The sequence below is a fragment of the Sus scrofa genome, chromosome 14 (genome assembly GCF_054392235.1).
Source record: "Sus scrofa isolate SSC_HxYL_T2T_F1_AM1 chromosome 14, Sscrofa_HxYL_maternal_Yorkshire_Landrace_v2.0, whole genome shotgun sequence".
In the NCBI taxonomy this organism is placed as follows: Eukaryota; Metazoa; Chordata; class Mammalia; order Artiodactyla; family Suidae; genus Sus; species Sus scrofa.
The window spans coordinates 146,747,966-146,812,977 of record NC_139396.1 but is presented as its reverse complement, the minus strand read 5'-3'; the positions used below and the strand labels follow the sequence as shown (position 1 = coordinate 146,812,977).

Genomic DNA, 65,012 nt, shown 5'->3' with positions numbered 1-65,012 from the left:
ACAGGATAACCCTGTTATCCTCCTTCCTAGGGTTCCTACAGACTACTTAATGAGCCATTTCTTAGGGAGTTTCACCCTTATCTAGGAGCAGTGAGGAGTCTCTGAAGTGTGTTGAGCAGAGATGGTGTGATAAGATTGGTGTTAGCCAGCTTTCTCTCCCTGAATTGTAGAAATGGTTTGGAAAGGCAAGCCTGGAATCAGAGAAATGATGTAGGAAGCAGTTGAAGTAATCAAGGCAAGAAATGGGGGATCCCTATAGTGGGGAGACAGTGGCTGGGTGAGAGGGAAGGGGGGGCTGTCTCAAGAACAAGAGGACAGTGTTAACAGGATCAGTGAGAAAGAGCATCCACGACTATAAATTCCATGAGGTCAAGGACCATTTTTACTCTCCATCCCGGGGCCAACTTAGGACAGTTTCTGGTGCATGTTGACACCCAGTGAATATTTATGATCTAAAGAAGAGGAAAGAAACAAAGACAAGACTCAAGAGCCTGACTGCTATTTGCTGAGCCGTAACACTAGGGGCAGCACGGATAGAAGGAGACCAGAGAGTAGCTTGGATGTGGTGGGTTGTAGATTCCTGGTGCTCATGGATGCAAAGGCAGGCAGGAGCATCTGGATCTCCAGGGCGAGATGATCCTGGCTAGAAATAGGTTGAAGGGTCACCAAAATAAAGATGGTACCTTGAGTCAGAGAGGAAAGCATCCTTGCACGAGGATATATACATATGATGAGGGGAGAAGATAAGACAGACCCTCTGAGCAACTCCCCACCTCAAAGGATGGGGGGCAGGGGGCATGGAGGAGAAGGAAAAGACGCAACCAGAAAGGCAGGATGGAAATCTAGTGTCACAAAAGAAGGAATAGTCAGCAGAGAGGAGTGCTGCCAAGAGAGCTCTAAGATCAGTTCTGAAAAATGCCTTTTGCATTTTAAACAAAGAGGTTGTGGGTGAGGATCACAAGAGGCATTTTAACATATACAAGGAAACAGGCACCAGGAGCCTTTTTATTGTGTTAAGGAGCCTGATGCTCTGATCTATCACCCTTTCCTCCTTTTTAGGTTTTTCCCCACTTAATTGCAATGCTTTTCTGAACTTGTACCCACTGCTAAGTTGTCACCTTCTTATCAACGTTCCAATGACTAATTTGGCAGCGGGAAGGTTTTTCCACTTGGTCACATTTGCAGTCAGTGCACTATCAGTGAGCTGACAGCGCCTTGTTTGTGCTGGTTCAGAATGTGGCCCCACAAAACCAGTCCTCCAAACACTTGGCTTTTCCTGCTTTGTGATTCCATCCACAGTTCCTGTGTGTCTTCTTCACCTTTCCGAGAAGAACCCCCCCCACACACACACACACGATTCAGAAAAGGATAATAGATTTTATAACTTTAAAAATTATGCCACTATCATATTCTTGATTATTGATTGATATTTGAATTGCGTAGCTTTCCAAATTTTCTTGAGTAAGGATATTCTCAGCACATGGATATTTTCTGCGTACAGCTTTTTCCCCCTCTTCTTTCTTCCCTCAAGCTGTTATTTCTCTTTCAGCAGAGCTCCATAATATTATTCCTTTCCCTTTATAATTAAGCAGCTAGTTGCTTGTTTCTACTTAAACAATGTGAAATCATTCATTCCCATCTTATATTTCATGACTTTTTATCATAACTCTTGGGAGCAATAAGGGTTTTGGTAAATTACAAAGGAACATAAAGAGCACAATTGTTTTATGGCAGCTTGTAGGGGTGTTTAAGCAAAACATTTCTAATTGTGTAACACCTGTTTTGTCATCAAAACATTTACTCAAACACCACTGAGCACCTTTCTGGTGGCAGGGACCATGTATGGGCTATAAATTTCAATAACACGAGTTCCCTCTGTGGTACGACAGGATTGGTGGCATTTCTGACGCCCAGAGATGCAGGTTCCATCCCAGGCCTGGCACAGTGAGTTAAGGATCTCAGGTTGCCCCAGCTGTGGCTGGGATCTGATTCCTGGCCTGGGAACTCCATATGCCATGGGGCAGCCAAAAAATGAAAAAAAATTTTCAATGACAAATGCAGGCCTTCACAGTTATTCAGTAAGTCTGTGAATCAATGAGAAACCTCAGACAGACACTGACACTGTTGGGAGTTTGGGGGGAGAGTATAAGACCCCACACTTGGAAAACACTGGAGATATTTCCAGGAAAGCATGATGGTCCCTGCCATAGAAGCCCGGACATGAGCGGATAAAGTGATGGATGTCTTGAGTCCCTTTCAGAGATGAATATGAGTGGGTAAAGCACCCTCCCTCCTCAGCACAGCTATTTGACGACGAAAACCTTTTGGTAGAAATGGCCACCAATCAAAGAAAGAGGGGAAAATTTCCAGCTCCAATTAAACATGGTGAAACTAATCAAGTGGGCTGGGAATACGAACATCATAACATGAGGATCAAAGGAGTAAAGGGTTAGTGTTGCAAACAGGCCTTGGGTATCATCATCATACAACCAGCAATTAATTTAGGATTCTTTGAGAAGAGATACTGCTGATGTAACAGGTGCAGTCAAGAAAATTGGGGGCTTCGTGTCCAGAAACTACAATTTGGGCCTGGTTCTGCCACTAATTTTGTGACCTCGTGCAAATAAATTCACTTCCCTGAACTACTAAAACAAGGTTTGCTTCCTCTGCTAGATGAGAGAGCTGATGGATCTCTAGGTCATGCCTCTGTACTTTTGTGAGTCTGCTAGCTCACTTGCTGTTTTTTCGGAGTGCTTCATGCTTTCCCAGGACTTGAACAAGATAGTTTTGGTCAAGCTACTTCTCAAAATAAATTTGGTCTATGGTATTAAAACATGTCAGAGGAGAAAATGTCTTAAACCAATTTATTTCTTTAGGCCATGCCTGTAGTGTGCAGAAGTTCCCAGGCCAGGGATCCAACCTGCACCACCATAGTGACAATGCCAGATCCTTAAGCTGCTGAGCCACCAGGGAACTCCTTTTTATCATTTAATGTAAATGCATTTAAATTAAATATAAATACATTAAATTAAATATATATGTGGATGTAAGTGTGTGTATATATATATGTGCACACACACACAAACAAATAGTATAATTTCCTCCAGCTTAAATTTGGGGCCTCGGAGATGGAGCAATGGAAGAATTGGTCCCTTAGAGTGGTACGAACTAAAGGGGTTGCATTGACTCTAAAATGGGGCCAGAAGCCAATAGCAACAGACCAGCCCATCAGTCAGTGAATGAAAGGTGGGTGAGCAGAGCTCATTCTTTCTTCAGGATTCTCAGGGCATAGTGAACACATAGGAGCAGAACACATCCACAGATGCAGATTATTCATTTTGATAAGCAAGGTGTCAATGCAGGCAACTGCTAAGACCCGTGTATTATAGCAGCTGCCAACAACGACTTACAGTTTAAAACCGCGGTGTCCACATTCAGCCTAGAGACGCAGTACAGTAGCAGGTTGGCAGATCTATGGAAACTCCTCTGTAATTCTGTTGGTTAATAACACATGGCAGTGCCCGCTCCTCCCCTACTCTTGGAATAAATGGATGATCCAAAGGCATCAACGAGAAGGATATGGCTGAAGGTTTGGGGTGGCTTTGGGGAGAATTAGAAGTTGAGTGACCCTGAGGAAGTACTCACTTATTTCCTACTTGTGGGAGAAAATTTTGCATCCTGTTCCCTTCCATATACACAGGATTCCCTCTGTAGGCTTAAGGCAGCCAGGTTCCCAGACAGAACCTGGGCTTAATTCCTTAGAAGGCAAAGCAAGACCAGTGTCGATGCAGAGGTCTGACCCCCAGTGGGAGCACAAGAGGACAGAGCTATTCTGCTTTGGGGAAAAAAAAAAGAGTGATTTTTTAAAGTTCCATTCTTTTCTCACTCTATGTGTCTCCCTTTCTCTCTCAATCACTCTCTGGAGATGGCTTTTCAACTGCAAGTTAGATGGATCCAAACACACCAGCATGCAACCCCCCCTGATAATTGTTCAACTATGCTGGCAACTCCTATCTTTCCCAACAGCTAAATGTTCAAAGGATAATAAGCATTACCCTCTGTTTATCCCTAAAGAAGTCCATGGAGACAATTTTTCATCATTTCCTGGCTTGGTGAGAGAGGATGTTGCTAACCAACTGCCATTTTACTGGTCAGCGTTCAGTGTCAAGACTACAGGGCAGCTGGTTTTCTTCACCGATAAAAGAATGAAAGACCTTGCTTGTAAATAGCTTTGTCTGTGTTAGCAACCTCTTAAGTTTGTCTTGCTACCCTTCCATACCCCAACCGCTACTTCAAAAGCTCTGCTGTTCTTAGGCTGTGAGTTACCCTGGTGACTAATCTTGCTAATCCGTTCCTGGAGGCTGTCTTTGTGGCAGAGTCTTAGCGCCTGCTTGTGTTGGCTTTGAGTCTGGTGGGACACCGGTGACCCTGTGGACATTGCATGTTTGCCTGTTCCTGGTAATGGGTGTGTTTGCGTGGACTGGATGGGGAGGAAGGGCTTCCTTGGTCAGAGCTGAGCAGGGGTGTGCTACTGAATTTCTCCACCACTTTGCACACTCCTGGCGTATTCATCCTAAAAATAAGAAAGGTAATGTATTCCCAGATAATGCCAAGCCTGCAGACAGCAGTCTCTCAGCTTTTTGGAGGTTCTGAGTCTCACCTGTTAAGTTCCGCTAGCAGTTGATTCTTTCTACCTATTCCATCTTCTTAAAAATAGTCACCTGGCAGACTTTGCAACAGCTTGTGGAAAAGGAGGTTGAAGAGCGGAAGAAGAAAAGAACAGGGTGCCTAAGGGAGCCAGAAAGGAGGGAAGAAGAGGAGGAGGGAGAGAAGAGACGGGGGAACGGGAAATGGAGGAGGAGGAGGGAGAGGGAGGAGGTGGACGAAGAAGAGGAGGAGAGAGAAGAGGAAAAGGAAGAAGAAGAACAGGAGTGGGGAGGAGGAAGGGGGGGAGGGAGAACAGGAAGGAGAAGGCAACAGATGATGAAATTAGACCTTTTTTTTTTTTTTTTTTTTTTTTTTCTTTTGAAACAAAGCATTTGCCTTTATCTCTTCTGAGGCATCCAGAAACTTCCCACAGTGGAATGTTCACTTCAGTCACAGAGGGACTTTTTAACTCCTCACGGGTTTCTTTCTGAGCTTAGACAGAGATCGCCGAGATAGCAGCTTAATAAATGGGTGAGAATAGTGAAAACAGCTCTTCTTCATTCCAGAATTCCTCAGAGCATGATCTGTGCGCATGTCTCAGAATCACCTGGGGCCCTAGTTGTTTTTTTTTTTTTTTTTTTTTTAAAGAGACAATTTCTTGGATTCAAATCAGTATCTTCAAGGGAGATGGGGTCTGGGAATTTACAATTTGCAGGAATTCTTGCTTTTGTATTGAAAGAGGAAAGACAGAGATGATTCTTGCTGCCACCAAAAATTCGTGAATCACTGCTTTAATCCATAGGACTCTGTTTTTTTCCCTGTAAAGGATAAAATTTAAGTTTTTTAGCACTTGCATCATCAGCCAAGAAATGTGGGTGTTGCTTAGCTTGAAGCGTCCTGAAACATTAAAGAAATATGTGTGTACAAATATTGAAGGAGAAAACAGTTGCTGCATTGCTATGACACATAGTCAGATATCACAGAAGATACCAGCATGATAAGTTACGAAAAGAAAATGAATTAGGGAGCTCATCTGCTGCTGGCTTAAGAATCTAAGGACTGTGTAGAGAGAAAAAGATGACCCACCTGAAAGCAAAGTTGAATGAGGAAGTGGCTTCATAAGGGATCTCATTGCAGACTGTACTGCAGTGAATTTTTAGCATAAGCTTCCTTCTCTCCAGGTCAGAAGCACTCTGCCTCACAGTAGTGGGTACAACAGCTCATTACCCACAGTTTTGCATGTTGTAGGACCAGGAAATGCAGCTAACTTTGAATAGTACTATAATCTCAGGTGGAAAGGCATTGATATCTAGTGCCTGGCCCAGTGGCTGGCTTATCCCTGAAAGGCCAGCCCCTGTTTCTGGTTTTTCTCTGCTGTAGACTCAAGGGGCAGGGGCTTCCAGAAGGTGATCATAAAAGATCCTCAGAGGGGAGGGAAGACAACCCAGCTCTCAGTGTTAGATAAAACATCGGGCGCCCTTGAAAACCTGCTATCTGGGAATGACCCAAGACACAAACAGGCAAACAACAACCCCAAAGCTCTATGCTTTCATTTTGTATGCTCTAACAACCCATCTCTTCAACTTTTTTTTATGGATAGGAGTAAATAGAAGAAAGAAATTCCTATATATATATGTTTAAAATTAACTTATCAAAAATAGGATTATTTTAAATAAAGAGTAGAATTGAAGAACTGACCATTTCAAGAAGAAACAGTCAATAATTAAAGTTTTTGGTGGTCAGGAATCCACACTGAGTGGATTAAATAAACATTTTGCATAATGATGAATCGGATACAAAACAATTTTCTAGTGTTTGTATTTATAAAGGTTTTAGGGAGTTTTCATTTTTATAGTGTCCTTGTAAGTTTTGACAAATACAGCTTACGTATTGACAATTGCTAACCAAAAACAAAAAAACAGCTAGTTGTTTTATCAGCAAAACAAGTTTATTCCGGAACAGGAAAGAACTGCAATCCAGGACGTGAAATTATGGTGAAACATGCAAGTCTAGTAAAACAAAAGAGAGGAAACTCTTTTATAGAAGAGAAGGGGAGGTCGGGAGAGGCTGTTAACAAGCTAAAAGTCCACTGGAGGAGAGTTCTACATATAGTGGCTCTTTATCGGCTGACTTCGATAGTATTTCCATTGAGCTCTCATCATGAATCAAGTAACAGAGCTGAAATCGACATTTGACTTAGTCAACTACAAGGGCTGGAATGCCTGAAATCATTACATTACATGGGGATTACTCACAATGTTGTCCTTTTTTCTGTTTTGTCAGCCTTTGAAATACTTACTATAGGTGGATTTGAATCCAATAAAAGGTATAAGCTTCCTTTATGTTTAAGAATGAGAAAATAGTGAGAGAATATCCCTTGTGGCACATTGGGGGCTCTCCCTTGATAAAGGGAGCAACTGTGGCCATTCTGCATTTTAAAAGCCAAGATAGAATTTTGTACCATTCTTCTTGGTACTATTTTCTTCTGATTCCAAATTCTTTCTTTCTTTCACCCTCCCTCCCTTCCTTCCCTCTTTTTTATTGACGTATAGTTTATTAACAATGTTGTGTTTGTTTCAGCAGTGCAACAAAGTGATTCAGTTATACATACCTACGTATCTTTTTTTTTTTTTTCAGATTCTTTTCCCTTATAGGTTATTTAAAAATATGGAGTATAGTTCTCTGTGCTATACAGTAGGTCCTTGTTTATTATCTATATTTTCTGACTCTAAATTCCGACAGTACAAATGAGAGCCTTGCCCTTCTCGGCTTAAAATAAACGATGGAGAATAATCTCCTTTTTCTTGTCTGGAGCTTTATTATTTACAAATCCCTGTCCCACTCCTCTCACTTACCCAAATATCCTGAAAACCCTTACTCAGAGCTTTGGTAATCAGTGTGTTCTCTTTCAAGAACCAGGTCTGGATAAGCTGCAAAACTTCCCGGAGGTAGGTTAGAATGGAAGACCTCTCCAACTCTTTTTTTTTTTTTTTTTTTTCCTATATCTTTATATCCCTCCAAATGCCACTACTTCTGCTTTCATGTATTCTGCTCAGACTTACAACTTAATGTCATTCCATCATTGGGGATCTGTAGGGAGCTGGGGGAAATAGCATGGCTCCATCCCTTTTATTCCTTTTTTATTTCTGGCAGCCTTTCAAACCATCAGATCTCCTATGAGTTGTTGAATGCTTCTTATTAATTCATCCAATGAATCTGGGAATTAGGAGTGCTAGGTCAAGTTCTCATTTTGCTCCTGAGTTACGACGGGCATGTCTTTGGGCTTTCTGGGGTCTTTCAACCTTACTCCGAAGATGAGAATATTCGATCGAAGGGCCTCCCATACTCATCCAATTCCAGCATTTTCTGTATTGTGGAGAATCTTTGAGTGTCTGCTATGAATGAGACACGTAGAAGCCTGTGAGGAGGGACATGAAACAAAAGACCTGGTGCCCGCCCTTCAGTCACTGCAGTGCAGTTAAGGGGTTAAGGTATACAAATGAGTCCAGTTAGCGATCCAAGGCTACATGCAAAGAAATGCCCCACCAGCTGACTGCTAAGGCTCACAATTCTGATTGCAAAGCTTGAAAATAAAACTGAATATAGTTTGTAAACAAATATGTAAGCTCTTGGGAGGCCAAATATCATCAACAGTCTTTTGCAACTTTTTGGAGCAGGAACAGGAATCCGCAAATTGTAGATATTTACATAGAAGAAACGCAATACTCTAAGGGGATTAGACTGCATCTCAGTAAAAATGAGATGTCCAGTCACCATATTATAAATTTAATTCCAACCAGAATCTTTATTAAGCCTTTTGGGGCAGAAGGACATGAGGATATAAACATTTTAAAACTCGGCTACTCTCCAGAAGCCAGCACTCTTTCCAGTTGCTGAGAAGAGAATGTCCTATTTTAGTCACATTTAAGTAACTTTAATTGAACTATTAACTCCTTACTAGCTAGTTGTTGAGACACCAAGAAAAAGTCAAGGCATAGACAGGTATTTAGAACAATGGCTATTTTTGTAATGAGTATTCTTAGCCATACTTGGTAACAAGTCAGGTTCGTCGTTAGGTCTAAGCTCCTAGGACAGAGCTCTGTACACGGGAGACCCTCCAAAAATCATTGCTGAGAGTTTGACCTTGAAGTTCCAATATATTCGAGAGCCAGCTTTAAAGAAAATAATTAGCACTTGTACAATTTAAAATTTTACACGTGGTCTTGTATTTCCATTATTTTCCCATTTAAACCATATTTTTCCAAATGAGGAAGCTGAAAGTAATAGAGATTAATTTACTCAAGATCGCATTGTCCTGGCATCAAGATTCTTCTGCCTTTAATTTTAAATTTCCACAGTTCTGTTCAAAGTCCTGAACATTTAGAACATAGATAAATACAGACCTAGATATGATAGCTCTAGATGTTTCTCTCAATGATGTTTCATTTTTTTTGGAGGCCAAAAAGTCCTTAAGAAAGAAATTTCTTTATTCTGATTTTTTTTCTCCTCATTCCCTCTCCCATTTTCCAGGCTTTCATACATCTTGCCTTGTTAAATGTGTTGAACTTTCCAAATATAGTTTCAGAAAAAGCCAAAAAACACAACTTGGAGAATAATTTTTAAGACGTCCATCAGTCTGTAAAATTTCTCTTGGTGCCCAATGTATGTTGGCCAGCTGGCACCTGGCCTGGTTTTTTAATTTCCCTCTACTGCTACCTGCTGGTGGTGGAGTTGCAAAGGCGTCTTTCAGACCATAGACCACGTGATCATTCATGTTTTTTAGGGTCAGCCTCTCTATGAATCAGTGACTCTCAAGTTCGACTGCATATTAGAATCACATGGGATGTTTTCAAGAGTATTGATGCCCAAGCCTCACCCCTAGAGATTCTGATTCAATTTGGTGTCGGGAGGGGCCCATGCATTAGTATTTCTGGAAAAGTTCAGCAGAGAATTCTAAATTATAGCCAGGATTGAGAAACAATGACCTAAATCAATCAAATCTCATGAGTACAGGTTAATAGAACTGTGAAAAATATGCATTCAATTTTGCCTTATTTAGACCAGTACTCTAATTTATTTCATACTGTTGCTACAACTCATTTCAACTCTATGTGATCGTAAGAGTTTTTTTAAAAATTGAAATCAATCATTTTCTCTGTAAACTTTTCAGGATTTTCCCCATGACTAAACAGGAATCCATCCTAAAATAAATCAGCTTTATTATTTTACCACATTTCATATTACAGGCTGTGATATAAATGAATACTAAAGATAAAATGAGTTCTGAAAAATGTATAGTTAGGAAAGAGGTAGCTTGCCTTTCATATTACTGTTCCTGTAAGCTTAGCATTCCTGTACCACATGAGACCACGTTAGACTAAGAAGTCAGAAGCTTTCTGGTATTCCCTTTGCGGCCCAGAGGAAACTAATCCAACTAATATATATGAGGATGCAGGTTCAGTCCCCGGCCTGGTTCAGTGGGTCAGGGATCCGGTGTTGCCATGAGCTCAGATCCTGCCTTGCTGTGGCTGTGGCATAAGGCCAGCAGCTATAGCTCCCATTCAACCTCTAGCTTGGAAATTTCCATATGCCACAAGTAAGGCCCTAAAAAGCAAAAAAGAAAAAAAGTCAGAGGTTTCTTATGAGCAGGCAATTTATTTGAGATTGAATTTCTGTTTGGTCATGAGGAAAACTGAAAATTTCAGGTGAAAATGACATAAGCTTTACACACACACACACACACCCCATACATCATGGTAGATCTTATATATATTTTCACAAATTACAAGTGCATGGATAAAACGTTTGATTCTCTTGGAAGTGAATTTAATAGGTTATCCAAAGAACACCTGTGAGAATGAATCAATGTTTATCCTGTGTTCCCAGAAGCTACTCCACAGGCCTGCAGGTCAGGAAGCGTTCCCATACCCTAGCCAATCCCCATCTCACCCAGCCCAAAGGAAAACTCAACATGTTTATTGTATGAATCCTCATTACTGTTGGGAGTTTTCATGTCCTGTTGAGACAGAATGTCAGAATCTTCTCTCTTCACGTGCACCTGTGAGGCCTTGATTCCTTGACCTGCTGGACTTCCTGGTATTTGGGAAACTACAGCTGTGGCATTTTATCTGTCTGAGCTTTCGGGAGGTGGGGTAGGGTGGGGACCCAAACCCAAAAGCAAACCAACAAAAAGCTCACCTCGTATCTTTCGGCCTTTCAGTCTTAGCTTTAAAAATCTTAAAAACACACAAAAACTTCACAGTCTTGTTAAGGGGTGTTTTCCCAGGGTCACTGTGAGCCTCAAGGGCAATTTTTAATGGAAAAAGATTATATCATAGACTATAACCCACTCCTTAACAAGATAAATCTGAAGTGTTCACTGACCTTGAAAGAGTTTCAGTAAATAGAGCCTTACGAAAAATAAGGATCTGTGAAAGAAAAGCAGAGTAAATTCATTTGTTTTTAGTCTTATTGCCTGATTTTGGCCTGATTTAAATTCTGAAAATATTGTGCAATTATTTATTTACATGGTTGAAGAAATGAGTTACAAAACTAGGGAGCTGTGATCTTGAAATCATTCGAAAACAACCCACTAGCCCAGTCTCTCACCCTTGTTTCATCTAGAGGATTAAATTTCAGTCCTGTGAATTTCCTCGCATTATCACTTTGGATTTAGTCAAGATTCCAATTCTGATCATTCAGAATAGACCTGGGGAAGCGATGGGTGGAATTTTAAAATTTCTGCTAAAATCAGTTTGTACGTGAAAGGAACTTGTTTGTGTCCTTTGGTGCTGACAAGGAGACAGGCAGTTCTAAATTCTGAGATTAGTGTCAACATCAGTCAAAAAGTTATCACGAAGATGGATTGTTCCACCTGGTTCTATTTAAGACTAATGGGATTACTCAGAGAGAGCCCATCTACTTCATCAAATTGTTTGGGAGAAAAACTCTTCATTTGGAGGCCAGCCGTGGGTTTAAACTGAAGAGAGATGGGGAAGCAGAGAACTTGTCACTTGTCTGAAGTTGCACAGTGAGTCAGTGGTGACGGTCAGACCAAATCCAGATGGTCTGCGGTCCACCCCAATGCCTTGGGAACCCCATTGTGGAATTCATTGCAATGTTATCCTCTTGTCAGTTCTTTTGATAAATGCAGACTTCTTCAAGTTCTTAATCGATTTCTTGCCTTTTCCAAATGGTGCGCTTCATCATTGGAATGTTAAATTCCAGACTTTTTCTATCCAAAAGATGTTGCTAGGAAATGTCTGATCCATTCCAACTACCTTGCAAATGCAGCAAAATTATGAAGTGGGAAGTATTTGAGGCCTATGCAAGGGTACACATGTGGGATTGCTACTGCCCAGGACAAAACCAAATTATTCATGAGAATACCTTTGCCCGGGAAGGGAAAGCCAAGAGTCAGCTGGCAGCAGAAGCCACAATCCAGCAAGATTCAAGATCTTTGAAATAACAGCAATTTCATGATATTGTCAACATGTTAAGTGCATTTAAAATTTTTAAATGATTAATTAAAATACAAGTATTTAATAGATAGCATGGTTATATTTAATTCTAGGTTAAGTATACTTTTTTCTTTTTCTTTTTTTTGGCTGCAACTGCTGCATTGGGAAGCTCCCAGGCTAGGGATTAAATCCCAGCCACAGCTGTGGAACATCAGATCCTTTAACCCATTGAGCCAGGCCAGGGTTTGAACCCACATCTCCACAGTGACCCAAGCCACTGCAGTCAGAGTCCTAACTCACTGTGCCATGGCAGGAACTCCAGTGCATTATTTTAAAAATAAAGGTATAAATACATAGTAACTGGTATGCATATTGTGAAATAAAATTCATATTTTATGGCAAGACAAGAAAAATTTAGACATAACTTTTTTCTCTGCCCTCTGGCCTCCTCTCTCCCTGCACTGTGCTTTGTGTGAGTACATTAGGCTTTGACCAAACATTCCCATCGGCACAAATACCCTGCTCACACATCAAGAACAACATTCTTCTAGAATCATCAAGATGACTCCTTGAATGATAACATTCCTTCTTGATCTTATAAGGGGCCACAATGACACTTACAGCTGGATTGTGGAAACTGTCAATAATAAGTCCTTGAATGTAAAGCTCTCCCTTTCAGAAAATATATAAACTTACCTTGACTTTTAACAGGTGGATTAGTACTTGGAGCTAAGATGCTCTTCCTGAAATATGATCCTCAAATTTGGCTCAGACAAATATTCCCATTTCTTTCTTAGATTGAATAATTTTTCACTAACAACATTATTTGGAAGTGTTTAATTTTTTTAACAAGAGAAAAACAAACAGAAGTTCATTAACATGTATACTTCAAGTATCAACTGGACACACTGAAGGAAAATCAGAAGAGTTTATTTTCAATTCAGATGTCAGTCAATAAAAATTCTTCTGAAAAAATGTTGGCCGAGGAGTTCCCGCTGTGGCACGGTAGGTTAGGAACCTGACTACAGCAGCTTGGGTTCCTGTAGAGGCACGGGTTTGCTCCCCCACCTGGCGCAGTGGGTTAAAGGACCTGGCATAGGTCACAGCTGTGGCTTGGATTCAATCTCTGACCTCCTGGAACTTTCATATGCTGCAGGTGTGGCCATAAAAATAGATATATATATGTCGGCAAAAAATGCACACTGTCAACTTTGTATGGAAAACACATCTATTACAATTCTATGCTGGAGGTGATGATGTTACTGAAATGTAAACTCTATGAAAGCAGCAGTTTTTGCTTCTCGCTACGGCACTGATGCCTTAAATAATAACTAGAATGAAAGAGATGCTGAAAATATTTGTTGAATCAATGGTTTTTCTGAAACAGATACACATTGGCCAGCAAGTAGCCAGGACTGGAAATGTGGAGGATTTACCCAGGCCAAAGAGCATTTAATTCTTAGATCTTATTCCCACTTTCAGGTCGAGGTCAGTCATCGAGGTGGGGAAAAGGGAGGGATTGCAGCTTTGACAGTGAGTTGTATTTTTTAAATCTTCGGCCCATGTATTTGCAGCCAAGGTGTTCACCTTGATAATCCGTAATGCCAGAGGGGGAGTAGAAAGAAGGGTTATATTTCATCCACCTTTGTATCTTCAGGATGTCTTACACACGTTAGGTATTCAATACACGTATATAGATTTGCCTTGAACTATGCAACTAAAGTTTTAAGCATAACTTTCTATTTTTCTTGGCAAATGTTAATCTGGGAAAGAACTGACATAAGGACCCAACAGATAGGCATACTGATATTCAGTCCTGCCACATGATTAAGTTGGGTTTTATTTCCAACCTGAAATGAAAAGCAGTTAGCATATGGGAAACTCCTGCACAATTCGTTTCCACCTGCCAGTCATTTTGAAAGAAAGTGCTATCTGCATCATCTTCCATGTGGTTTTTCACTGGGTTTATGTTGTATTAAGATAATCTGGTTCAGTATTTCAATACGAGGCCCCCTCCAGGGCCAGGTAGGTTGATAGAAAATGGCTAAGCTTGCTCTGTGCTGCCTCCACACCATCAAGACCGTAGTTAGGGGGATGGCATGGCTGGGTTTTCAAGCGAGGGCAGCAGGGGGTGTGGGGGACTCCAGGAGAGAGTGCAGGGGGCCAACTACCCCACTCCCTCTCTATACCTTCCTGTGTCCATTCACATATCTCAGAGCAAGTACGGTGATTATAATTAAATGCTGACTTTCAACACACTTCCTTTCCAAGGGGTAATCTTCACTTCTAGAGCCATGGGATCCAGAATTTTCCCATCTGGAAGGACCTATGCTTTCCTGGGTACTCATTTTGGTTTTTCATAACTGGCCTCTTGAGAAAGCCAGTGCAGTGTGTACCAGCATTTTCACCTGATGGTCACCGAATCTTCAAGCAATTGCCTCCTGCCACACACTCTGCCACACAAACTCCCAACCTGGAGGGCACAACACTTATGCCCTGAAGTTGGGCCATAGGTTGACTGAGACTTTAACCCGCTGAGTGAGGCCAGGGATCAAATCCACATCCTCACAGACAGTATGTTGGGTTCTTAACCTACTGGGCCACAATGGGAACTCCCAAAGTGACTTCTTATATCATGTCACTTCTTTTTGTGTGTTTGTTTTGTTTGTTTGTTTGTTTTTGCCATTTCTTGGGCCATTCCCGCGGCATATGGAGGTTCCCAGGCTAGGGTTCTGATTGGAGCACAGGATCCAAGCCTCATCTGCAACCTACACCACAGCTCATGGCAACGCCAGATCTTTAACCCACTGAGCAAGGCCAGGGATCGAACCTGCACCCTCATGGTTCCTAGTCAGATTCGTTAACCACTGAGCCATGACGGGAACTCCTCATGTCACTTCCATATTAGAGGTTTCAGTTTAAATTCTTAAATTGCTTGGAGCACAAAGACTAATATATGATAGAACCAAAGCCTCTAGCCTACAAATTCTCTGAGATAATAACATGTAGAAAGAGTTGTATTAGTTAAAGGTTCAAAGAGAAGATCTGAGAGTTAAAAGCCTGGGAGAAAGAGATGGAAGGAAAAAAAAATCGATAAGCCCATGAGGGAAGTATGTAGAAATTATAACATTAAGAATAAAACTTGGGACTCTCTGTTAAATAAAATTAACATAAATTTAGGTTACAAAACAAAGATCTCAAAGAACTATCTTAATCTAAAGAATCCTCAGGACATATGTCTTTGTAAAGTGCTTCATCTGGCTGCCATTTACCAGGGGTGGAATGAAGGAAATAAATCTGCTTATTCATTGCCCACCTCTCAAAGTTGTTCTTTCCACATGGAATATTAAACAAATTATTAACTCCAAAAGTTATTAGATATTAACTTTGAAAAGGGGAAGAAAGGATCGTTTTCAGAAGGGAGGAAAATTAGATACCGGAAATCACCTTGATTTTATGATGACGTCAGGGTATAACAAACAAAAATGAAATCTGTTGACATTGGCAACAATACAGCGATGCAGTGAATACCCAGAAAAGGTCAAATCAAAAATGTTGGCTTTGTAATTCTATCATAGAGTAGAACAGGTTAGAGGAATTTGGGGGAAATCGCTTTAAGATACTGCATTTCTTAACATTTGTGGGGAAAATTAATTCACCTAGACTGATAATCTCAGTGACGACAGAGGCCATCTGGCTTTCCCTATTCGTCTCTATAACCTCTCTTCAACATGCGTGGTCCTTGCTGGTTAGTCAAGAGCGTAGAGTTAGAAGAACTGTGTCATCCTGGACAAATCCCTCTTCCTCTCTGCCCCTTAGTTTGCCCACCAGTAAAATGGGGATAATCAGTCAACCTCCAAAGATTAGGGCGAGGATTAAATGAACTAATGCTTACAAAGTACTTGGCACACTTCGGGCTGTATAGTAAACACACGATAATGGAGGTTTTCTTTATCATTGTAGACAATGCTGTTTTCACAATCGTGCTCAATTAAAACTCATTTTTCCTTCTTTGTTCAGTCTGATCTCCCCCTTGTCTTTCCAAATCTCACTCATCCTTTCAGTCCCAATTTATCCCTCTCGTGTTCCGAGGAGACTTCTCTGAGAACATTAGCTTGTATTCGTGTTATTGTCCTCTGAATTTCTGTATCACTTCTTAATTTATGTGGTAGATTTTAGCACTTACAAACACTCTTAGGTTATACAATATTTGTTTCATGATAATTAGTTGTATCTCCTGAAGTGGATTTAGAATGATAAGCCTGATAGGCTTCCTTAAAAGATTACACTATCATTTGTCCCCAAAAGGTAGTATCATGCCCATTTGATGGATGTAGTAATTGAGTCCCAGGAGGTGAAGTGAATGTTCCAGGCCCAAGATCAAAGAGCAACTAGATGACAGATCACTGAGGCTCCAAAGACTGTGCCTCATAAGATAGTACATGGGTTTTAGAGCCAGGAAAACTAGGTTTGAAGCTGTGACCCTGGGACAATTACTTAACCTCTCTGAGCTTCACTTTTCTCATCTGTAAAATGAGATTGACAGTACTTGAAGTGTTGCTGAGAAGATTAAATGGAATAATATACATAAAGCAGTGCCTAGTGTCTGAATAGATGCTCAAAAAACCAGACCCCTTACTTTCTACATCTTAAAGAAGTTATTTTTGGAGTTCCCTGGTGGCCTAGTGGTTAAGGATCCAGCATTGTCACTGCCGTGGACCAGATTTGACCCCTGGACAGGGAAATTCTGCAGGCTGTGGGACTGCAACCCCCCCCCCCCAAATGTATTTTCTAAAACTTAAAAAAAAAATTTAAAGTATAGTTGGCATTCCTGTCATGGCACAGCAGAAACAGATCCAACTAGGAACCATGAGATTGCGGGTTCGATCCCTGGCCTCGCTCAGTGGGTTAAGGATCCAGCATTGCTGTGAGCTGCCGTGTAGGTCGCAGACTCGGCTGGATCTGGCATTGCTGTGGCTCTGGTGTAGGCCAGCAGCTGTAGCTCCGATAGGATCCCTAGCCTGGGAACATCCACATGCCACGTGTGTGGCCCTAAAAAGCAAAAAAAAAAAAAAAAAAAAAAAAAAAAGTGTAGTTGATTTACAATGTTTTTTCAACTTCTGTTATACAGCAAAGTGACCCAATTACACAGAGTTCCTTGTGCTGTACAGTAGGGCCCCACTGCCCATCCATTCCAAATACAACAGTTTGCATCCAAAATCCCCAAACTGCCGGTCCACCTATTTCTTCCCTCCACCCCCCCTCCCCGCCCCGAGAACCACAAGTCTGCTCTCTTTGGCCATGATTTGTTTCTGTTTTGTAGATAGGATCATCTGTGCCATATTTTAGATTCCACAAATAAGTGATATCATATGGTATTTGTCTTTTTCTTTCTGGCTTACTTCACTTAGTATGAGAATCTCTAGTGTTCCACCCATGTTGCTGCAAATGGCATTAGTTTATCTTTGTGTGTGTGTGTGGTCTTTTGTCTTTTTTAGGGCTGCACCCCGAGACATATGGAGGTTCCCAGGCTAGGGGTCTAATCAGAGCTGTAGCCACTGGCCTATGCCGGAGCCACAGCAACACCAGATCGGAGCCGCGTCTGTGAACTACACCACAGCTCACAGTAATGCCAGGTCCTGAACCAGCTGATCGAGGCCAGGGATCAAACCTGCAACCTCATGGTTCCTAGTCGGATTCATTTTCAGTGCACCACAACTGGAAACTCCAGTTTATCTTTTTTTTTTTTTTTTGTCTTTTTGTCTTTTTGCTATTTCTTGGGCCACTCCCACGGTACATGGAGGTTCCCAGGCTAGGGGTTGAATCAGAGCTGCAGCCACCGGCCTACGCCAGAGCCATAGCAACACCAGATCCAAGCCACGTCTACAACCTATACCACAGCTCACGGCAACACCGGATCGTTAACCCACTGAGCAAGTGCAGGGACCGAACCCGCAACCTCATGGTTCCTAGTCGGATTCCTTAACCACTGCGCCACAACGGGAACTCCTGTACCACATCTTCTTAATCCATTCATTTGTTGATGGACATTTAGGTTGTTTCTCTGTCTTGGCTATGGTTGAATAGTGCTGTGATGAACATATGCGTGCATGTATCTTTTTCAATGAAAGGCCAGGAGTGGGGTTGCTGGATCATATGGTAGTTCTCTGATTAGTTTTCTGAGACATCTCCATACTGTTTTCCATAGTGGTTGTACCAATTTGCATTCCCACTCACCATGAAGGAGGGTTCCCTTTTCCCCACACCCTCTCCAGCATTTGTTATTTGTTGACTTGTTAATGATGGCCCTTCTGGTGGGAGGCTGTACCTCGTAGTTTTGATTTGCATTTCTCTAATAATTAGTGATGCTGAGCATTTTTTCATGTGCCTGTTGGCCATCTGTATGTCTTCTGTGGAGAAATGTCTATTTAGGTCTTCTGCCCATTTTTCAGTTGGGTTATTGGTTTTTTTGTCGTTGAGTTGTATGAGTTGTTTGTATATTTTGGAGATTAGGCCCTTGTCTGTTGCATCATTTGCAATGATTTGCTCCCACTCTTTGGGTATTTTCTACTGCTTATAAGCTCCAATCCTATTTAAGTCAGCACTGAATAAATACTTTATTGACTTAAGAGAAAATGGAGGATTTTTGCTGATGATTAATGTTAGAACTCCGTCTGAACTATTCAGCCCTAAAAACTCATCTTCATTAACCAAAACCAAGTAGAAACTCAGTGGACTGTGGGTAGCTGCACAATGGGGATGGTTCTGCATTGTGAGATTATAACCTCATATTTCACTTTAATTCAACATGCACTAATTGTTATTCTGAGCGCTCTTAAAGATTCTAACAGTATGCGTGACCAAGATATGGCTTTGCTTACAAAGAATCCACAGACCAGTATGAAATAACATATATTGACATAAAACAACCATAATAGATTTACATGCTATGAGGAAATGGATACAAATTGATGTAGAAACAAGAGTCAACCAATTCTACTTGAGAAAGGGAGGCAAAGAGATAAAGAAAGATGACACTTGAGCTGGACTTTGGGGGTTGAATGCCAAGTAATACTATGTTTAAAAAATACTCACAGCGCTGTGGTTTGCTTTCTTATTTTTTCCATCAATGTCTGCATCATAGAGCATCACCAGGCAACTCTGATGTGTTTACATGATCTGGATTGGGAAGTTCCCTTATGGTGCAGCAGGTTAAGGATCAGATGTTGTCAGTGCAGCAGCTTGGGTTGCTGCTGTATCAAGGGTTTGTTCCCTGGCCTGGGAACTTCTACACACCTTGGGCATGGCCAAAAAAAAAAAAAAAAAAAAAAAAACCCAAAATAAACCAACCAACAAATAAACAACAACAACAAAAAACCCAAAACACAAAAATGAGTAAAAAACAAAAACAAATAAATGATCTGGATTGTCATCTATACTTTCACATTTAGCAAACTGGGAGAGAAGGATTGCAAGGGGAAGAAGTGGTGGCTAGGAAAATGCTTTGAAGATAATGAATAATGTGCAAATTCTTACAGCCAACATATGAAGAGGAGCATCTTTCCTAAGCTGATGGTGACACTAGTATCACGTCTATTTATACAGCTCGGGAAATAAATACTGCATTAAAAATATTCACAGCCCTGCCTAATAAATCCACAACCCAGCTCAAGTTTGGCTTATGTAAGCTGAGAGGAATTCTGGCAGAGTCTTTTCGATTTCACTCACTTTGTTTAGAAGTGTGAGATATTAATTAAAGAAAAGCTGGATTACAGCATCCAGGCTAATTTGAGCTGGAAGCATCTTGCTAGCCATCTGTAATTGGTTAAGACCAATTTCTTCCTATATCTCCCTCTTTATGAATTCAAGTCCTTCTCCTGTTCCACATAGCTCATTGCTAGAGTTAAATTTTGTGTGATTTTTTTTTTGGAGGGGGGGGCATGCCTATGGCATGTGGAAGTTCCAGGGCCAGGGTCAAACCTGTGGTACAGCAGTGACAACGTCTGATCCTTAACCCACTTCACCACAGGGGAACTCCATTTCCTGTGATTTTTTTGGGGGGATAGCAAGATAATGGGGTTGCAAAACAGTTTATGAGATAGCAGGACTGGATTAGCATGAGACAAAAAAACGTTTGATAAAGGAGATACCTTTCCTTGGAGTGCAAGAAAATCCCTCCAATCCTACATAGGATTCTGAGTAAAAATTGCAGTTATTTTTTTCAGCAGTTCATAGAAGTCTTTGGAGGAGGGAATATAATTTCTGGATATTTTAGCCAAATAAATTGAGAATTACATTATTTGTTTTGGATGATTTATTGGTATCTTTCTTCATTTTCTGTAGTCTAGCTCTGCATATCCTGCCCTTCTAGGCACTGAATGCATTCTTGCCTCTCTTGCCATCCTTCTGCTCTAAGACTCATACAGTCATTTACACCTTAGTATAAATGAGCCTTTAAATGGGATCCCTGGTCCTTGAGGTACTTTTGTCTTAATATTTGTTGGTAATAAGAACTATCACCTATAAAGAAGTTAAAGATTTTTGTTAATCAGATGATCAACTGTTTCTTACAATAGGACCATCATCATCATCACACGAAGCAACGTGTTAGAAAAGACTGCTCAATCAGTCATGGGGACGAATGCTCCTGCCTTTATTCTTCATTCAATATAAATGCGGGGAGTGCCTTGATATCCAGTTTTCCTATGAGAGAATTTTTTTATATCTAAAAAATTGAGACATAATTCACACATCACAAAATTCACGTTTTTCTTCTTCTTTTTTTTTTTTTTTGTCGTTTGTCTTTTGTTGTTGTTGTTGTTGTTGTTATTGCTATTTCTTGGGCCGCTCCCGCGGCATATGGAGGTTCCCAGGCTAGGGGTCCAATTGGAGCTGTAGCCACCGGCCTACGCCAGAGCCACAGCAACGCGGGATCCGAGCCGTGTCTGCAACCTACACCACAGCTCACGGCAACGCCGGATTCTTAACCCACTGAGCAAGGGCAGGGATCGAACCTGCAACCTCATGGTTCCCAGTCGGATTCGTTAACCACTGCGCCACGACGGGAACTCCACATTTTTCTTCTTTTAGGGCCACATCTGGGGCATATGGAAGTTCCCTGGCTAGGGGTCAAATTGGGAGCTGCAGCTGCCAGCCAAAGCCACAGCCATGGCAACACCGGATCCTTAACCCACTAGGTGAGGCCAGGGATCAAACCTGAATCCTCACGGATACTCATTGGGTTCTTAACCCATTGAGCCACAATAGGAGCTCCCAAATTAAATATTTTTAAAGCATACAATTCCATGTTTTTTAGTATATCCACAGAGTTGTACAAAAATCACTACTGTCTAATTTCACATTTTCACCACCTCAAAAAGAAACCTCGTGCCAATTAGCAGTCACTCCTTGTTCTCCTTTTCTCCATCTCTTGGCAACCCTTAATCTACTTTCTGCCTTTATCGATTTATATATTGTGGACATTTCATATAAACAGAATCCTATAGATGGCCTTTTATACCTGCCTTTCTTTACTTAGCACGTTTTCCAGGACCATCTTGGAGTCTCCTGGTGGTCAAGTGGTTAGGATTGAGCACTTTCACCACTGCAGCCTGGGTTCAATCCCTGTCTGAGAACATCAAGCTACTGCAACACAGTGGCAAAAAAAGTGTGTGTGGGGGGGGAGATCTTTTATGTCATGGCATGTATCAGTACTTCATTCCTTTTTATGGCTAAATAATATTCCATTATTTGGATGTGTCACATTTTATCTACTCATACATGACATTTCTGTTTTGTTGACTATTATGAATAGTGCTGCTATGAACATTCATGGACAAGTTTTTGTGTGGACATATATTTCAATTCTAGTTGGGAAAATTCTACCCCTAAGCAATTGTCACACTCACATCCTTAATTAGGCCATCACCTCCTTGGGGGAACATTAAACAAAAATTGTTGGAGTAGAGTTGACTTAACAATGTTGTATTAGTTTCAGGTGTACAGCAAAGTCCATCAGTTATATATATATAAATATATCCATCCCTTTTTTCCCATGTAGATTATTACAAACTGTTGAGTAGATTTTCCTATGCTATGCAGTAGGCTCTTGTGAATCATCTATTTTATACAGTGGTGTGTATATGAAATCCCCATCCTCTCAATTCCTCCCTCCCCCCCATTGATTTCACCTATAGGAGAATATATCTTATTCCTGTGAATATTACCAGTGCTTGGCACAATTCTCTGAAACCAGCAGGGGCTCATAAAGTGCTGATGGTGACAATTCGAAAGGGCTTGAATTAGGGGTTCTACAGGGCCTTGAGAACTTCTTTGATCCTTACATTCTGTGCACTGGTGGTTTGGCCTGTTCTAGAAAAACCAGGTGAATTTTATCCATCCTTCCATATGCACAATTTTACCTCACAGCCCACAACAAAATAAATAAGTGCCTTCCTAAATAAATAATCACCTTTTCTATGAGGCTTTCCCCAAACCAACTAAGTAGGATTAATCTTTAAGTTTTTTATCCATTTAACACTGAATTTGTACTTTGACAAAGGACTTAGGGCTATCATGTTTGTCTCGTAGTTATCTACATACATACATGTTTGTTGATGAGAACATTTGCAAAGTCAAAAATGCTTTATTACTCATCTCCTGTCCAGAGGGCCAGCCTATTATTGCCTTTGCCATTTGAGCTGTGCATTGTGTGTTAGCGTGCATGTTCTGTTGAACCAGATACCTGTCCAAGAGGAGTGTAAAACATGCTAACTAGTCATAATTAGCTTGCATGTTCTGTTGAACCGGACGCCTGTCCAAGAGGAGTGTAAAACATGCTAACTAGTCATAACAGCGGGCTCCCTCCATAGAATTCCCCTGGTTCCTGGAACAGAAGGTGTCGACTTTTATGGTTCTCCTGGGCAAGGGGCCCAGTAGATGAGTGGATATCACTGAAATCCAAGATGTACCAAAAAAAAATCTGAGTCATTCCACACATTCCTTGTTTGCACTTGGAAAGTATGCTCCATGCTCGCTCCTGTCTGTGTCACCGAACCCTGCAATTGTCCTCTTCGAGAGCTCAATCAAGCCCCTTCTCCTCCAGGTGGCTTTCCGTTGGTATAGCGTTAGTCCAGTGCCCCAGACGCCCGCGGGTCTGGTTTAAATTCTGGCTCTGTCATAATCAGCCATAGGCTGAGCAAGCTATTCAGCTTCGCTGTGCTTTGGGTTCTCATTGGAACAGTGACAGCCCTGCCTGTGGTAGGACTCACTAGTGTATGTAGGCTCACTAAGCACTGGTCATTATTGGCAGTCCATCCCATCACCATCTCTTTCTTCTATCACCATGCAGTTTAGTTGTTAATTGCCCTCTGATGTTTCTTACAGTGATTTGACTTGGTCCCCCAATCATTTTTCTGGTGGTCTCACCTCCAGAACAGACTTGAGAACTACAAGGCAGGCCAATAACAATAGTTCTACTACCACCATCACGATAACTGAACACCCCAAATTCATGTCATGAACCCCTGTACTAAAAGCGAAAGGGTTCTACTCAAAAAACACCCTCCTATACCCGCATTCATAGCCTATTATCTCTTAGTGTACACATAGTGAGAATGAGATGCACCACAGCATCCCAGCTCACAGCATAAGCAAAAGCAGCTGAGGATCATTTGGTATAAGAAAAAAAAAGTCTCGAGTTCCCCTCGTGGTGCAGTGGTTAACGAATCCGACTAGGAACCATGAGGTTGCGGGTTCGATCCCTCGATCCCTCGCCTTGCTCAGTGGGGTAAGGATCCGGCATTGCCATGAGCTGTGGTGTAGGTTGCAGACGCAGCTCGGATCCCACGTTGCTGTGGCTCTGGCGTAGGCTGGTGGCTGTAGCTCCGATTAGACCCCTAGGCTAGGAACCTCCATACGCCACGGGAGCGGCCCCAGAAAAGGCAAAAAGACAAAAAAAAAGAAAAAAAGAAAAAGAAAAAAACCAAAGAAAAAGAAAGTATTCCATGGCCTGGTACAACTTAGAAAATACTTAGAGTGTGCTAAAATAGTGCCCATCACCCTGACTCTGAGTAAGAAGAGTTTAAGAAGGCAAGAGAATGTTAACACATTTCCAAAAGATTATGATTAATAGAATTTAAAAATTAAACCACAAAAGAGTGACTTCTCAAATGCCATCAGGTAAACAAGAGATCACCATTTGGTCACTTCCCCCTTTTTTTTAACCATCATGTCATAAGCTCTTGTTAAAGAGTTTTAGATCTTATACACCTTTTGTGTCCCCATAAAAGTTCCCAAGTCACTATCAACTACTCCATAGAAAGCTGTGAGTTGTAGAGAAAACAGCTCACATTAAAAAGCCCCAGAGCTTGGTTTTTAAATTAATTGGATCTGTCCTTACACCAAAAATAAAGTTAGGAAAATCATTGAGATGAATATTTTATTTGAAAATATTATCAGAATAGAATGATGCTATGAATCGGTATTTAACCTTATATTTAGTGGTTCCTTCTTGACCACGTATTTCTTGAGCACTTGTCATGAACAGTGCACTGTATTTACATGTTAGGAACATGGCAATGGAACAAGGCAGATGTGCATTTTTTTCCTCCTGAGGAATTTAACTCTGGAGCCATGCTGTCTATTAAAACATTCTGCAAGGATGGAAATATTCTCTATCTGTGCTGCCCAATAGTGTAGCCACTGGCTACAGAGGGCTACAGAACAATTCCAGTGTGGCTGGTACAACTGAAAAACCAAATTCTAAATTTTATTTGACTTGAATTCGTTTAAAAATTTAAAGTCACACGTGGCTAGTGGCTACTGAATTGGACAGCCAAGCTCCGAAGTCCAATACTGTTGAGTACGAAGTTCACTTAAACCCTTAGATTGCCCCAACCATGTAGCCAGAGTTGATATTGAGAACCGCTCCCGAGAGCCTTCCAGATCCTCGATCATTAGACAAAGGCTTCATTAACTCAGATGTTTTAAAGGGCTTCTTCAATAAAACACATTTCTTGCATTTCTGTAAATTCAGCTTCACTAAAGAACTTGAGTTAATCCAGCATCTGGATATGAAAGCCCTCTCCCTTTGGGTCTGTTTATGATGCTTTAAATTCTCCTTATCATCCCAAGGGAAAGTACTTGGCCTAAGCCCTGAAGAGGACAGCGGGGGTGGGGAAGGGGGGGGTAGGAGGGGGGATATTGTGGTGCCTCAGCTTATTAAAGAATGATTGTTGTTCCCCACTTGTCTTCTCCCCTCCCCAATAAACACACACACACACACACACACACACACACACACACACACACACACACACACACACCTATATAAAGGCACAGCTGTTCACTCTCTACGTAATCATGAACGCCTTTCTGGAATCCATGCTAACCTGTCAGCAGCTTCATGTCGAGGTAGATGTAACTGGTCTTGCATGTTCCCTGCATATCTTACCAGTTGCTATTTGGATTTCACTCCGAAAAGTTTGTGTCCTCAGCAGAGAAAACAAAGTGGAAAGATACAGACACCCTCTGAGGCCTGTTCTAGAGGGAGGAGGCCACCATTAGGAAGAAGAAGTGGCAGAGAGGTGGCGGAGAGGTGGCAGCTCCACATGCCCTGCTAGAAAGCCATGCGAGGACAGAAAAGATGACTGCCCAGGAGCTGGAGGTGCCACCCAGAGCTGGGGACCCCAGGTAAGTCTCTTCACCTTGCCAGGATCTGGTTTCTTCTCCAGCAAGACTGAGGAGGGGCCCAGATTCAGGACCAAGACTAGCTTATAATCTATTACTGTGACCTCCTTTCCTCCAGAAAGATGCCCAGAACAGGGCCATCCCTTGGAGGGACAGCTGGGTCCATCATTCTGTGGCCTAGGGCTCCACCTTCACTCAGGTTCATACACCTGGCATTGGGTTGGAATGAACATCAAGAGCAATTCTGGAAGGGGAAGGTCACAGATGGCTCTGTGCACAACTGGGGATTTGGCGGGGGGAGGGGGGGTGCACAGTACGAGGAGGGTATAGCCCACCCTCTCTGCTCTGCTGCAAGTACCTTTCGGCCTTGGCCTGGACACCTGCTCCATCTCTCAACAGGTGTTGCAGAGTTCTCTTGGCCAAGTAACAGAAGACGTCTCCAAAAGCTGGGGTCTGGGACAAAGGCCTTGATTAGCAGACTTCTGAGCCAGCTCAGTCAGGAAAGTGGTGACCAGTTTTCCTTGGGGTCACCATTATTGTTAGGAGGAAGAAGAGCCATCGCTAGGCTGGGACCTAGATTGGATCCCCGGAAAGGGCGGCTGGCTTCCCGCTCTGGGAAGGGGCAGATGCAGAAGTGAAACTGGACGACGGGAGTGGCCTGCAGAGATGACTTCGCCGGAAGCCCAGGCTCCTCTCCATCCTAATTCTTTCCACACCTCATCTACCCGATGGCACATGGGGCACAGAGTCAGGACAGGTTGCTTCTTCCAGGCCCTGGTGATGACACTTCTCAGGGTTGGAGGGCAAAGAAAAACCAGGCTTCTCTGCTCAGGAGCAGGGTTCTTTTCTGGAGGGGGAGGCTGTCATCAACCTCTTCCAGGACTGCTGCAAACAAAGAGCCTCGTTTCTTAGAACTGCCCAGAGCCATATTCCATGTTCTGCAGCTTCTCAGAAGATGCAGGTACCTCTCCTGTGACCCTGGGGGGGTGATGCTCCCCCAACATGCTTCCTGGTCCACCTGCAGTGCAGTCATGGGAGTGGTTGTTAGAATGCAGATTCCAGGGCCCCACACCTAAACTATGGAACCAGAACCTTTGGGTCTGGGGAGACCTGGAAACCTGCCTGAGACTTTCTTTGGGGGGAAAAAACCACTCCTGTAAGAGAAGCCCCTAGAGCAGGACCTTCATCACAAGTACCTCAGGTGGTTCAGCTGCAAGTAGAATGTTCTGGAATGAAGAGAGGGTGGCCAAGAGCAGGCTCTGCACCCTCACTGGGGAGAGCATGGGTGGGAGCCAGGAGTCCTGTGTTCTCCTGTCTGTGAGCCACATAAATGCTTCAAGGCCTTAGTCTTCAGACTCTTCATTGACTCGGTGACAGGGCTGAAGGGCCTGGAAGCTCAGGCTTGTCCATCCATCTCAGCTTAGCTTAGATGACTGAGCAGAACAGAGGAAGACCTTCTGGGCTGCAAAGCAGTGCAGCCACCCCCCTTGTTGACTGCAGATAGGTTTACCTGGATGGTTTTTTATTTCCTTCACTAAGGTAGCTTACTTTCTTACTTATGAAGCTTTAATATGTAAGTATATTACATATGCACATATGTAATTATCTGCTTTCCACATCTGTACTTACTTTTCATTATAAAAGTGACATATGCTCTTTGCAAAAAAAAAAAAAGAGAGAGAGAAATTCAAACATTACAGAAATGCCTCCCCCCAATGGCCAACCATGATCATACTTCCTAGAGGCGACTCACTAGCAAGTTGATGTATGTTCTTCTAGATGAAAAAAGACAGTATTGTCTGACAGCAGCAGCACAACTAACCTTTATCGAGGGCTTACTCCATGTCAGGCCACGTGTCAGGTGCTGTGTGTACATCATCCATTTCAACTTCGCAATAATCCTGTGAGACTGGGATTTCTCTCCCTGATCTGGGGTTGGGAAAATTTGATATGCACCAACACTAATCATTTATTTTTATAAAAGCAGGATGATGTTATACCTACTGTACTGCAACTTTCTTCTTTTATTCTTTGTGGGGTTTTTTTTTTTTTTTTTTTTTTTTTTGGCTGCACCCACTTGGGACATGTGGAACAGCCCAGGCCCGGGATGGAACACATGCCACAGCCTCGACCTAAGCTGCAGCTGTGACAACACTGGATCCTCAACCCGCTGAGTCACCAGGGAACTCTTCTTTCCTTCTTTTATGTTTTTTGTCTTTTTGCCTTTTCTATGGCCGTACCTGAGGCATATGGAGGTTCCCAGGCTAGAGGTCTAATTGGAGCTGTAGCCGCCGGCCTATACCACAGCCATAGCAATGCGGGGATCCGAGCCGCTTCTGCGACCTACACCACAGCTCATGGCAACACCGGATCCTTAACCCACTAAGCGAGGCCAGGGATCGAACCCAAAACCTCATGGTTCCTAGTCGGATGTGTTAACCACTGAGCCACGACGGGAACTCCTCTTCTTTCCTTCTTAATATGTTGTGATCATCTTTCTTAATCACACATGTAAAACTCTGAACATCTGCACAATGTTCAAGTATAGGTAGCCATCATAATTAAGCAACCCCCCAAAATTTTTTTTTTACAGACATCTAGGTGTTTCTCTGTGTGTATTTCTGTAAGATAGATTTCTGGAAGTAGAAACAGTAGGTCAATATTCACATGTCAAATCATTATATAGTATACCTTAAACTAGTACACTGTTGTATGTCAATTATATCTCAGTAAAAGTGGAAAAAAATGTGGTCTTAACTCCAATCCAGCAAAAAAAAAAAAAAAAAGGAAGAGGGGTTCCATCGCAGAGCAGTGGAAATGAATCTGACTAGGAACCATGAGGACACAGGTTCAATCCCTGGCCTCGCTCAGTGGGTTAAGAATCTGGCGTTGCCGTGAGCTGTGGCGTAGATCGCAGATGGTGCTCGGATCTGGTGTTGCTGTGGCTCTGGTGTAGGCTGGCAGCAACAGCTCTGATTAGACCCCTAGCCTGGGAACTTCCATATGCTGAGGGTGCAGCCCTAAAAAGACACAAAAGAAAGAAAGAAAAGAAACAGTAGGTCCAATGCAAATGATGTTTTTAATACTTTCTATACAATTTAGATAACAAAACGTGAACTGTCTCTGAGTGTCTCATCTATGTGCTGAAGGTCTTTTCAAATCTAAATCCAAATACAAAGTGAAGATCAGGTGGGGGAAAAAATGTAATTGTAATGTACACATGTAAGGATAACCTGACCCCCTTGCTGTACAGTGGGAAAATAAAAAAAAATTATTAAAAAAAAAAAAAGATCAGGACATTTGTTTCTTAGAGCTGGTTTTAGATTCTTGATTCTGCCACTAACAAGCTATGAAACCCGAGCCACAAAGAAAGTATATCATTAAATGTGTGAGGCCTTGGTTTTCTCCCCTGTGAAATGGCAACACATTAAGACCTATTTTGTGAAACCCTCTTTTGCTCTGTCATTCCCTGATTTGATTCATCCTTCATTTCTCTGTGGTTTTTTTTAATTATGAAAAAAGACTTGACTCTTTTAGCCTTCAAGGATCGATTATTTAATGCATCAATTAGTTAAGACCTTTCAAACTTAGACATGCTAGGCGACTCTCTTACTGTGCAGCAAACAGATCGTTGCTGGATATAACCTTAAAGCTGCTTCGACTTCTAAATTGGTTACTGGATCCTTAAAGATAATTAAGGTAATTATTGATTCCAAGAGCTTGGCCCTCTGGGCTATGGACATAGTAAGTGGCAGGAGGTGGCTGGGAAGTCAGATATGGGATCACATCTCTCTCGGGAATCTCGCTTTCCTGGAATGAGTACTTCCAGTGGTCCATTCTTCAACAAAGAAGAGATAACGGAGACCATGACCTCACAGAAATGCAAAGCACATTGTAGATGAGAAACTTACCCAATCTCTGTCTGTGGTGTTTGGGACAAAATCTGAGCTAAGAAGCCTTATATTTTCACTGTGTTCCATCATCACTACCCCACTTGGTCCTCTCAACAGCCCTGTTGCAATAGCCAGAGAAGGGATGGTTTTTCCCTTTGTTAAGATGCAGATGGAGAAGTTCAGAGAGATGCACCGACTTGCCTCCTATCACACAGCAGGGAGTGGCAGAGCTCAGCAGAGTCCGAGTCTGTCCTGGATCGGTGGCAATGGACCCCAGCATGTTACTCGGCAGCCCCTTTCTGCTGACCCTTTTTAATGGCTGGGCTCCTCTTCAGTATCTTCTCCAGTGCAGATGTATCCAGCTGAAAAGGTATAACACCTTGATCTTTCAAGGAGCACGTACAGGCTTCAGCGTGGAATTTCTCTGAATTTGGGATCCGACCAATGGTGAGTTTTACTTTCTAAAACACAAGAAAGAAGAACGTGAAATGACTAAAGATTATCTCAGGGTGGCTTGTTCTCAGTCGCAGTCTGTCCTTCACGCCCTTGGAAGCTCAGTTTTGAAGCAAATCTGGGCTGGAGGAAGCCAGAATGACGTACACATGCAGGTGGAAGATGCATTTTTATTCTCTGGCAGCCACAGGCCTGAGTCTTCAGGGAAAAATTCCAGAGAACATCCATGGTGCCCAAATGGGCCCATTTGTACCAAGAATTAAAACACCTCTTGAAACTGGATAATCCAAGTAAGTCCACCACTCAGGACTAGCCCCTGACAAAACTGGGAGGAAATTAACTTCTGTGTGTTTCTCCTGCGATCCAGACTCCCTCCCCTTTCACTTGCACAACTTCTCTCCCACCTTTTAAAATCTCACGTTCTCTCTCCTCCCCGTCCCTACCTCACACTCACCCCCGATTCCCATTTCTCTCAACTTCATTCTCAAGGAAGGAAAGTACATCTGCTGGGTTCAGCTGCTCTAAAATACGAGGGACCCTTGGCTGTCACATCATCCTCTTTCCAACATTCTTTTTCCATCTAGGGGTCAGGGATTTGAATTTTGTGAAATTCAAATGAACCAGAGATTCATTTTTAACATAAAGAAATAAATTGTGATGGAACATGATGGAGGATAATGTGAGAAAAAGAATATATACTTTTCTCTGGGTCGCTTTACTGTACAGCAGAAAGTGACAGAACACTGTAAATCAACTATAATAAAAAAAATCTTAAAAAAATAAATATGCAAAAAAGGAGCAATAAGTCAGTTGTGGCAGGGGTGGGCAAGTGGGGGAATTTTTTGATGTTCCAATAAGCATGTTGGTGAACACCTCATATTTCTCAATAGCATCTAGTTATCCAGGAGCGAGGGTGCTGGCAGGATGAACACAGGAGAAACGCGGTTGCTCCTGACCCACACGTGATTCCACAGTCTAGAAGGCTGGTTTGATAAACTGCAGTTAGTGACACCCAGGTGGAGTTCCTGGATCCGATCCCAGGCAAAAACGCTTTCCTTGGCTTCGGAGCTGATGCCTGGATCTTCGGATCAGAGTGTTGTTTGGGAACTTTCAAAAGTTTATATTGAACGCTTGGCCCCAGTGTGGGTCTTTGGCAGAGGAAATGCGTTATAGTTACTAGATTGTTGGGCTGGACCCCCGAAGGCCCCATCATGTTCACCACACAAGCTCCTCCCTGAGTCTTCAGAACCCAAGCCAAGCATCCCCTTCCCAGAGACACCTTTCTGGCCTCCCTCAAATAAACTTCATGCTTCCTCTAGATCCCAGGGCCCTCTGCTCGTCTCTCAAGGCTCACAGTGTACTTGTCACTAGCACATGACATAGCTATTCTAGCCACTAACCTGTAGGCTCCTTAAGCTCAGGCTGAGGCCATTTGCATAGTTCTAGGTCCTAGCACAGGATCCAGCACACAAGAGATGTTCAGTAGATGGCGAGTGAATGAATGAGTCCTTGCTCTGCTATTTATCTTGGACAACTCACTCCTTCTCAGTACATTTCCTTATTTATTTATTTATTTATTTTTATTACTCAAATGAATTTATCACATCTGTAGTTGTATAATGATCATCACAATCCAGTTTCACAGGATTTCCATCCCACAGCCCAAGCATATTCCCCCACCCCCCAAACTGTCTCCTCCAGAGACCATAAGTTTTTCAGTGTCTGTGAGTCAGCATCTGTTCTGCAAAGAAGTTCAGTCTGTCCTTTTTTGAGATTCCATCTGTCAGTGAAAGCATTTGATGTTGGTGTCTCATTGTATGGCTGACTTCACTTAGCATGATAATTTCTAGGTCCATCCATGCTGCTAACATTTCCTTATTTATTTGTTTGTTTGTTTATTTATGTCTCTTTAGCGCCACACCTGTGGCATATGGAAGTTTCCAGGCTAGGGGTCAAATCAGAACTGCAGCTGCCGGCCCACACCACAGCCACAGCAACTCGGGATCTGAGCCATATCTGTGACATAACCACAGATCATAGGGAAATGCTGTATCCTTAACCCACTGATCGAGACCAGGGATCAAACCTGCATCCTCATGGATACTAATGGGATTCGTTCCCAGCTGAGCCATGACAGAAACTCCCGTTTCCCCATTTAGACAGTAGGGGTAGTACCATTCGTCTAACCAATGAGGTTTCTGCGTGATGCAGAAGAGATAAGATAATCATAATTTATAATCATCTTCTATAATTATAAACTCTCGAAACTGGAAGACATTTGATAGATTATCCAGGACCCTGGTTTTCAGGAATTTTAAGCCAAGTCACTATTTCTGCAAGGTGAAGTAACATGACATTTCAGTGTTTAAAAAAAAATAAAGATAAACATTCACTGTTCTCTCTAGTTGAAGTCCTGAATGCCAACCTGTTCCCTCGCCTCTTCTCCGGCCCCATCTTAGGGGTCCAAGAAGTACAGTTTGAAAACCAACCCTCTCACTGTAGAGAGAGAAAAAAAAATGAAAATTACTTGTCATAGAAGGAAGTGATTTTCCCAAGGTCATATGGCTCCTCAAAAATAAAAACAGATCAAGAAAGGTATTAAAAATATGGAGAATAAACTAATCGCCAGAAACACGGGGAGCCTTTTTTCAACATGCACACTTGGTATATAGTCACATGTGAGGTAAAATTCCTATGACAACCCTGTAAGGAGGGCGTGTCAGTGTCTGAGATGAGGAAATGGAGGTTTGAAAAGCTAAACCTGAGAGTTCCCGTCATGGTGCTGTAGAAAGAAATGCGACTGGGAACCTTGAGGCTGCAGGTTCGATCCCTGGCCTCGCTCAGTGGGTTAAGGATCTGGCAGCTCGGATCTAGCATTGCTGTGCTGTAGGCAAGCAGCTGTATCTCCAGTTAGACCCCTAGCCTGGGAACTGCCATATGCCACAGGTGTGGCCCTAAAAAGTAAAAAAAAAAAAAAAAGCTAAACCTGTAAACCAACCATAATGATGGAAAAAAATCATTAAAAAATTTTTTAAAAAAGCTAAACCTGTTCAGCATTCCTCAGCCAATAGTAGCAGAAACAAAAGAACTAGTAACTATATTGAGCGCCTAATGTGCTCGTCACTGTTCACTGTTGTAAGCATGTGACATACATTATTTTATTTAATTCTCCAATAACCAGTGTTATCCTTCTCCCTAATTTTACAGAAGAGAAAAGTGAGACACAGTTTGGTTGAGGCAGGTGGGATGTAAACGCTGCGCCTTCCTGATTGAAGCGTGAGGTCTTTTTGGCCACGTCATGCTGCGTCTGAGGTCCTGAATCCATCTGGTCAGTCTCCTAGCCTAGTGGTCCTCCAAATACGATTCTTTAAAAGGGTCCTAAAGTAACATTTTTGTTATTTGCACTTCTTGAATGAAGTATTATTCTCTTAGTTACACACACTGGCCAAGCATGGAAGAGTCTCATTTGTCTTTAGAGTACAGTTCAGACACCACCCGGGACCTTGATCTTGTTCCTCTTTGGCCCCTGTCAAGGGCCAGTCAGCAGGACTCACCTCCCTCTGGATGGACCGGCTGAGAAACAGAGAGACCTCCTCTAGGTTCTGGGGCCTCAGGTCATTCACGGCCAAAAGGTGATCTCCATGAAAAAATAAGCATCCCAGGCGCGGGGGGCCTTCCCACTGAGCCACACTGCAATGGGAATACAGCATCCAACACAAGCGTGAGAAGTGATCGCTGGGAGTGCAGGGCCTAGATGGGGACACTGGGGCGCGGTGTGTGGGGGGGTCCTCACGCTAGTCTGTTGCTACTATTACTAGTTTCTTTAGCTAGGTTGCATCACATCTGAAGCCGTCGAACTGCTCTTCCTTTTTTTCTTTTTCTGGCCTCACCTACGGCATATGGAAGTTCCCACCAGGCCAGGGATCAAATCACAGCAGCATCTGCGACCGACACTGCAGCTGGAGGCAATGCCAGATCCTTAAACCACTGAACAAGGCCAGGTATTGAACCTGCATCCTCATGGGCACTATGTCGGATTCTTAATCCACTGAGCCACAACGGGAACACTGATTTCCTTTTTTATTTGGAATATTCTTTCCTCTCTCATGACTCTTGGAGTCCAACCCTTCCTCCGTAGTCCAGCTCCAACAATACTGCCTCAACAAAGCCCTCCTACATCACACGTCCTTTAATTAATTTCTCCTGCCTCTGGACTTCTATTGCATTGTGTAATCACCTCACTTATTGCATATTTAAATAAAATGCATTTTATATGTTCTTGTTTATGTAGCTGTCTTTTTTCTAAGCTGTGAGACCCCAGAAGTATGGTACCACCTTAAAAAAATTTTAATATCCCCCATCAACAGAAGGTGCTAAGTATTCATCAAAAGTGAGCACACAGTGATTATACAATGAATAGCTAATGAACAAATCAATGAATTAATGGATGAGGAATCTCAGGCACAGAGGATGCCGAAGTTTCAGTCTAATATGTATTGAGACAGATTGTGGGAAGTTTGGAGAAACGGAAGGTTGGGGTTCCTGCTGTCTTACAGAACTTATAATTGATGGGTAATGTTTACTTTACATTAACAAGCTTTCCTCCCTTATAAAACTGTAATGTTCCATCAAAATGGATTACAAAGTCTTTAAAAGAATGTAGGATTAAATAAAGTGATCACTCTAAGAAAAATTCTCTTCCACACAGTCTTCTATGTCCAAGTTCCTGACCAGTAGGTTTTTAGCTGGAAGTCTTCAACCCTGATGTGCCTCTTTCTTCTAGATCTTAGATCCTTGTCGACCTCACCAACTTTGCTCGTTCATCAAGTACTCATTAATCCTTGATTGGCAATGATTTTCTTGGACCATATACATTCCTGCTCACCTTCAAAAAACCAGACATTTGCTGCTTCCTGGACTTCGGGGTCCTCCCATAGCCGCTCACCTCCTGCTGACTCTCCTATACAACATCCTCATTTCTGCCTCCATCAAAGGCCGTTTGTGACAACCGCAACACGAGAGTCCCAGTTCTGCCTTCAGTTTTATCACATAGAGTGCTTCAAAATATAATTGTTGCCTTCGTGTCATCCAACCCCATTTCTAATCAATAACCACCAAATCTGCTACCTACCATATCCGTCCTGCAGCTTCTCTGAGAGCAAGATAGTTTATGACGTCAGCAGGAGAAAGGAACACGTTCAGCATCTCCACTTGGCTTTCGTCGAGGATGTTACTACGAGATAAGATGTTAGAAAAGTCAGCCAACTGTCAGTGGCTCCGAACTATACTCTCTGAGTGGACTTTGGCCTCTGACATCTGAGATGGTAGTTCCCAGTTAAAGACTGTCCAAAACATTTGGGGAAGAAAATGAATTTAAATTACTCATTAATGCCCCCCACCCCTCCTGGGATGTGGTAATGATGGAAGACAATGGAAAAGGAGTGAAAAAATGGACTAAGTTGATTACATGTCATATCAGTTTGCACATTTCTTTGCAGAAGAAGACACTGAACAGAGTTAAACTTGAGAACAGTCTCATCAAAAGTTCTTGGCATCATTTAAAACCTCAATGCTCCCCTTCCTAGTTATAACCAAACCGCAAGTAGCTTGCATGCCCATAATTTTAGCAGTAAAAGCTGGGTGACATGCTACCCAGAGCAGTGGGATCCAAGGTTCCAGAACCTGAAAGACTAGCTAATGGAGAATTTTTTAAGTATTTGCAAAGGCCACCCACAGCCCAGGGGACCACTTTGTTTCAAGCTCTGTTACTCACTGACCTTGGCACCACATCAGTGAGAAGGGGGAAGCTGGTCAAATTCTTGGCTGACTTGGCGATTTTTAGGAACTACTTTAAAATGTGAATTCTGAGTACAGAAGGAAGCCTGCCTTGCTCTATGAGCCCATAAAGTTTTAGAAATTAGAACTTTACTTGATTAGTATAGACAATTGCACAACAGTTAGAGAGGCCGACCCCTTTTTGTCATTCGTGGTCTGTGCTTCCATACTGGCAGGTGAAAGACAAGAGCTCGTTCCTGAGGCTTGTCCTTGCAGGTCAAGCTCCCCATTCTGGATCTCTGCAACCGTCTGGGATTCCTCTTTGCTATCAGCAGACTCCTGGGACATCTCGTTGAAAAGACTAGAACGTAAGAAGGTTACACAACCTCTTTTTTCCTTTTTTAAAAAGTTTTATTGAAGCATAATGATTTACAATGTTGTGATAGATCCTGAATTCTTTTTTTTTTTTTTTTTTTTTTCCTTTTAGGGTCACACCTGTAGCATATGGAAATTCCCAGGCTAGGGGCTGGATCAGAGCTGTAGCTGCTGGCCTATGCCACAGCTACAGCAATGCTGGATCCCAGCCACATCTGCAACCTACAACGCAGGTTGAGGCAACACTGAATCCTTAACCCACTGAGTAGGGCCAGGGATTGAACCTACATCTTCATGGACTCTATGTCAGGTTCTTAACACACTGAGTCACAACAGGAACTCCCACAAAGCCTTTTTAAGCATGTCTATTTACAGTTTTCCACAGTGTGTGAGCCAGATTTAAGTAGCTAACAGTCATTTGAAAGCTAACAAGGTTTTGAAGTATGTCCAGCCCTCAGAATCACAGCCACAGTTAGAATCAAATCCAATAAACTTTCCTTCTAAAAATGGATAATGGAGTCAAAATAGTCCTTTCCATTGGAAGGGTTTGGAGACAAAAGTGAGAGTGTGAGAGACATAAATGCAAAATAGAAAGGAACTACCTCAGGAGAGAGGCCATGTCCTGTGGGCGTCACTAATGGTTTTCTATGGGTAGAGAAACCATTCTCACTTTTTCTTGTTTTGAGATGACTAAATAACATGTTGAACTTGGTCTATGGTACTGCTTTTGTGTGACGATATGAACTATTTCAATGCACTGGCAGCAATCATTCCTAGACCCAGCACTTTAGCTAAGATTGAATTTGAACATATGGCAGTTTTACTTACCAGGATTTCATTGACATGTACTGGCGCTCAGTGTTGTTGGAGGCCTGGTCTGGACGACCAGGTTCAAGGGTTTCACTACCAGGTTCAAGGGTTTCACCAGGTTCAAGGGATTCACCAGAATCACTGGCAGCAATTATTTTATCCAACTAGAGACAGAGGAATAGACATGAGGATGCAAGTCTACCAGTAGGCCAGCTGCCCTTTCATCCCCTACATGATGATTCTGGGCCCTGAAACAGGACATACAACTTCTGCTGGATGAACACTGGTGCTCCCTGTGGGAGAATGAACCTAGGAAGCTTCTGGCAGGTTCAAAGTCTCTTTTCTTCTCCTGGATTCCCCACGCTTCTGATACAGTGTTCAATTGGACTGAATTGCTGTTTATTTTTCTGTCTCATCATTAGGCACTTAATGCCATGAATGCCTTTTCCCATCCAGTGCTACTGTAGAGTCACATCGCCTGACTGGGTCAAAGGCTCTGACACAATGCAGAGCTGGCCTCAGGCTGCTCTGCTCACTGGCAGTCAAGCTGCTTCAAGGGGCTGGACCAGTGCTAGAAAATACTATCCCCTGGGGGCATCCCCTTAGCCCCTCAGAACTAAGTCATTTGGAGCAATGGTTTCTCCAAAACCCTAAGGACTTTCCATTGCCTGCCTCACAGATTCACCATTAACTATCATTGGAACCTTCGTTCCTGTCAAGCCAGTCTTCCCACTGTGCCCCCTACAAATGGTGCTCTTCAAGTGCCCATTTTCCTCTGGTTTTCTTCACCTCAACTGCCCCCTTTTCTCTCCTGTCTTAAGAAGCTGTTTTCAGGCCTGACCTGAGGTCCCATGGCCCCTCTGATCACCTTAGACACAGCCAACTTCTCCCTTCTCTGAACATGTATGGCACAGCTTTGTACTTAATTTTTGTAATGGTCTTTTGGCTTGGTTTGATCTGCTTTGCCAGGCTTTGCATCCCGTAAGGTACCTGGCAAATTTCAGGCACAGGTGCTCAGTACCACCTGACTGGTAGGTTGGATGGTCAGGAAAGACTAGTTGTCCTCACTGTGGCTCAGAGAACACTGGCATGAAAATAGTTTTAGTGAAAGAAGGGTCCTGTGGTCAAAGGAAAGGCTGTGTGACATATGCTGCCTGGTTATTAGTAATGCACTACCATATATGAAAGGCTCTGAGAATTCTGCAAGTAAGAAGCCTATGTAAGTTACTATGATTTGGTATTTCCAGATTTTTTTTTTTTTGACCCTAGAATGCTTCTTTTGTGTGAATGTGCATCACCACCTTATAGAAAATCTCCCCATTTGGGAAGTGCTGCACCCTCCATATTTGGTCTTCCTACCTCTCTTTTCCATTCTTTTCTCTCTACCGCCCACCTCAAATATAGCTGCTGAATTAACAGAACCAGAAGTTAATTCAGCTTTGCCCCTTCCTAATTGAGAAGCCATCCTGCCTCTCATGTTTTCTGCAGCATGAAGTCAGCTTGACAGTCAAGACCCATGGTGGTCTGGCCCTCGCCACCCCCCCCAATATGTCACCCACTCATACTAAGTTAGAGCTCAACTAAACTACTCATCATATATGTATCAAATGTCATGTTGTGTTTTGAAGGCTTCTCTGACAGCAGTGGAGACAGAAAATCTATCCTTTTTCTGTTGCTTCCAGAGCTCTCTGACTACGTCTCTGGTGGAACATGTCAGGGAGAAATTGATAAGACTGTAAGCTCTGAGGCAGGTGTGATATCAGGTCCTTCGTGGCAGCCACCACACCCAGCACAGTACAGGATAAGCACATGGAAGGAGCTCAGTAGTGGCTTTCAGTTGATCAATAGACTGCACCACACAATTTATCACCCAAGGGTCTTACTGTTTCCACCCAGAGTGCATGCAGAAAGTCTCCCCAAGTCAATCCTCCACGTCCCAATTTTGCCATCAAATAAGGTCAAATGTCATCTCCATGAAACCTTCCCTAGCCTTCTGTCTGGAAGTTAGCCCCACCCCGCCACCTACTACCCCTCGTGTGCTCCGAGCATGTTACAGGCAACTCTATTCAGCTTGGAGCGCTTTCTGTCTTGTTCCTACTAAAGTGGATTCCTATGAATGTGTTCACATTGCAAGCACATCACCTGTGTCTGACCCGCCTCTGTGCTCCACTGAACCCAGTCTTGTGTCCCAGGCACAGGGCATGGCAGGGGTTCAGTAAATATTTGTAGAAGGAAGAAGTGACTAATGCATGGAAGGGGTTACCTCTAAAAGAATACTTCGAGGATTAAGATAATAACTCTCTTCTTTTGTATCTTGAGTGGTCTCTGACAAGAAATCATGTGGTAGATGAGTTTGTCTGAGTCCTGGAGAACTTGTTTCCATTAAATGCTAAATAAAGAAATGAAAACAGAATTAATGCTTTTTCTTTTTCTTTGCAAGAGACAGGATTAAACGACATGTTTTCTAAGAAATACATGATAGATAATTGGGTTGAGAACACCTTCCAAGGTTATATCCAGAAGTCCATACCACTTGAATGTGTCTCTTGGGTCTGGATCATCACTAATAATATAAAAATACAAGCCTATCTTTCAGGCTTTTTTCTACCATTGGCACCTGTAACAAGTGGTTGGCTTTGGTGGGTGGTATTCAGAATCCTCCACCCTCATCTTTTTCTAGTTTTCATCCAGGGCTGACTGAGAAGGTAATTAGCCTGGAGACAAGTCACTGCAACTCTTCCCTTTCTTCTCAATAGTCCTCTTTTGTGTTCTGCTCATATGCTTCTATTGTTTGCAGAGCAATGCAACTTTGTAGCATTGATCCAGTAATAATACAAATTACTGGCTTCCAGGTAATCTAGATTCAGCCAATTCATGCTTTGCTCCCGGACAGATACAGGACACTTTACAAAGTAGCTGCTTTGCCTGGCAGGAAAATTGTTAAAAGTACAATTCAGTTCTTCCAAGAACAATGCCTTAAAGGGGGTGGGGGAGGTTGAACAAAACCTGAGTGTTCTCTAGGAAGTCCTTGAAAGAAAGTAATTAAAAAAAAAAATAGTTGTACTTAAATAGTGTTCAGTCTTTCTAGCTGAAAGTTCACAGCGCTAGGTCATGCCAAGCTGGGGATGAAGAAGGGTTCTGACTTAACTATACCAACAGCAACAACATCCAACAAAGCAGATGGTACGCTGACCAGCGCTAACTGAAACATCACTGGGTTGGAATAAGCAGTGTGAAAAAGCAAGATGACCCATAATATTATCTTTAGGGAGATGGGCTATCAGGAGCAAAAAGCAAGAGGCATCTGCTGAAAAGAGTGATCCTTCTCAACCCCATTTCCTACCAGCTTTCCTACAAATACCAAATGAAGTATTTGGCCTGGTGCATTTGATATGCCCCCAAAAGCTTTTAAAATAGCTGGAGAGCTTCCAACTAGATAAAACAAGAGACTACATCCTAATAAGATGTGCTTGGTACCGAGGAAAAAGGGAAAGTCAATGGTTACAACCTCTAAGGGACAAAACAGTATCCATGGAAGGAGAAAACAACACTCAGTCCATTAGTTAATAATATTCAAAGTTGGGAAGACTGCAAATCCGGGAGAGCTGAGAGTGCAATTACAAATCACTTTCAAGGGCAGATGCATTATCATTTTTTCCTCAAAAGGACTTCACTAGAAATGAAGTTGAAGCCCTCCCCCCCCCCCCCCCCAACACACACACACACACACACACACACACACACACACACACAGAAGTAAGACTGCTCTGGGTAAATATAGGAAATTAGAACTTTGATTTTGGCCTCAGGAGTACAGATGATATAGCAAAAAATCAAGTTTGGGGCATTTTTTACAGAGGTCCTCTGTGTCCTATGGGTGAAAGGAAGGAAAAGGCTGCCAGCCAGGCTTATTCACCTGGAGGGAATCTCCACCTGACATACCTGGATGCAGACTGAGGAGTATCCAAAATGAGTGAATACATTTAGAAGTAGGCAGGGTGAGCAGTAAGGCTCATTGTGGCAGGGGAAACAGACTAAATATAGGATAAATACTGGGACTAAGAGTCATTCTTAGGGTGGGTTAGGCTTTGAGGAAGGTGTCAAATATATTTCTTTTTTTTTTCTTTTTTTATGGCTGCACCCATGGCATATGGAAATTCCCAGGCTAGGGGTTGAATTGGAGCTGCAGCTGCTGGTCTGCACCATAGCCACAGCAACATCAGACCCTAGCCGCATCTGCAACCTACACCACAGTTCACGGCAACACCATATCCTTAACCCACAGAGCAAGGCCAGGGATCAAACCCTCTTCCTCACCGATAATATGTTGGGGCCTTAACCCCATTAGCCACAATGGGAACTCTCTATATTGCCTTTTGAGGCATCAGCTGGCTCCTAGGCATGGCGCCCTGAGAGAGAGAGAGAGGTAATCAGACTGATTACCATGTCTGGAAGACTCTTTCTTGGCATGGTGGCGCTGACAGCCTCTGGTGCGCAGGCAGAACCAAGGAGAGGGCTGGGGTCTGAAAAGTGCCTTTTATCATCCAATGCAAATTTCTCCTGCTTACGAAAAAAAAATGTTGGAATCAGGATACGGCTGATCCCTCGTCTAGAAGGAAGCAACAGCCTCATGGGGCTGCTTTCAATCTTTGATCATTAACATTTATACTGCTTGCCAGCATTCTCCCTCTAAGATAAGAGCTGATCTCTCTTGTCTCTCTCCTGTTCCCAAACCCTGGAGGACTCCCAGCTTGGCCTTCACAGATGCCCTGAGTTTCTTTCCAGTGTCTTTTGAACCCTGGGTCCCTCTGAATCCCACCCCTTTGCTCTAATCCTTTGAGTACTTGTGGACACACTTTGCTTTCCCCTTTTTGGCCTCTGCTTTTGGTGGAAGCATAGAAAAACCTGGAAAAGATGTCAACATGATACCTAGAGGCCCAAGTTTCCTTTAGAAAGGTCTGTCCTAAGAAAGGCCTTAATGTAAATTAGCAAAGGTTCTTAGGAAGTAAGTAAACAATTTAAAATTGCTAGCACTTACATCAAAGAAACATCATATGGACTATAGGAGAGAGATGCAAAGCATTTTGATAGAAACCACCTTGGACTTAGTCGTTCAAAAGGTAGCTGTTCTGTACCTTGAATAACAATGATGGAAAATACTATAGTTTCAGCTACTACTAAAATATGCTACAGTTAACTTTCACTCCTCCTACCCCATAATAAAAATCGGAAGTGTCTGTACTTTAGCTCTCTTGAAAAACACCAAAGTATTCTTTTCTAGTGTTAATCATAAAAATAACAGAAATGTACATTTTCTTGCTTATTCATTCCTTGTATTAATGCCAGTTGCTAAGGAGGACAAAAAAAGCTCCCATTGTTTTCTTGCGAAAGAGGGCTATGTTCGGGGGCCCTATTATTTCATTAGTGATTTAGAGTCACCTCTGCATTGCGGTGTGCTGCTTTTACATCCCAGCAGAGTGATGACAAGAAGGAGACCCAGTCTTTAATCTTCTCCCTGTGGATAGCAGAACATTTTCAGCTGGCATATGGCAACAATGGCACCTGCGCTCCTTTTGAACCAGAGAGGGATTCTTTTTAATAAGGCTGGAACAGGCAGTGGGAGTAGGTACCAGGGAAGGAAGGATTTTTCCCCAAGTAGCTTCAACGCCCCCAGCTCCTCACCACCTCCACGCTCACACATTAGAATTAACCCTCATGCCACCTCTGGGAGGAAGGCTCCGCGAAATGGGAAGAGAAGTGGAAAGTAACGGTAATAACCACAGGGTTTGGAGCTTCAGGCTTTGACACAGATGTCTTTTCTGTTCTTAAGCGGCCCCTTAACCTGTCAGCAGCATTTGTGTGGCTATCCAGGTGTGCCTCCCTTTAGGGCACGTATGTGTTTGAATGAATTTACATAAATCACATCTTCTTTTCTATGGACTCTCACGACAGTTGAAAAGAAATTCGCCTTGGGGCTGATCTGCAACAGATGAAGTTTCTTCATGCTTTGGCTTGAGCATTTGCAGCCTCCTTTGCACAGCTTCCTCCCCCAACTTGAGCCTCTCTGGCAAGCAGATAATCATCTATAAAAATCCATTAGGCATCCTTTTTGTTTTGTTTTGTTTTGTTTTTTTGTCTTTTTAGGGCCGCACCCACGGAATTTCCCAGGCTAGGGGTCGAATCAGAGCTGTAGCTTCTGGCCTAAGCCACAGCTGCAGCAACGCCAGATCCAAGCCGTGTCTGCAACCCACACCACAGCTCACGGCAACGCTGGATCCTTAACCCAGAGTGAGGCCAGGGACTGAACCTGTGTCCTCTTGGATGCCAGTCAGATTCGCTTCTGCTGAGCCACGAGGGCAACTCCAGGCATCTTTTTCTAGCACCCAGGAAACCCTCTTAAAAACCAAAGACTCCTTCAGGGATGACCAGAGCCCCTCTCTACTTTACATGTAGCTTGTACAGATGTTTGTGTATTGGGTTCTTTTACATAAAATGTGTCTGGGGTGATAGCGACTGCTATGGGTTGAACTGTGTCCCCTCCCCTAAATTCATGTGTTGAAATCCCAGTCCTCAGTACCTCGGAAGGTGGCCTTATTTGGAAATTGGGGAGGATTGCTGCAGATGTAATGAGTTAAGGTGAGGTCTTCCTGGAGGAGGGCATCCTCATCTAATATGTCTAACGTCCTTATAAAATTGAGAAATTTGGATGCAGAGACTTGAACTTGGGAGAAGGCCACATAAAGACTGGAGTTATGCAGCCATAAGCCAAGGAACAAGAAGTGGCCAAGATTTTTTAGGATTTTCAGAGGGACCATGATCTGTGATTTCAGACTCCTGGCTTCCAGGACAGCAAGACAATACATTTCTGTTTTTCAAAGCCACTCACTTTGTGGTACATTGTGATGGCAGCCCTAGAAAATGAATACTGTGACTTGTCAAGGCATTTTGACCCATAACAAAGACAGCCAAGATGGTGTTTAAGGTTGTGGCCATGGGTTTCAAGTCAAAGCATGTTTATTGTTTATTGGTTTAAAATATTTGTGGGTTTTTTGTCTTTTTAGGGCCACACCTGTGGCATATGGAAGTTCCCAGGCTAGGGGTTGAATAGGAGCTGTAGCTGCTGGCCTACGCCACAGCCACAGCCAGAGCAACATCAGATCTGAGCTGCCTCTGCAACCTACACCACAGCTCATGGCAACACTGGATCTTCAACTGACTGAGCAAGGCCAGGGAGGGAACCCACATCCTCATGGATACTAGTTGGGTTCATTACCACTGAGCCATGTTGGGAACTCCATGTGTTTGTTTTCCGTTTTGCACATAGGAGACCCTGTGTATCATCTTACCACTTACCTGTCATAGCCAATGAGGAAGTATTCCCTGTTTGTGGTTTTGATGGACATCACTTCATCAGGGTGGCATTTGAACATCTTCTGTACAGACTGCATTTTTTCATGGCTACTTATGCCAACTTCTACACTGGAATTTCTGTTGTATATAAAGTATTAAACAGGTGCAAAAACAAACTTAGGAAGAAAACTAATTTTTTAAATTAATAGTCAAATTGTCTAAAACTTTAGATCTGTTTGATCAATACTTTGAAAACTGTCCAATAGTTCTAGAAAATAAGTTTAGATTCTGGTTTATAACTGATCGAAAATACTTTGTTAAGCCTGAAACTTAATTACAAAATTCCTATTTCGGTGGGATTCTTGGTTCTACAAATTAACACGTTTTCTAATTTTTTTTTTCTAACTTGCATGTGACTTGTTAGTATTTTGTTGTTATAAATGTTTTGTCAATTGGATACACACCGATCGATTTCAATAGACCCCCGATGATGATGGTCCTTGTAATAGGAAAGACGAAAGCCCTTTTCCCCACTCTTTGACAGAATGAAAAAACGTTTTTTCCAAGAGGCCTGCAAAATGAAAACATTCTGCATCTCAGTTAAATATCAGAGGGAGAGAAAGGATTTAAAAAATGCTCAAGAGGCTGGTGGGAGGCCTGTTAAATCTTCGTGAATACTTACTGCAGAGAAGAAAAGCTGAGGAGGTGGTGATTTAATAAAGTAATCTTGTTTGTAGACTTCATTTTCATAATAAAATGTAAATTGTCTGCCTAATAAAAGAAAGTGAACAGGATTCAGTCTGTTCCCTGTACATTTCTGAGAAGAACGGCTCCAACTGGAAAACACTGTTTACCTGTGGAAAGGTCCTCAAATTATTCACTTACAGAAAAGAATGTCTATAATAGGCCTCGAGAACAAAGGACCCAGGACCAAGTGTGTGATTCTTCCTCATCCACAGTTGGGACCTCCATTCAGGTGACATTTAGAAGCCCTTTAATTCAGCTCACACCTGTCTGGCTCTCCATCTCTGGAGGACACTACTGGCTCTCTAGATGTGAGCAAAAATTGGTTTTCATTCCTGTTAAAGCACCAGCCATAGGAGCAAGATAATTCTGCCTTACTCTTTGGCTTAGCAAACAAAAGCAAAACCACCTGCTATGGAAAACAAGGCGGCAAAGTGGTTAAATACGAGAATTCCGCCCCCGCCCCTTGAAAAAAAGAGGTTTCCAAAATGTTTGCTACTCTGTAAGTATTGAAATGTACAGAAGTTTTGTTTTTTTTTCTTTTTCCTTTCTTTTCTTTTCTTCTTTTTAGGGCCACACCTGTGGCATATGGAAGGGGTCGAATCAGAGCTACAGCTGCTGGCCTACAACTCAGCCGCAGCAACGTGGGATCCAAGCTGCATCTGTGACCTACACCACAGTTCACAGCAATGACAGATCCTCAACCCACTGAGCGAGGCCAAGGATGGAATCCGCATCCTCATGGATACTAGTCAGGTTTGCTACCACTGAGCCACAATGGAAATTCCTTTTTCTATATTTTTGAAAACATATATAATAAATATGTACTACTTTCATTATTTAGAAAAACACAATTAATGTTGTTAAAATAAAATCAATTTTAATTTTAATTTTTTTTCTTTTTATGGCCACACTGTGGCATATGGAAATTCCCAGGCTAGGGGTCCAACTGGGGCTACAGCTGCTGGCCTAGCCACAGCCACAGCAACACCAGATCCAAGCTGCGTCTGTGACCTAGGCCACAGCTTGCAGAAATGCCAGATCCCTAACCCACTGAGGGAGGCCAGGGTTGGACCCGGAATCCTCATGGACACTATGTCAGGTTCTTAACCTGCTGAACCACAATGGAAACTCCAAAATGAAACTTACCTTTTTTAAAAAAGTGCTTTGTTTTGCCTTTATATCCAGACTATAGTTCTGGTTTGTCCATGGTTTGGTAAAAAACAGCCTTTACTAAAGAATTAGTGCTTTTTCAACCAAGCTGTCTTTCAGTAGGTGAATGGGTAAACTGTGGTGCATTGGCACAATGGAGTGTTTATTACTCAGCACTCAAAAGAAATGAGCTATCAAACTATGAAAAAACATGGAAAAAAAACGTAAATGCAGGAGTTCCTGTCGTGGCGCAGTGGTTAACGAATCTGACTAGGAACCTTGAGGTTGCAGGTTCCATCCCTGGCCTTGCTCAGTGAAGGATCTGGCATTGCCATGAGCTGTGGTGTAGGCCAAAGACTCGGCTTGGATCTGGCGTTGCTGTGGCTCTGGTGTAGGCCAGTAGCTACGGCTCCAATTAGGCCCCTAGCCTGGGAACCTCCATATGCCTCAGGAAACAGCCCTAGAAAAGGCAAAAAAAAAAAAAAAAAAAAGACAAAAAAAAAAAAAGAAAAAGAAAGAACATAAATGTATATTAATAAGTGAGGGAAGTCAATCTGAAAAAGACTCATATGGTTTGATTCCAGCTATGTGACATTCTAGAAAAGGCAAAACTATGGAGACCAGTAAAAAGATCAGTGGTTGCCTGGGTTTACGGGAGGCACGGCGAGGCAGAGCAGCAGGAATGTTTAGGGCAGTGAAAGGACTCTGAATGATACTATAATGGTGGACACATGTTATTATACATTTGTCCAACTCACAGAATGTATAGCACCAAAAATAACCCCTAATGTAAACTAAAAAAAAAAAAAAAAATAGTGCTTCTTTATTAAGTGAAAACAGAATCAAGTTTAGGCTGTACAGTGGATAGAGCCATTAAGCTCATATCCAGTGATTCTCCTGCAGCCATCCTCACCTTCCTTCCTGCCCTCTCCTTCTTCAGCAACTCTGCCTGCTCCCTACATCTCCCCCCACCCAGAGGCAAAAAAAAAAAAAAAAAAAAAAAAAAAAGGAGAGAGAGAAAGAGAAAAGCAGAAGGAAGCAATATAGCAAAAAGCTTTAGCTCGTTTATGTAATAGCTGTGTGGCTTTGGACAAATTCTCCGACATTTACTGAACAAATATTTACAGAACATCTTGAAGCACTAAATTTCCCTCAGTTTCCTTATTTGTAAAATGGAAGCGTAAAACAAAGAAAAGCAAAGAACAGTAGCCTCTGCAGTTACTGCCCAAGCGTGCTCCCTGAGAGGAACTCAGGATGAAAAACAGGATGAGGCACTCTGTGCTCTAGAAAAACAGGCACCGTAGATAGATGCGTATCTCAGGAAGAATTTTAATGAACCCAGATTCTTGCATCTTCCCACACATAGAAAGGCACTAAAACCCTTCACTTGAGATATCTGTTCTTTGTGACTAACAGTAATCTTTTACTGAGATGTATGGTTGCAGGTATTTTCTAGCCAAAAATCATATATAAGCCCATTTCTCCCTTAGCACTTCAGAGCCATTCACTGGGGCTACTGAGAGGCTGTCTCCCAGGCTGCAGTCCTCAGAAAGGTCCCTGAATAAACTTAAAGGCACAACTCTCAAGTTGTGTGTTTTTCTTTGAGTTGATTAGAGACAACGGCACTTGCCTCAGAGATTTGTGGGGAAGACTGAAGGAGTTACAGTGTGCTAACATCTTCATACGAAGCCTGGCACATAGTAGGGCTCACTGAAGAGCAGCTATCGTTAACAGTAGGGGAAACGTCAGCTTTTATCATTTGTAGGGTAAGCCCACAATCTTGGGTGATAGTAAATTGAAAGGGTTCAGCAGATAGTAGACCTTTTATAAAAGTCTGGTCCTAGATGTTTCTGATTATGTTTGGGATTGACATATGCACCCCTATGGGAGATGGAATGTTGGGCGCTGGGGACCCGTTGTTCAGCACAGGGAACTCTACCCAATATTCTATGATAATATACCTGGGAAAATAATCTGAAAAAAATGAAAATAATCTGAAATAAATAATAATCTGAAAAATGAATAATCTGAAGTAATAATCTGAAAAAGAATAATCCAAAAATAATCTGAAAAAATGTGTGTATATGTATAACTGAATCCCTTTGTTGTACAGCAGAAATCATCGCAAAATTGTAAATCAACTATGCTTCAATAAAACTTTAAAAAATGAAAAAATAAACTAGATAGTTTCTTCAGCTAAAAAAAAAAAAAAGCAATGTATAGAATTAGCAAAATTTTAAATAAAGTAAATATCTGTGACTATGTAGCCCAGTTTGGGAACTCCCAGAGTGTTCCAGTATTCACACTGGCTACCAGCTCCAGCTCCCAGCTGCAGAAGCTCTGATGATATCTGTTGACCATGCCAACGGATTGTTTTCCCCAGACTTGGTACTATGGAAAATAATCCAGTGGACAATTTGGCCATGCCAATCTGAGTTTGTGAAGCAATCAACACTCAGCCAATTTAACAGTTAAGGAATATGAAGCTCAGACATATTATGTGTCTGCCTCATTGCCACATTAAAGCAAACTCAGAGGTACTGATACAGAAAATAAATTCTGACCACAATGAAATTCAGGTTAGTAAGGGCACTGAAGTTTTTCTCTATAGCAGGATTCTGGGCTCAGAACACTAGAGAAACTTCATGGTGAGGTCTTTTTGTGCCGTCTGGCTTCCGTTTGTACCCTTGCCCTCATGGAACTTCTAATCATGAGTGGAAGATGGATGATAAACTAGAAATTAAATAAGTGAGTGAGCTAACCGCAGGTTGTAGTATGTGCACGGGCGGACATAACCAGGGTAATGAGATAGAGTAGCCAGGGAGTCTGTTTTAGGCAGAGCAGTCAGGGGACATCTTTGTGGGGATGACGATGAGCCAAGTGTGTGAAGAGCTGGGGGGGCACAGGAGGCAGCAAAGACAAAGGTCCAGCAACAGGAAAGGCTTTGGTGTGTTTTGGGAAGAGGAGTCTCAAGTGACTGGAATAGAGTGAGCCAGGTAAGGGAGTACAAGTGGTATATGAAGAGGCTGCAGGTAAGTCATGCAGGACCTGGTAGATGGTAGCGCCTGATGGAGTCTGGATTTTATTTTAAAAGCAATGGAGGAGCTCCCGTCGTGGCGCAGTGGTTAACGAATCCAACTAGGAACCATGAGGTTGCAGGTTCGATCTCTGCCCTTGCTCAGTGGGTTAATGATCCGGCGTTGCCGTGAGCTGTGGTGTAGGTTGCAGACGCAGCTCGGATCCCGAGTTGCTGTGGCTCTGGCGTCAGCCGGTGGCTACAGCTCCGATTCGACCCCTAGCCTGGGAACCTCCATATGCTGCGAGAGCGGCCCAAGAAATGGCAAAAAGACAAAACAAAATAAATAAATAAATAAATAAATAAATAAATAAAGTAAAAGCAATGGACAACTCCCACCCACCCATCATGGATTAGCCTTGTCCCACAAAATAGCCTCATCAACCCTCTAGATCCAACTTGTAGGAAATACAGAAAACAGAGAAACATGTTAAACATCATGCCAGGGATGTGATCAGCACAATCCAGTCTCTGGGGAAATTCATAGGACCCGTTTTCAGTATTTTCACTCTCGTATATGTCGTTTTTGTCCCTGAACATTCCCACCTGGATTTCCCACAAACTTCTTTATTGCATCCTTTTCTCAGACGCCCTATGTCACATCTATCTAGAACACTTCGAGTCGCCTTAACTTTTACAGATCCTTCACCCTCCTGTCCAGGCAATCATTAACTCATGTCCATTTCACTTCCCAAATCCTTCCTGGGTCCACTGTTATCCTTCAGTTCCCATCACCCCTGCCTTCGAGGTTGTTGTACATTGCAATATGTTAAATTCATACGAATTTAAGACCTTCATACGTTTCTCACTAGACTGCTTCAGTAGCTATCTAGATACTAGATATCTTCAAATCCATCCTTAACATAGCCCTGGGGGTTATGACCAATTTAGCACTTCAGGCAAAGATGAAATAATAGGAACTGGATTTACTCTCCTGTCTGAAACAAGCAAAAATACAAAAGATATAAAATTATGGCTTTCAAGACACTGCTCATAGGCAATAACATCATGGATCCCTGAGACAGGAGACAGAGTTTTCAGTCCACAGCACAGGAAAGGGGAAGCTGAAGTGGGACCAGATGTACCCCTGAGCTGAGGAAACAAAGCTGAGAGTTCAGGGAGATGAAGGCAGATAGAGCTCATAGGACAGAGGACAAAGCTGCACAGAGAGAGAATCCTAGAGACATGCATAGCATCTCCCTCAAATATTTAAGAATACTGAGCAGTATATGTGTTTGTGGAAACTACTGAAAGCCAAGAACCATTAGAAAAGAACCATTGAAATAACCATTAGAAAAAGTTAGAGGGAACAGTGCCCAGCACTCTACCAGGCCAGAAAAAGTGCCTGTTCCCTCCAGCCAGACTGGCAAAGACTGTAATTTATGGAGCACTGAGTAGAGTACTTAGGACGATCTTGCCTCAGTAGTGAGGGATAATTAGTTCTGGGATGAGGACTGCTCCAGACCCACCTAACAAATCATAAAAGCAAGTCTTAAAAGGATCAAGTTGTTTCCAAGAAACTTTAACTGCATCCCAGGAAAAAGCTAAAGATTTATAGAAATAAAAAATATCCAGCACTGGACAAGATAAAATTTGTAAGGTCTGGCAACCAATCAAAGATCCCCAGGCATGCAAAGAGGCAGGAAAGCATGACCCGTAATGTGGATAATCGTCAATCTATCAAAACAGGCTTAGAACTGACACAGATGTTGCAATTAATAGAGCAGGTCATTAAAATGGATGTTATTAGCTATGTTTTATACATTCAAGAAGTTAGAGAGATAGAAGATAGAAAAAGGATCCAAAGGGAACTTTTAGAGATAAAAACTACAATGTCTCAGGAAAAACAAAACCAAACACTGGATGAGATTAACAGAACTATGAAAACACATGCAGAGTGAGAAAAGAATCTCCAAATGTAAAAAGAGCACCAGTTCATTGTGGGACAATTTCAAATGACCTAATTTCAATTAATTGGGTTCCTGAAGTGGTGGAAGGAGACAAAAATATTTGAAGAAATAATGCTGACAACTTTACAAATTTAAATAAAACGAAATCAGAAATCTAAGCAGCTCAGGAACTCCCAACACAAAATATATGAAGAAAACTATAAGGCACACCATAGCCAAATTGCTCAAAATCAGTGATAAAGAAAAATCTTAAAAACTGTCAGAAGGGATAAAAAAGATATAATTCATACAGAAAAAAAAAGAGTGACATTAGATTTCTCATCAGAAATAGTGAAAGCAAACAACAACAAAAACCAGTGGAACAACATATTTAAAGTACTAAAAGAGGAGTTCCCTCTGTGGCACAATGGGTTAATGATCTGGCTTGCCCCTGAGGAAGCACCAGTTCAGTCTCTGGCCTGGTGCAGTGGGTTAAGGATCTGGTGTTGCTGCAGCTGTGGTATAGGTTGAAGATGCAGCTTGGATTCAATCCCTGGCCAAAGAACCTTCTTATGCCACAGGTGCGGCTGAAGAAGAAGGAAAAAAAAGTACCGAAAGAATAATTTTAGAATTCTATAAGCAGCAAAAATATCTTTCAGAAATGAAGGCAGTTTCATGACATTTTTAGACATACAAAAGCTGAAAAAATTAATCATCAGGAGTCATGCACTATAAGAAATGTTAAAGGAAATCCTTGATGTGGAAAAAAAGGATATGAGATGGAAATCTGAATTTATAAAAATGAATGGAGAATACTCAAGTGGCAATTGTAAAGGTAAATAGGTGAAATCTTTTTCTTACTATTTAAAACATTAAAAACTTCAATTGATTATCTAAAGAAAAATAATAGCAATACACTATGCAGACTACAACATATACACAAGTAAAAAGCATTTCAACAGTTGAGTGAAGGCCGGGAGATGAAAATAGGAATGTACTTTTGTAAAATCCTCATATGTGAATTTATATAATATCATTTGTAATAAGACAGATTGTGATATGTTAAAGACGTAAACTATAAACCCTGATGGAACCACTGAAATAACAAAGAGTTATAATTAATAAGACAACAGAGGAGATAAAATGGAATTGTAACAAATGCTCAGTTATTTCAAAAGAAGACAGAAGAGAAGGGAAAAGAGAAACAAAGAACAAATGAGACAATAGAAAACACCACTATGACAGTCTCAAACATGACCATAACAATAAGCACATTAAATATAAATGATCTAACAATTCAATTGAAAGACAGAGATTGTCAAATTAAAAAGCAAGACCCAAGTCTATGCTGCCCACAAGAAACCCTTTAAGTAGAAAGATACAAATAGGTTGTAAGTAAAAGATCAGAAAAAGAGTATAGGATGCTAACTGCAGTCAAAAGAAAGCTGTATTGATTAACATCAATATAGATTTCAAAGCAACAAATAATTACCAAGGATAAATTGGGTCTTTTAATAATGGTAAAGGGATCAATTAATCAAGAGGACAAAACAATCCTACACACTTATGTCCATAATAACATAGCTTCAACATATATGAAGCAAAAATGGACAGAATTGCACAGAGAAATAGACAAATCCACAACAGTCCTCTAACTGTTTTAAAAAGCAAGCAGAAAAATCAAAGATACTGTAGACTTGAACAACATTATCAATCAACTTGACCTGATTGTTATTTGTAGAACCCTCCACTCAACAACAGTAGAATAAACACTCTTCTCAAGGGCACATGTAACATATACCAAGACAGATCACTGTGTAGGCCATAAAATAAGTCTCAACAAATTCGAAAGGACCCAAGTCATATAAAGTATCTTTTCAGAGAAAAATGAAATCAAATGAATGATTTTCAATGACAAAAAGATCTCAAAAATTCTGAAATAAATAACTTTTGGATCAAAGAAGAAACCAAAGATAAAATTAGGAAGTTTTTTGAACTGGAGGAAAATGAAATCATAACATATCAGAATTTGTGGGATATCACTAAAGTGGTATTTAGGGGGAATTTTATTGTACTAAATTTCTAGAAAGGGAAAAAGTTCTCAAATCAATTACTTTATCCTCTACCTTAATAAACTGGCAAAAGAGTAAACTGAATAAAAGTAAACAAAGGAAAAGAAATAATAAAGATCCATGTGGAAACAATGAAACAGAAAACAGAAAAATAATAGAGAAAATCAATGAAACAAAAAGTTGATCCCTTGACAAAATCAATAAAATTAATAAACTTCTATTTTATTTAGCCACACAGATCAGGAAAACTAGTGAGAAGACACAAATTGCAAATATCAGGAGAGGGGACACAACTAGAGATTCTACTGATAAATAAAAGGAGAATAAAGAAATGTTATGAACCCCATTCTAATAAAATCGACTATTTAGAAAAAAATTGAAAAATTCTTTGAAATATATCAACTAATTAATAAAGGTCACTCAAGAAGAAACAGACAATATTAATAGCCCTCAATATCTATTAAACATGTTGGAATTGCACTTAGAAACCTTCAAACGAGGGAAACTTTGGGCCCAAGTATTTATGCTGGTAAATTCTACTAAACATTTAAGGAGGAAATAATACCAAATCTACATAAAGTCTTCCAGAAAATTGAAGATGATAGAATATTTCCCAACTCATTCTATGATATCAGTATTAACCTTCCTGATAAAACTTAGTACACTAGTAACAGAAGGGAGCTTCCTTAACTTGATGAAGGATATGTATTTAAAAAAAAAAAAACCCTATAACTAACATCATAGTTGATGGTGAGAGAGTGAATGCTTTCTCCCTAAGATCAGGAGTCAGACATGGATGTCTGCTCTTACCTCTCACAGTCAATATTTACCAGGAATTCTAACCAGTGTAATCAGGCTAGGGAAAAAAAAGAAATTAAAAATATTCAGAGTGGAAAAGAAGAAGTAATACTTTATTTACAGATGGCATGGTTGTATATGTATAAAATCTGATGGAATCTACCAGAAAAAAATCTAATAGAACTAATAAGTAAATTTAGAAAATTTGCAGGATTTAAGATCAATATAAAAATCAGTTAACTGTATTTCTATACACTATTAAAACAAACTGGAAAGTGAAAACTTTAAAATATCATTTACAATAGCATTAAAATTATAAATCCATCTAAAAGATGTAAGTGGTATATACATTGAAAATTTCAAAAAATTTATGATAGAAGTAAATTATTTAGGGATTGATATAAATAAATGGAGAGACACCTGTACATTGGTCAGAAGACTCAATATTGGAGTTCCCATCGTGGCGCAGTGGTTAATGAATCCGACTAGGAACCATGAGGTTGTGGGTTTGGTCCCCGCCCTTGCTCAGTGGGTTAACAATCCGGCATTGCTGTGAGCTGTGGTGTAGGTTGCAGACGTGGCTCGGATCCCGTGTTGCTGTTGCTCTGGCGTAGGCTGGTGGCTGCAGCTCCGATTCAACCCCTAGCCTGGGAACCTCCATATGCCACAGGAGTGGCCCAAGAAATAGCAAAAAGACAAAAAATAAAAAATAAAAAATAAATAAATAAATAGGCACAGATAAAAAAAAAAAAAAGACTCAGTATTGTTAAAATGTTAATTATCTCAATTGATCTGTATATTCAATGAAATACCCACTGAAATTCCAGCAAGCTTTTTTTTTTTTGGTAGAAATTGACAAGCTGATTCTAAAATTTGTATGAAAATATTAAGTACCTAGAATAGCCAAAACAACTCTAAAAAAAGAATAAATTTATAGCACCAACAGTACCTGATTTCAAGAACTATTATAAAGCTGTAGTAATCAAAGTAACATGGGCTAAAGATAGACAAACATCAATGGAACAAAATAAACAGTCTATAAATAAACTCATGCATATATGGAGAACTGATTTTTGACAAAGATGCAAAGGCAATGCAATGAAGAAAAGAGTTATTTCAACAAATGACACTAAATACACAAAAAAACAAACTTAGATCCACATCTATAGGTTCAGTGTAATCTCTATCAAAATTGCAATGACAGTTTTTATAGAAATGGAAAAGCTTATCCTTGAATTCATTTACAAGGGATCCTGAATAGCCAAAACAATCTTGAAAAAAAAAAGTTAAAATAGTTATTACAGGAGAGCCCATCGTGGCTCAGCAGAAATGAATCTGACTAGTATCCATGAGGATGCAGGTTTGATCCTTGGCCTTGCTCAGTGGGTTAAGGATCTGGTGTTTCTGTGAGCTGGATGTAGGTCGCAGATGTGGCTTGGATCTGGCGTTGCTGTGACTGTGGCACAGGCCAGGGACTACAGATCCAATTCGACCCCCTAGCCCAGGAGCCTCCATATGCTGTGGGTGCAGACCTAAAAAGACAAAAACAACAACAAAAAAACAAAAAACAAAAAAACCAAAAAAACCCAACACACTTATTACAAAGTTACCATAATCAAGAGTGTGGTACAAGTCTAATGGAATTCAAAATCCAGAAATAAACCCATACATTAGTGGCTAATTTTTGATGAGGACATCAAGGCCATTCAATGAGGAAAGGATAGTCCTTTCAACAAATGGTGCTGGAACAGCTGGAAAACTACAGGCAAAAGAATGAAATTAGATCCCTATATTATGCCATATTAAAAAAATAACTCAAAATGAATCAATGATCTAAATATAAGAGCTAAAGCCATACAACTGTTAGTAAAGAATACAGAGGTAAATTTTTATGACCTTGGGCTTGACAATGGATTCTTAGATAAGACATCAAAAGCATGAGCACTAAAAGAAAAAAAATACCACAAAAAGAAAAAAACAGGTAAATTGGACTTCATCAAAATTAAAAACTTTTGTGCTTCAAAGAACATTATAAAGAAAGTGAAACAACAACCTACAGAATGGGAAAATATATTTGCAAATTATATAACCAATAAGTCTAGTACTCAGAATATATAAAGGTCTCTTATAATGCAATTTAAAAAAAGGCAAGTGACCCAATTAAAAAATGGGCACAGGGCCTGAATACTTACTTTTCCAAAGAAAATATATAAATGGCCAATAAGCACATGAAAAGTTGTGCAACATCATTAGTTATTAGGGAAATGCAGGTCAAAACCACAGCGAGAAACCACTTCATGCCTACTAGAATGGCTATAATTTAAAAAATGAAAAATAACAAGAATTGGTGAAGATGTAGAGAAATTGAAACACTCCTACACTGCTGGCGAATTGTGAAATGGTTCAGCCAGTGTGGGAAATATTTAGGAGATTTCTCAGAGTGAAACACAGACTTAGCATATGATCCCTCAATTTCAGTCCTAGGTATATAACTCGCCTCAAGTTGAAAACAAGCACATGTACACATATGTTCACAGCAGCATTATTCACAATACTCAAAAGGTAAGAACAGCCTAAATATTTCTCAACAGATGAATGGATAAACAAATTGAGGTATATACATATAATAGAACAATATTCAGCCACAAAAAGGAATGAAGTAGTAATATATGCTATAACATGGACAAACATCAAAAAAATTATGCTGAATGGAAGAAGCCAGATACAAAAGGTCATGTATTGTATGATTTCATTTACATGAAAATCAAGAGTAGATAAATATATACAGACAGAATGCAGATTACTAGTTGGTGGGTACTTGAGAGAGAGTAGAATGAGGAAAAACTGCTTAATGGGTGAGGGCTTTTTTTGGGGGGGGGGAGGGGCTGCAACTGTAGCATAGAAGGTTCTTGCAGCAGGGATCAAATCTGAGCTACAGCTGTGACCTATGCCACAGCTGCAGCAACATCAGATCCTTAACCCACTGTGCTGGGCTGGGGATCAAACCTGTGCTTTGCAGCGACTTGAGCTGCTGTAGTTGGATCCTTAACCCACTGAGTAACATCAGGAACTCTTGTGTGAGGGCTTTTACTTTGGATTGGTGGTAATGTTTTGGAACTGGATGGAAGTGATGGTTGCACAACACTGTGACTATACTAAATGCCATCAAATTGTTCACTTTAAAATGATTAATTCTATTTTCCATTAACTTAAAAAAAATAAAGAGTGACTTCACTCTTATATATGGCCATACAAAAATTTGTCACAAATGTTCATACCAACTTTATCTGTAAAAGCCAAAGACTGGAAGCAATCCAGATGTTCACAAATAGGTGAACAGGCTAACGAACTGTGACCTACCCTACAATGTTATACTACTCAGGAATAAAACGGAGCAAACTCTTGATAATGTGCCAACCTTAGCTGACTCTCAAAGGAATTATGCTGAATGAAAGAAAAGCAAGACAAACTAGTGCATTGGTATGATTCCATTATGTAAAACTCTAGTAAATACAAACAAACCTAGAGAGACAGAAAGTACAATGATGGAGAGGGGGATTGGGTGCTGGAGAGAAGGACTACAAACAGGCACAAGAAAACTTCTGGAAGTGATGCATATGATTACTATCTTGCTCATGGTGATAGTTTCCCAGACAAGCAAACTTCATCAAATTGTTCACTTTAAATACGTGAAGTTGATTGTATGTTAATTACACCCCAATAAAGCTATTTTTAAAAATATATGAGCAATCCAAAAAGCAAACCTGGAGACAAAATGGTGGAGCAGAAAGAGTTGAGCTCACCTTCTCTCTCTCAAAAAAAAAAAAAAAATCAGAACGAATTACTGAACAACCATTGATTAAAAAAAAGTCTGGGACCTATATATATAAAAGATATTTTATATATAAAGACAATGAAGCCATAACAAGATGGTAGGAGGGGTGCTTTCATGATATAATCAAATCCAGTACCCACTGAGTGAGTGACCCACAAACTGGAAAATAATTATACTGTAGAGATTCTCCCACAGGAGTGAGAGTTCACCTGGGGGTCTGGCATCAGGAAGAGGAGTCCCCAGAGCATTTGGCTTTGAAGGCCAGTGGTGCTTGAGTGCAGGAGCTCCACAGGACTGGGGGAAATAGAGACTCCATTCTTGGAGGATGCTTACAAGGTTTTACAAGTACTTGGGTCCGGAGAAAATCAGTGACTCCATAGGATCTTGGGCCAGACCTACCTGTGGGTCTTGGAGGGTCTTCTGGGGATGTAGGGACTCACTGCGGCTCATTGTTTGGGCAAGGACACTGGCAGTGGAGGCCTCAGGGGAATAACCATGAGCATGAGCTCCCCTGGAGGCTGCCATTTTGGCACCTGGCTCCATCCAATTGCCTGCAGCCTCCAGTGCTGGGATATCTCAGGCCAAATAACCAACAGGGGTTGCCTAAAGTTATCCTGAACTCACAGCTGCCTCTATACATATCTCTGGGCACAGCCCTACCCATCACAGGGACAAGACTCAGCTCTACTCACCAGTGGGCCGGCATCAGTCCTTCCCACTAGGAAGCCTGCACAAGCCCCTGAACCAAACTCACCAACCAGGGGGCAGACACCAGAGGCAAGAGGAACTACAATCCTGCAGCCTACAGAACAGAGACCACAAACACAGGAAGTTAGACAACATGAGACAGCGGGGAAATATGTTCCAGACAAAGGAACAAGATAATATCCCAGAAGAATGACTAAGTGAAGTAGAGGTAGCCATCTACCTGAAAAAGAATTCAGAGTGATGATAGTAAAGATGATCCAAGATCTTGGAAAAAGAATGAAGGCACAGGCTGAAAAAAAATACAAGAAATATTTAACAAAGAGCAAGAATACTTAAAGAACAAACAGAGATGAACAATAGAATAATTGGAATGCACTAGAAGGAATCAATAAAATAAATAAGGCAGAAGAATGAATAAGTGAGCTGGAAGACAGATGATGGCAATCACTGCTGTGGAAGAGAATAAGCAAAAACCAAACCTGAAAACACCACTCCCAAGCTCAAAATGCTTCAAGGATTGCCCCTTAGATGAATGAGGTCAAGGTCCAGTGCAATATAGCACCACATTTCTGCACCTCAGCCTCTATGCTTCCCCTTCTTATTTTATAGCCACATTCATCTCTAACATATCCTGCCTCTAACTTTCTTCATTGCTTTCGGTCGCACCACCTCTTTCTGCTGAGATATACTCTCTTTTCCAATCTTCTTGAAAACCCTACACACATTTTAGGGTCCAGCTCAAAATGCCTTCTCTACAAAACCTCTCTGAATTCCTACAACTATGTGTGTGCTTTTTTTTCCTTCAGACTCTACAGCATTTTGCAGTAGTTCATGATTCCTTTCATAGCCTGATTATATGTGTTTATCTAAACTTCCCAATACAGCCACTAGAATGTACTTATCTTAATTTCCCAATGAAATTACAAACTCTTTGAGAGCAATGACTCTTACTAATTAACCTTTATATCCTCTGCAATATAAAGCATTATGACTTACTAATAATAGGTGCTTTGAATAAATATTCAAAAATATTCATTTTTAATTTGAATTGGGTAGTTTGCTTTAAGTTACTTCATCTTAAACTTGGCTGTTCTGACCAGTCATCTACAGTGGATGAGGCATGTGAGCATGAAGCAAGAGTATCTGAATAATACTCCTTGACCTATTCACATGTTAACACCCTGATAACAATTTAGGTAGTCCCTCCAAGCGAGAATTTCATATAAAATTAAGGAAATATTCTCCAGTCTTTTCCAGGGAATAGTTTGCTGTTAGTACCATCTCCAAGCAACAAATGGAACATCTGGTCCAAGAAATCATAAAATGCCAAATTTCTAGATAAGTGAGCTCTTAGACAAAATAATTAAGTGAATCTAATAGCTTCTGCTACATTCTCCACACCAAGAATCACTGCCCTAGAATGCCACCTATTATCCTTACTAAAAACATCTTCTGTCTTCTAGTTAGTATGATGAGATTTGATCATTATTTTCAATAAAAAGTTTTTCCTTCTGAGAGTATGCCCCTTGGGTACCTGGAGTCTTCTGAGGTTTGGGTTCCATTATGGTTGTCCGTTCTCACCTGTCAAAAAGAAGGGGTAAGAGTTAGTCCCCAAAACAATAGTATGCTTCATTGATTAGCCAATTACCAAGTATCAGGATGCTGCTCCTGAAGGTTGGTGAGATGGGTTATCAGTTCCCCTCTTCCCATTCTTCCTTGAGGCTCACAGTAGCCATGGTAACAAGGAGCTGTCCAAGCAGCCTGTGCTCATCAAGTGGTAGTTCTATGGGGTGTTGCTACAATGACTGAAGGAGCCATCATCTTCTCTGGACTTTCTCTCCTCCTGCTTCATAAGTTGCTCTGACAAGAGAGCCCCTGGGGACAGCAACACCAAGGAGGAGAGACAAGACCAGGGCAGAGGGCAGGGTGCTATGTGCCAACTGCAGTTGAGAAACCACTTCTGCCAAAAGGAAGCCCAAGATAAGCCCTTCTCCGTGCCAGGAACTCACTTTCTCCAGAGGGAAACCTGAGAGCAAGGACCAGGGTATATATAACTCTGTTCTTAAACTGCCTCAACTAACGGAGTGGCCCATTCCCAAGGCTGTCCAACCCTGGGGGCTGAGGCTGACATGGTCAAACTTGACTCTAGAGGTGGAGTCTTTTCCCGAGCAGATCCGCTGGCAATCCCATGACTAACATGAGGCCCTGCTAGGAGATGAATCCTACAGGATAAAAGACCACAGGGCAGGGGAGATCTTTGAAACAGGAAGGTTCTGGTGACCAGTTTTTTAAAAGTTATTTTTATTTTTTCTAGTATACTTGGTTTACAGTGTTCTGTCAGTTTTCCACTCACTGTACAGCAAAATGACCCAGTCACACATACATATATACATTCTTTTTATCACATTATCCTCCACCATGCTCCATAAGTGACTAGATATAGTTCCCAGTGCTATACAGCAGGATCTCATTGCTTATCCATTCCAAAGGCAATAGTTTCCCTCTATTAACCCCAGATTCCCAGTCCACCCCAGGCTTTCTCCCCCACCTCCAGGGCAACCACAAGTTTGTTCTCCAAGTCCATGAGTTTCTTTTCTGTGGAAAGGTTCATTTGTGCTGTATATTAGATTCCAGATATAAGTGATATCATATGGTATTTGTCTTTCTCTTTCTGACTTACTTCACTTAGTATGAGAGTCTCTAGGTCCATCCATGTTGCTGCAAATGGCATTATTTTGCTGGTGACCTATTTTTACCCTGACCTGTAAGACTTGCAAAATAGGAGGAAGCACTAACCAGGGCAGTGCCAGGGAAGTCCCCATAAATGGGAGGAGACAAAGGGTCCTTTACCATCCAGCTGGCAGGAGGTTGTTCCTCCTGTCCTGATTTCTTTCTTTTTCTAGTGTAAACTCATTTGTTACTCCAAGGGTATAAATGGCTCACAGCAATTCTTTAATATACAGTATTACATTTAATATACAGTAAGTATATACTATATATAGATGCATTTATACATACAAAAAAAAACAGAGATGAAAATCTTAAGGTTAAGACCACAGGTTCTCAAAGCATACTTTTTGTGGTTTGACAGAAGCACTTGGAAACTCTCTGGAGACAAGTGGGGTGTTCCTGAACCCTGAACCCACACCTTCCCTGACTTAAAAAAATGGTTTTCACTGTTGAGCCATTTCCGTGTAATAACAATGGTGATTATCCGAACACATAAACAAATAACAAGTAAGGTAACAAACAGGGTCCCTGGCTGTCCTAAGGCACATGTTGAAGCAGTGGTGCCCTCAGTCCTCACCTGGTATAAGGGGCATGCTTGCCTCTGTGCAACGGACTGCAGTGCTTGGTGACGGCACCAGGCTGCGGAGGCCAAAGCCTTCTGTTCCCTGGAAGGGCATTTCTGTACAAGGAATAGGAATGTAACCTTCCTAAAATTCCACCCCCCCACAAAAAAAACCCATGGACATTAAAAAATAGTTTATCCTTGAGGTTTTGCTTCAAATCTATGAGCTTCTTTCCAAATTCAGGGGTTTAGTGATTTCAGCCCATCTCCCTTCCCTTCATGTGGGACTTAGGCTCCCTTCCCTCAAGGTATTTAGCCCTGGAGTGATGGAGTTCAAAGGTCAGATGGGAGGACGGTTCAGGAGAGAAGAGCTGAGGGGGAACAGCTGTAGAACAGTGTGTTTCCTGCAAGCTTGTTGTTAAAAAGCTAAAAATCATTTTTTCTAGATAAAATAATATCTGTTAAGCCTTTGCAATGTGTAAAGTGCATTTGCTTAGATGATTGCTTTGGTGTCTCAGAACCATTGTATGAGACAGCTCCTTTTGCAAATGGAAAACTGCATTTGAGAGAGGAAGACAGGTGATGTGTGCCAGGTTCCCGGGCAGAGCCCCACAGGGCCCCAGGCTGCCCCACATTCTCACCCACATCCACTTTCCCTGCACACCGTGGACGGCAAGGAGAGCTTTGGAGGACATTTCTGGCTTTCCAGTATCTTGGAAAGGCCCCAAAGTCTCATGTAAGGACCATTCTTCCCTTTTTAAAATTTTTTTAAATTTTTTTACCCACTGTAAAATGAGATGGTAGTTTAGAGTGTAAACTCTGGAATCTGGATTTAACTCTCATCTCCATCAGTTATGGGATCTGACCTTGGATACACTGTTTTTTTTTTTTTTTTACTTTTTAGGGCCACACCCACGGCATCTAGAAATTCCCAGGCTAGGGATAGAATCAGAGCTGCAGCCTCCAGCCTATGCCACAGCAATGCGATATCTGAACCACGTCTGCAACCTGCATAGCTCATGGCAATGCCAGATACTTAACCCACTGAGCAGGGCCCCCACATCCTCACGGATACTAGTGGGGTTCATTAAGCTGAGCTACAAGGGAGACTCCTCTCTTGGGTACATTGTAACACCTCTCCACACCACCACTTCTTTATCTGTCAAATGGAAGTGATAACATCACTGTCCTCATAGGATTGCTGTCAGCATCACTTGAAATAATCTGGCGAAAAGCATTCATATCTTATGGGTGCTCAGTAAGTGTTACTAGTTAGGTCATTTCCAGGTCAGATGTTTTATGATTCTGTAACTATTTCTTAATGACTAGCATGTCTTGGGTACTTAATATGTTCTAAGCACTTCTAAGCAAGATTCGTTTAAAGATTTCATCTATATGTATAAAATGGATTTCATCTATATATATACCTATTCTGATCTTTTTTTGTGGCCACATCCATGGCATGTGGAAGTTCCCAGGCTAGAGATCGAATGCGAGCCACAGCTGTAACCAGAGCCACAGCAGTGACAACACCAGATCCTTAACCCACTGAGCCATGAGGAAACTCCTATGTATACATAATCTGGATTTTACATAATAAGTATATCACATATTATTTATATGCATTTCAAATTATACATATAAAATCCAGTGTATGTATACATATATATTAAATCTACGATATACACATATAGGAAATTTGTTATATAAATTCTGCTTATAAGGACATTTTTAATATTACATATGTAATAATTATTTTTTTAGGGTCACACCTACAGCATATGAAAGTTCCCAGGCTAGGGGTTGAATTGTAGCTGCAGCTGCCAGCCTATGTCACAGCTATAGCAACACCAGATCCAAGCTACATCTGTGACCTATACTGCAGCTTGTGGCAACACTGGCTCCTTAACCTACTGAGCAAGGCTAGGGATCAAAACCACAACCTCATGAATTCTAGTCGGGTTCTTAACCTGCTGAGCCACAACAGGAAGTCCTCATATTATTTATAGTATGTATATATATACATATACATATATATATATATGAAATTCAATGAAATTCTAATGAAATTCAACATAACAATGAGATATAACAATACTACAGAGTATACATTATTCTTACAAAGATACAATATCCATTTTACAGATGAGAAGACTGTTACCAGAGGGATTAAGCAAGTTGCCTTTGATCACATCATTAAAAAGAAGCAGGGCTAGAATCCTAACTGGTTCTGAACTACTCGGCCCTTCCTTTTATCTGAGAAAAAAGAATTAAACCTGTTCGTAGTTAGGCTTTCAGTTCTTGCCATTGCCCCGAAACAAAAAAGCCTTTCAGATTTAGCTCTTTGATCTTATTCAGGAGGCTTTACCCAGGCTCCTTACCTAACTCATTCATTGTAATGGGATCTGATGAGCGTGATACTTAGAGGTCCTATTTCCTTCCCACTGTACAGCCCAAGAAGGTTATGATGAAAGAGACCATTACTGCAATTTTGCTCAATTTAGCTTCCAGATCATCACTGCCTTGAGAACCCAAGCCAATCACATCAAGCAGTACTTACTAGAAGCCAGGTGGTCACCAGTTCAGTTCTCAGCAAAGTGTCCTGTCCCTCTGAGCTCTGAGGATTAGGACAGGCTTTGTTTGAAATATGAACCCACGGGAAATTCCTAAACTTCTACCTTCTGGCAGATCTCACTCTTGCCCCAGAGCTGAAGGAAGCTGGTGACCCAAGGGAAGTCCTGGGCTTTCATTCTTCTCGTGGTTTGGCACAGAACTGCCCTTGGCATTCCAGGTGTCTAACAACAAAACAAAAGCAAATAATAAATTCCTGCCAGACTTTGGACCGTGATCACAATGACTCTTATTGAAAACAGTGCCAGCCTGGGCCTGACCTCCTACTGTGACGGCCATTGAAACAATTCCTTGGCTTCCCACATCCATATCCTCCCAAAGGCCCCCAAAGGAGGATTTCTCTGTGCCAGATGAGGAAACAAA

At 41.5% G+C, this 65,012-nt stretch overlaps 1 protein-coding gene across 22 annotated transcripts; it reads right to left on the bottom strand.

Annotated features, from left to right (window-relative positions):
- Nucleotides 1–28,856: 28,856 nt before the first annotated feature.
- PLEKHS1 (pleckstrin homology domain containing S1) lies at nt 28,857–64,766 on the bottom strand. Of its 22 annotated transcripts, none has more exons than XM_084994351.1 (14): nt 64,400–64,575; nt 62,034–62,135; nt 60,261–60,307; nt 45,135–45,223; nt 44,917–45,023; nt 44,456–44,590; nt 42,542–42,617; nt 41,546–41,662; nt 39,366–39,491; nt 37,121–37,266; nt 36,114–36,278; nt 35,274–35,375; nt 33,697–33,832; nt 28,857–30,150 (listed from the first exon to the last, which is right to left on the bottom strand). In XM_084994351.1, the coding sequence occupies exons 3-14, from the start codon at nt 60,286–60,288 to the stop codon at nt 29,971–29,973; spliced, it is 1,407 nt and encodes a 468-aa protein (XP_084850477.1). In that variant the 5' UTR covers nt 60,289–60,307; nt 62,034–62,135; nt 64,400–64,575; the 3' UTR covers nt 28,857–29,970. The 22 variants fall into 22 exon arrangements, with proteins under 22 accessions (XP_084850477.1, XP_084850476.1, XP_084850478.1 ...); XM_084994350.1 differs by lacking the exon at nt 64,400–64,575 and adding an exon at nt 63,060–63,177 and having other exon boundaries at nt 36,072–36,278; XM_084994352.1 differs by lacking the exon at nt 64,400–64,575 and adding an exon at nt 63,060–63,177.
- Nucleotides 64,767–65,012: the final 246 nt, after the last annotated feature.

Excerpts from the sequence above, each read along its gene's own strand:
- PLEKHS1 (XM_021073324.2), bottom strand. The coding sequence starts at position 60,288 with ATGGAACCCAAACCTCAGAAGACTCCAG. Across the intron at positions 45,024-45,134 it reads CTCAGCTTTTCTTCTCTGCA|GCCTCTTGGAAAAAACGTTT; the intron begins GTAAGTATTCAC and ends TTCATTTTGCAG. Across the intron at positions 30,151-33,696 it reads GCCGGTCCATCCAGAGGGAG|AAAGTAAAACTCACCATTGG; the intron begins GTGAGTCCTGCT and ends CTTGTGTTTTAG.